A 72089-nucleotide genomic window follows, 5' to 3' on the forward strand; every position below is an offset into this window, starting at 1 on the left:
TTTCACCTGTGATAATTGAATTGGTTGCCTGTTTTAATAGACACCACTTATTACTGACATTTTATGAAAGCTGAATGTTTGGAAATTTTGAGGAAAGAAGATGAAGAGGAGGAGGAAGGAGGAGAAGGAGAAGGAGAAGGAAAAGAAGAAGAAGAGAAGAAGAAGAAGAAGAAGAGTTGTGGTAGTAGTATAGCAAAGAAGGAAGAAAATGATATACCAAAATACAGTTTTTGTTGTTGAGTGTGGGAAATGTGTTAATCCTAGTCTCCAAAGCAGCATTTTCTGAGTTGCTTCAGATGTGGCTAGATTTGGAAATTTATTTTGAAAACCACCATTTTGGAATTTCCCAAGTCAGTGGGATGGATCCAAAAGCCCTCTACTTGAAAGAGTGCCAATGCAGCAGCTTGAGTTTCTTTCTGAAAGCAGAGTTCTGGTAAATGTTTATAACTCCAACTGCTGTATGCATCCTGTGGTCTATCGTTTCCTCCTGATTACTCTGCAATCCAGCAAAGCTCAGACACCCATGGCTGGCAAGCAAAAGAGATTTCAGCCATTTGAACTGAACAAAAACCCCGTAGTCCCACCAAATGAGGCTTGCACACAATGCAATTTTACCTGCGGTAAGAGAAACACATTTCAAAAATAATGACAGGCCCCATTGGGTTTTATCAGAGCAAACACATGGTAGGTGCTCACACTACTTCCATATGTAATACCATTAGACTGCCAACTTTCTGTGGCTTTTACTACCCCAGCGGTGCGTATTTAAATTTGTTCTGGAATCTTGCCTGTGTCCCAATATAAGTCACATTTCAGGAGAAATATTGATACAGTATTTCAAAGAAGAGTTTTAGAGCAGATATATCTTAAGCAATGCATTTATTTCCGTTCTTCAAATATCTACAGATAATGTACTAATAGGATGGGTCCTTGTCTGCTTTATATATAACTGATTGTCTTATTTAAAAGCTATGTATAACTGAGTCACCAGAGTATGTGTGACACAAAGGCTGTTGAGCATGCAGATACTGTTGGACTTCTACTCCCAATAGCTGCAAGCCAACATGGTTCAAGGGTTGATGGGAGTTGTAGCTATAGTCCAAAAATACCTTGAGGGTCACAGGCTCACCACTGCTGCATTACACAAGCACAAACACATAAGGGCTGATTCTGCCATAGCACATCTCTCACCAACAAGTGCAACTACTGACACAAGGCATGGAGGGGCCAGGAGAAGGAATCAATGTGCAAAACGAATCTGTAAGAATTCACCACACTGTGGCAAATGGTGCAACATAGCAGTGCCCTTATGGGGAATGGGGGAAAGGGTCGGATGAAGTAGTTCTTATTTGAAGGGGTGAAGCTACATATGTGCTGTACTGCTGCACATAGAAAGCAAAATGTCAAGGCTAGATAGAGTAGAAACTTTTTCTCTGGCATTGAAGATTCCTTGGCTTATTTTGTCTGAAGGATCATCTAATAATCTGAGCTTCACCTCCCTCCCAAGAGAGACTCTGAAGTGATATGGTTCAGGAAGAGATTTACCACCTCAGTGAGAGATCATATACTTTGGTTTCTCCATGCTTATTCTCCCATAATCTGCATGACTTTAAAAACAAAGGATGGGGGAGAAATTTGATTCAGATCGTATGTAAATGCAAATCTGCACAATTCATACTTTCTGAAACAATACACAAACCAAAACATAGCCATCCTTAAAAATTGCACTTCTTCAAATTTTGCAATGGAGTTCTCCAATCAAGTAGCATGTACAAAAAAATGCATTAAAATGTGGGTTTTACTGCAAATAACATAAACATGTTATATTTGGGAGCTTTGCTGGAGTGTGTCCAGTTAGAGGAGAACATTTGCTTGTAAGTTCTTATCCGTTCCTGAAAAACAGAATGCTTACATATTGATCCTTTGAAAATTGAATTCTGCATTTTAACATATTTTGCAAGGGAAAAGCCCCAAACAGCTTTGGTATATGAAGGCATAATACACAATAATGGTAAAATATAAAGTCCTCCCTAGTTTTGCACTTTCACTTATATTGATTAATATAGGAAAAGTACTCCAATGATTAAAACTGGTTAGTTGTTCAACATTTGTATATAATGGGATTCTCAAAACAACTGGCCTGGGAGGAGGACTTGGTCAGAGATTGTAAAAGCACTCTGAGAGTTGTAGCTCTGTGAGTGGGGTAGGGGTCTCCTAACAATTCTTAGCACCCTTAAAAAAAAACCAACCACACTCCCCATGATTCTTTGGGAGAAGCCATGACTATTTGAATTGTTGTGTTACTGCTTTAAATGTATTTGTATAACATTGTTCTTGTTTATAAAACCCAATAAAAATGTATAATGCAGATGGGGCCCTTTTCACAGCTGACTGTGGCCCACTATAGAAGGGTAGCCAGATCAGCACCACTGGGCACAGTATACCATTGTTGTAACCTAGGCTTGGCAAAGCATATATTTCATCCACCCATCAACTTATTAATTGTACCACTGCCATGTCCAGGGAATAAGTCCAGATGGAATGTACCAAATCTAGAGGTTGTGTCTGGACAGCAGAGGAGAGGAGATCACATGGAGTATGAAATGTTTATGTAAGGAGGATGGGGGAGCTGAAGGGAGCATGGAACAAATGTTGGAACTGGGTGGGTGGACAGAAGAAGGAACAGTGTAGTGGGTAGAGGAGATTAGCTGGGTGGGAATGGATTACCACTGAATAATTGTCAGTAAAGCACATGCTTAAATGTTTGCACATGTAATGCCAATACTTACTGCCAAGCAGTGCTGTTAGCACAGCAAAACTGACTCAGAAATAGGAGTTCACATTGCATGTCGAAAGCTGTAAGACCTTCCATAATACGCTGAGTATGAACTAGCTGCCTTTCTGTTGCTGATGTCAATTATGCCTGCAATCTATTTGCAAATCACCTGCTGTCATTCATTTCTTCAGAACTTGCACAATTAGCATTGCATGAAAATATGGCCTTTTAGTAGAGAAATATTATACCCCAATTGTTTCTCCCTTATTCATAAAGCAATGCTTTATTGACTAGTTTGAGGAAACAACCTTTGGATATAACCTCAAGACTGTGCTGCTTGGAAACATATTGAGTAGTATTCAAATAAGTTTTACACAGAGAAATTAATGGACCTAACTTAGTCATGTTTATTAATTTTAGTAGGTCACCTCTGAGTACAACTTTGTTGAGGACCTTCCCCATTCTCACACAGTGCAATATAGAAGTTTCGCCAATGCTAGGTCATCAGGGGCAGGCCAGTGAAATAGATCTTTGTGTGCTAGAAAGTGCTTGGTTCACCATTTATTATTTACTGGCTGTAACTGAACAGAATTGCTATCTTCCTGCAGGAAACTGCAAAACAATTTAAGGTTCCTTAGTCCATCTTAAATGTCTTACACAGTAATGTCCTTTGAGAGTAAGTGCTGCTATTGTCTTATGTTACTTTTCAATGATAATTTATCAGGGGCAGAAGGATACAATTTCTCTCTCTCTCTCTTTCTCTTTAAGACAGGGCTTTCAGGTTAGATGAGAAAATGAACTGCACAGGACAATAGAGGAAATGAACTGGAAGAAGTGCATGAATACACAAGGTTTCCTCTGTTCCAGCCATTCATATGGAGACACAGAATGGAATATTATGCACAGTGCAACACCTGATCCTAAGGGAAGCTAGTGAGAATCTCAAGTTATATCAGTCTGGAGACTCCTATAAAGGATGTATTGAAAACGTCACCGCAGGATGGAAGCATCCATGTTTTGTTCCCCCAGGTTAAAATTTCTTGGCAGGCTTAAAATAATAATAAAAGATTGAATATCCCTTCTTTTTATACTATTATTTTAGGCAAATATTAAGGATAAAGCAAACTTTGCTCAGTGGCCAGCTGCTGTAATAATGTATAATCATTAGGCTGCTTGCCTTGCATGGGGTTGCTTTCCAAAATGAATATTACAGCTGTGAGGATATATGGATGTAGAACTCTAGTATTTGAAAGCCATGTCTGACACTTGTACCCTTCAGAAGCTCAAAGCACAATTATCAGTGAACCTTCTATTCTGATCTGTTGGAACAGTATCCCCCATATCTAGTAGATGAAACTCCTAGCAAGAGACACAGGGAGAGTGAAGAGAAATTGCAGTAGACTCTGTTTTTCACAAAAGGTATTGTATATTTGTGTACGGTGAATTGGAGGAACCATGAAAACTGATCTTATTGCCATTGGGAGATGGATAGCTCATAAATATACGTTGCATGCAGAATATCCTGCTTAACCTCTGACATCTTGAATTAAATGGATCTCAAGAGGGGCTGGAAAATGCCTCCACCTGAGTCCATGCCAGTCCGAGTAGATCGTTGGTGGATTATTTCAGGATATCTCCGAAGCTTCATATGGGCATCACCATTATCTTTGTGTTTCTTTCACACGCTCTGAAATGAGCTCCAAAGTATAGCTCATAGAGAAGAGGATAGAAAATGGTGGTAGAGGGAAAGACTTCCTACAAAGAGGAACTTAAGAGAGAAAAGATGTTAAGAGAGAAAAGTGGATGGAGAAAAGAGAAAAGATCAGGCAAATGGTACTGTGGGGAAAATAGAAGATTGGAGTCAACAGGCTATGTGGAACAGAAAAGCTAAGAGTGAAGGGAGAAGAAAAATCTCCAGAAATTTTCACAGAGAAATTTTTGCTCAGCTCTAGAAAATGTTGAGCAAGAAGGACCAACAGCCTGCTTTGGTACAGGGCAACTTCATATATTCATGTAGACTGTGTCTGGAAGTTACGCTGAATACACATGGAGGAGATATGGCCACAGGCGCAATCCCACTTCACACCCATTTGCACATAAACGTGATCAGTCAGCACCAGCAGTCATTCCACTTTTAAGGGTTAAGGCTTAACCCTTGCTGTCATGGCCCTCTTGAAAGCAACACAAAAAAGCTATTGGCCATTCTGAGTTTTGAATGCCCTTTTCAAGGAATAGTAGCCTAAAGGGCCACTATTTGAACTGCACTTGGGCCTAGTTACATTTGTCCTGCCTTGCTACAGTTACATTAACCATTGCAGAGGTGGCTTTTAAATGGCAGGAGAGAGATTAAGGAAACGTTTGCTTCTCCCAGAGCAAAGTCTTCTAAACTTTTTGACCTCTGCATTTTTGTGAAGCAACAGCTGGAAACTACATTATCTATATCTCTATATAGAGATATATCTATAGATATCTTGTTTTAAAACATATTTTTACAAGAAGTTTCATATTTTTTTAAAAGGGAACAGTTAACATTTTACCCTTCCCTTGATATTCTTGCTGTGGTTTTTGGAAGAGAGGGTAAGGGCCCAAAAGCATCCGATACTTCCTGTAGTCAGATGTCTCCACCCAACATGTGTTTTAAACACGTTTCATATTAGGTTCAGTGGTCAAAAATTACCCATTTATTTTGCACTGTGATTTATGTGAGTTCAGCAGTTGCATTAAACCTAGAAAATGGTGTGATGTGAGGCCTCTATAAAATACCCAAGACTTCATGCACTCCACACACACACACACACACACACACACAGGCATGTGGATTTTTAAAAAAACTATCTTCTTTGGAAGGCGTATCAATTAAAATATTATACTGGGGATATTTGTGCCATAAAACTTCAATATTTCCCATTGCTGCTGATTTCTAAAGCAAAGCAGAAACACGTTAGAGTGCTTGGACTTTCAACCATCTTTTTTTTTCTTTGTACCCACAATTTCCTGGACAGGCTCTTCCCAATATAACACACCAGTAAAACCAATTGCCTTTTTTATGACCCAGCTTCCGCACTGACCCACATACAGCTACTTGCCTTAAGAGGACATATGAAGCTCATGTAGGTTTTCAGCCTGCTGAAACCGTTAGCCATACGTTACACACACACACACACACACACACACACACAAACCACTTACAAAAACACAACAGCTAAGCCAAAGGCGTTTCCTTTACTTCCCACGCTGCTCTCCTTCAGGAAGATATCACAAAGAAAAGCAAAACTTTGCTTCTTAAAGCTGCAGTGCTCCATGCAGGGCAAAAGGAAAATCCTCTTTAACATGAAGCAAAAGCAATTCACTGCATTAATTATAAATGAATATTTTTAGATGGGAAAACTACATTTTGGAAACTTTCCTCAGCCATGCTGTGGTATGTGTGTGCTTGGATGTGGTGGAGGGGGAGGGGAGAGTCTGCTGTAGAAGCCCCTACTGAAGGTGTGAGCTGTTCTGGAGCTATCGCTGGTGGTATTCCTGTTGGCAGCAGAGAGCACATGCCCCTCAAATGTGGTGCTTCAGGTGCAGGGCAGAGCATGCCTGGCCAAGGGTCAATGGAGTCTAGGCTTGCCCATCTGCCTTGACTGACAGGGGTCAGCAGGGCTTCAGATATGGCAATACCTCTGTCTCTCCCCCCGGACAGAATTAAAATTGTTCTGCAGCATTGTCACTGTAGCATTCTAGTGGGGTGGTGCTGTGGTCTAAACCACTGAGTCTCTGGGGCTTGCTGATCAGAAGGTTGGCCGTTTGAATCCCTGTGATGGGATGAGCTCCCGTTGGTCTGTCCCAGCTCCTGCCAACCTAGCAGTTTGAAAGCACACCAGCACAAGTAGATAAATAGGTACTGCTGTGGTGGGAAGGTAAATGGTGTTTCTGTGCGCTCTGGTTTCTGTCACAGTGTTCCGTTGCGCCAGAAGCGGTTTAGTCATGCTGGCCACATGACCCGGAAAGCTGTCTGGGAACAAACGCCGGCTCCCTCGGCCTGAAAGTGAGATGATCACGGCAACCCCTAATTGTCTTTGACTGGACCTAACCGCCCAAGGGTCCTTTACCTTTTACCTTCTAGTTATTAACACTGTTTTACAGCTGATTTGTAAGACAGGCTGGTATGTAAGGCACCTTTTCTGAGTTTGCTTGATTGGGTCAACAATTCCTTTTGTTCTGGTCACATTTCTTCATTGTGGTGTCCTAGTCAAACTATCCCATAAGACAATGCAACTTCTGAAAAGACTGAGACTGATATAACATAGCAAAGCACATTGTCAGCTCTCCTGCGCCTTATGGCAGTGACAGCTTTGCAAAACCTAGGCTGCTTGGTTAGAACAGAATACAATGCAAAAAAAAAAAAAATTTTATTCATGTTAAGTAGAATAAGGCCTGTTTTGCAAGAATCTAAACAAAAGAAAAAAAATATCTATATTGGTTCCTATGTTACTGTCCCAGTGCTGATTCTAACCAGTGTGGTTATCTAATAGCAAAGAATAACTTATACCCTGTCAAAAGTACATGTAGTTCCACCAAGGCCCCACTTGATTTTTTTAAAAAATGTAAATCATGCAATTTCAAGCTATTCAAGGATTTGGGGCTTTGTACCTTTGAGCTGGGAAAGGTCAGCCCTGTGATTTCCAGGTCAGAACTATCTGACAAGGATTTGGTGGTGTGGTAACCTGAGTAATGTTAACAAGGGAATGCTGTTAAGAATAAAGAGGGCAAGAAGGACAAGCACTGAAAAGAAACTATTATATAATGATCTATTATAGTGGGCCATGACAAATCTCTCCACCAAAAGCTATTCTTTATGACAAGGCATATTACTGAGGTAGTCTCCATAGTGCTGAAATACTGTTGTTTTGAACAGCGATCTATATAATCATGTACAGGTCTTGCTACAAAGTTTCTGTGGGGTCGGTCATGATAGTAAATGCCATATTTGCTACAAAGTGTTTGGCATCTTGAAGCCCCCTAATCTCTCAATAAAAGGATCTTTGTTAATGCCCATGGCATGTAACTGAGGTAGCTTCCTTAGTGTTGTTCTGAACATAAATCTATATAATCATGTATGGGTCTTGCCAAAGAATTTCTGTTAAGGTTAGAATCTATCAGTTCTGAGTTCAGACCCAGCTACGACCTCCTCCCCTTCTGCAGAAGCATTTTTAATGGTAATTTACATTGGGTTTTAACTGCTGGGAACCACTCTGGCAAGCTAAAAATCAAGCAACCAGGCTTAATCCTTTGTCTTTTCTTTGTTAAAAAAAATGACTTCTAGAATCATACAGCTAGAATAAAATCTTGCCGGGAAACTCAAGCTACTGATTCCCTTCCTGATGAACCATGGCCCACTTCAGGTGTCTAAACATGCAACAATAACAAGGATGTAGGGGCTTGGATTCACTCAAGCATTCCATGTGTGCTCCCCTCCCCTCCTATCTTTCGGTTTATTGCAAAATTTTGAAGGGAGTTTCCAAGCACATTTAGCTGGAGACTGGGAAGTGTAGGGGGTGGAGGCAGGCACCTGCCTCCCACAGTTTGCTCTTCTGTGTCTAAAGAAGTCTATGGTTTGCTGTTACAGCCCAGTTGGGTGTATTATAGTTTGTACTGCAATCCAGGGCTTGCAGGGAAAGCATAAACTACAGCTTGGCAGTTCAGATATAGACAGCAGGAAGCAGGAAGGTAGGGAAGTGATCACAGTATGGGAGGATAGGAGGGAGTGGGAGTAAGGAGCATGAAGCTTAAGCCTCAACCAACACTCATTTGCATGACTCCAAGACAGGGTTTAACACTAAGCCAGGAGCTCCTGTTCAGCTAGGAAACTTATATATATATATGGACAATCCAAAATGAATACAGGGGAAATGCTGAATCCTTTCTTGTTGCACTAGAGACTCCAGAATAATAGAGATGGCCAAGTGTAATGTTCCCAATTGCCTGTCCTATGATCACAGCCCAGGTCCATCGGGACTACTCAGAGTCTGTACACTGGAGCTTGGTTTCTTTGCTGCAGTCATGTGGAGCTATTTGTTCTGTTTGCACCTTTCGACAAGATCGCTGCTTGTAGCCCAGTGTGGTCTGTGATGGGATAGTGGCATAATAGCCTTAGGCTGCAATCCAATGCACACTTTGCCTGAGATTAAGCCCTTATGGCCTTACTGAATTCAACCGGAGGACTTACTTATGAGTAGACACGCATATGCACATCTTCACTGTCAACAGGCCAAGGTACCCTTTTCCTTTTTTTAAAGTGACTTGAGGTTGGGACTGCTAATTCAGAATGCCAGTCATGAACCATGCATTAATTTGTTAGGAGGCAAATGTGAGGGACTTTGAAGAAGTGCAAAGAGTTGGCGTTAGAGTCCTTTCTAGTTGATCCTTTCTAAAAGTAAAATAGAATTGAAACATTGATTATCTTAGCCAAGACATTGTCACATTTATGTTTTACAGGCCACAATACTGTATACTTTGTATACAGTTTGGTTGATAGAAGCCACAATACTGTATACTTTGTATACGGTTTGGTTGATAGAGCTCATGACACTTAATGTCAGGGTTGCCCCACGTTGGACAAAAAGATTCCTGCATTGGAGGTGCTTGAACTAGATTATCCTTGTGGTCCTTTGCAATTCTATGATTCTGTGAATAAAAATAAGGTCATTATCCTTCCCAGACAGAATTCTTTTCTACATAGGTGATTGAGTCCCCTTCTTTACATAGCCTCTGAAGCTGCAAAGATCCAACAAGCACAGCAAACACACACAACCACGAATAGCACTCCTTGTTTACTCCTGTGAAACTTGTCCACTTTGGTACCTCATTTGACCAGATTGGCAGGAATGATGGCCTGGTTCCCTTTTCACTTGTCACATCCACTTCTGTAAAGAGGCAGTTCAACCTTGGCTTCTTCCTTTGGGGCTGCAGAGAGCCAATCTGGGTGGAATAATGAAATTGGCAGTCAGCTGAGACTCTGTGCCCGCCTGTCGGGTCACCAGGGCAGGGGGACATGGGTTAGGCTGGGCAGAAGGTGGGAAGGCGTTTTCCTTCCCAAGACTGTGGTAAGAGTTAACTCTTCCTAACCTTTTCTGCCCTTCTCTTGGGCGTGGGAGGAAATTACAGGCCTTGGAGACTAAGTGACAGTTGGCTTGGGATAATGACAGGCAGGCTTGCCGTGAGAATCCAAGCGATAAAGATAAAAGGAAGGGGAAAGGGCTCGGCTTTTTCTCCTGTTTGCAGAGAAGTGGCAGCTGCTGCCCTGGGCAGGAGCTGCAGGGCAGAGCAGCGCCCCCTCAGCCTTCCTTGGTGCCGTCGCAGCGGCTGCTGCCTCTTCTGGTGCGCTAACCATTCCCTCCTCGCCCTGCTTGCAGCACGCCAGGAAAGTGCCGCACGTGTGTTGTTGTCTTCTTCCCTACCGGGCATCTGCCGAGACGGCGGCAGAAGAAAGAAAGAAAAAGTTTCAGGAAGATCCAGCCTTTTCCTGTCGCTATAAAGTTGTCTCATCACCCGCCCAATAAAGACCTAAGTGCCATAACAGGATCAGGGGCCAACCTGGCAGGACACCGAGGGAAGAAAGCGAAAGGTTGTAGCAAGTAAACAGGACTGGTGGAGAAATCTCAACCTTTTACCAGGGGACGCTGTGGCTTTAAACGATTCCGAGAGGCGATCGGGTGGGTTTCCTCCCCCGCCCCGCTTGAACAAACGTCCCCTCCCTGCTCCGTTGCCTCGCTCGCTTTCTCACCTCCGCGAACCTCCCCCGCCCCGTCCCTCTTTCTTCCTCCCCCTCCCCTTTTCAGCGGTCCTCTCCCCCTCTCCGCCCCCCCCCCCGCGCGCTCCGGTGTCTGATTAAACGAGAAGGAAGTGTGGGAGTGGAGGCTGCGAAGCTCTCCCTTTAAGAGGCAGCCTGCAATGACGAATTGTTGAAATTGCCATTGCAGGATGGCATTCCACTATAAATTCATTGTTCCACCTCCTCTCATCTTCACAGCTCTCGCTCTTCTCCTCTTGTTCACATCGGCGGACTGGGGATAACGCCGCCGCCGCCACCGCCACCAAACACCCATTAAACTCGGAGAGGGAGGAGGGGGAACCTTGAGAATCTGGGACCTTTCTCCCACCCCCTGGCCGGCAAGGGAGGGCTTGTTTTCTCCTACCTCTCTCTCACTCACACACACATTCACTCACTCACTCTTTCTGCCGTCCGCCTCTCCAAACCAACTCATCAACCCCAAAAACAAGGGGACGGAGGAAGCCGGCGAGACCCTCGGAGCTGTGCCAGAGCCGACCTCGCTCCCGTCGGATGACTCGGTGGCCGAGAGAGCGAGCGAGAGAGAGCGAGGCGCCAAGTCCCAACTTCGCCGATGCCTCCTGGCCGCTGCGAGAGCCGCGTCTCCCTCCCACCGATGCGCTCTTGACTCGTCCGGCGAAGACTTCTCCAGCCTTTTGTTTTCCACCAGCCTGTCCCGTTCGCGCCCCGATCTGCCCGATCTCCCGCCCGGATCGCCGACCCGGCAATCGATTATCCGTCTGCTGCTGCTGCTGCTGCGGAGCCCACCATGCTGCTGAAGTTGCCTTGCCCTCCGCTGCCGGCGCTGCTGCTGCTTGCAAGCTTGCAAGCGGCTGCCTCGGCCGCCGGAGTTTCCCCGGCAACTTCAGCACCTGCCTATGATAAAGCTGTGCAGCTCTCCAAAGCAGCAGCAGCAGCAGCAGCAGCGCCGCCGCCGGGCGCTGCGCCCCCCTTCTTCGTCCCGGAGCAGCAGCAGCAGCAGCCACGCGGGTCCAGCGGCCTCGTGGAGCGCGTGGACCAGACGTACTCGGGGGGCGGCAAGGTGGGCTACGTCCTGTACGCCGGCGGGCAGCGATTCCTGTTGGACCTGGAGAAGGACGCGCTGCTGGGCTCCGCGGAGCAGCTGCTCCAGGGCAAGGGGCGCTGCTACTACCGCGGAACCGTGGACGGCAGCGCGCAGTCCTTGGCCGTCTTCGACCTTTGCGGCGGCTTGGACGGCTACTTCGCGGTCAAGCACGCCCGTTACACCGTGAAGCCGCTGCGTCTGGCAGACGACGGCGGGGAAGGGGCCGAGGAGGAGGAGGATCCCGCCCGGGAGCGCATCTACGACGGGGAGTCCGCGCGGGTGGCGCACCTCTTCTCCAAGGAGCACTTCAGCTTCCAAACGGTGCCTTCTCGGCCCAGCTGCGAGACGCGCGGCTCGCCCAAGCTGCCCTTTCTGGACCAGAAGAAGCTGGGCCTGCGGCAGGAGGAGACGGATTTCACCACCAGGGCGGCGCTGTCGGGAAACTTCTCCCCGCCAGCCGGCCCCCGAAACAGAAAGCGGCGCTCCATCTCGCGGGCCAGGCAGGTGGAGCTGCTGCTGGTGGCCGACGACTCCATGGCCAAGAAGTATGGCAAGGGTCTCCATCACTACCTTCTAACCTTGGCCACCATTGCCTCCCGCCTCTATGGACACGCCAGTATTGAGAACCACATCCGCCTGGCGGTGGTGAAGGTGGTGGTGCTGGGGGACAAGGAGAAGGGCTTGGAGGTGAACAAGAACGCAGCCACCACCCTCAAGAACTTCTGCAAGTGGCAGCACCAGCACAACCAACTGGACGACCAGCATGAGGAACATTACGACGCTGCCATCCTCTTCACCCGTGAGGTAGGTTTGGGAGGAGGCCGTGGCTGAGGGATCCTGCTCAGGCCTCCGCCAGCCTTGCGGAGCTGGGTTCATCACCCTCAGCTTCATTCTTCTGCTTCACCGCAGGTGTGTTGGACTTGATGACCCAAGAGGTCCTCTCTTGGGCTTTATGAATGTATGTGATTGTATTGCTGCTGTCTTTTTCTTTCTTTCTTTTTAAATTCATCTCTGGTTGTAAATGTCCACAGGTTTCGTAGATGCTGTCTTAAGAATCCAAAGTGCTACTGAAAACACCCGTTTGCCATTGGGTTCAATATCACTAATGCTAAGGTGGTGTCACATCAGGTTTAGTAGATACTTGAGGTTCCAATAATAATTCCAAGCATCTGCTAGGGAGCCTGAGTGAAAGGAGAGAGAGAGAGAGAGAGAGAGAGAGAGAGAGAGAGAGAGAGAGAGAGAGATGATAGATGATAGATAGATAGATGATAGATATAGATGATAGATAGATAGATAGATAGATAGATAGATGATAGATACACATATGGATAGTGAAGCCCAGGGTCCTTCCACACAGCAGCTTGTTGTCGACTCGGTGTTGCTCCTGTGCCCAAGTTCTGCACAGCATTCATGTGATGTCCTCATCAAAAGGTAGTCCCCTGTTATTTTCCCATTTATTGTGGGTTTACTGTTCCTGCAGAAAACTAAAGTTTTGCTTGTGTTGTTTTTTTTAAAAAAAATCATTGGAAATAGTCACTCTGGATTCAGTGGGAGAGGGGGAGGATAGGTTGGCAATTTGATGAGAATATCACATGTGCAAAAGTTGCATGCATGAGCAGCGCTGGGTCCACAATGAACTGCTGTGTGGAAGCGCCCTTGTTCCCAAACAAAATAACAAGCAATTGGGTCATGTGTCCATTTGAGATACATCATCCTCCTGCACTCATTGCACTAACCATGAGATGTTTCTCCCATCTGGTGCACAGATTGGAAGTAGAACTGTTGGAGCTCTGTATGCTGATGGTGAAGAACTGATGCAATTTATGTTGTAGCAAAAGCAGGATCTTAAACAGGTGTTTGTAAACACAGTTGCCAACCAGAGGTTTTTTGAAATTATCAGGTCATTGGTCCATCTAGTTCAGTACTGTCTACACTGACTGGCAGCTTCAGGGTTTCATACAGGGGTCAATTCCCAGTCCAATGAGGAGGTGCTGGGAATTGAACCTGGGACCATTTGCATGCAAAGCCTGTGCTCTAACCACTGAGCTATGGCCTATCACAGCAATTATGATCTTTAAATCCTGTCCAGTGAGCAGAAACTTGCCTTCTGCCTCTTCTGTGCCAAAGACATCCCTGACACCTGGTAGTGCAGAGAGAAAGTATGTGCATTGCTCATCTTTCAACAAGCTCTTCCAAGATTCATGTCCTCATTCCACCTACAACCTGTTAACTTTCTCATAAGGCTGTCATGTGTCCATAATTTGCATAGAATAACCATTAGGAGGTTCTTATTATAGGAGAGCAAGCTGTTAGGATTTTAAGAAATAAATAAAAGTAAGTTTTTTTCTATTGATGTTGCTCCTGAACAGCAATGTATATCCCTCTATTAAGATGACGCAACACATGTTCTAGCCAAACTTATACCCAGTGCTGAAGCTCACCTAAATTTTCTGTTGGGTAGTGGTGGAAATGAACCCATTTAAGTAATAAGATAAGACACTGGTAGGCTTGCCAATCTTTCGGTGTATCTACCAGATGAGAAGAAGAACTATGAACACCTCTGGCTCAAATCCCAGTCTGACTCTGTTGAGATTAGAGGGAAAGGAAAATGTGTGAGGTGGCCTCAGGGAGCTCACAACTTCCTTGCTTAGTTGCTGGTAATTTAACATGGCATTTCCAGCATGAAAAGAAAGTAGCAATAAAACTGGAGAGGCACAACATGTGTGGCTCAAGAGAGGGGAACGTAAATTCAAACCACATGTAAACATAGCTGCAGAAAAGTGGTGCACCAAGGTAGGCGAGGGGTGGGGCTCTAATGCCTCATTATCCACAGCATGGAAATTGGTCTCCTAATCTGTTAGAATTCTGAACTGGCAAGGGTTCTCCATACAGCTTTCTGGATGCGTGCTGAGTGATAATCCAGCAGCATTGGCTGAACTAGTTAAGGGGAGTGGTTCCAGAGGAACATGTGACACTGTTTATGCAGCAGAACTTTTCAACATGAATGTCCCCTTCAGCATGTTCTTCCGCTTTTCCTTCTTTAATTCAGAAAAACACATAACTTTCCATTAGAGTTCCCTTCCTCCACTACATCACAAGAGTGCCAGGAAAAAGAGAGGCTTGGGATAGTTTGTGGAATGAGTTACTCCAGTGAAGGAGTAAGGAGAGAGACAGAAAAAGCCCTCGTATGTTTATTTATTCCTCCAAATACTTGAAATATTATGGTGTTCCTGTCGTGCTGCACTTGTGCTGTATGTTCTCTCTGTTGATGTCCAAAGCCATTTGTTTTCAACCATGAACTCAGGAGTCTCCTGAGTTCAACCCAGATTTTTATCAACACAAACAAAATCTGACATGCTTTTCTAGGCTCCTTTGAGACTAGCTTCCCTCAATCTGATTCTGCAGTTTATATAAGCAAGGCGTTTGATGGTCCACCTGATTTTAGAAAATTGCTTTGGAGAGAACAGAGCTTGAGAACTTGCATTTTTCTCAATACAGTCACACACATATGCATGCACTAGAGTTTCCCAGGGAAAGGGATCTAACAAGGTGGCAACTCAGTACTCTTAAGACAAGTTTTTAATTACTGCACATCAGGTATGACCAATGTAGTGTCCTCCTGATACTTAGCAGTAGCTTTTAGGAGCAGTCCATATTACCAAAGTGGGATGATCCACTTCAGATATATAACCAATTCAAATAGACGTATAGATAGACAGCCATTATCCCTTCAGAACATGAACTGGATGTGCACATGGTGGAATAGTCATATGAAATTGCCTTCTAGAGCACAAATCCTTTGTGTATAAAATCAACAAAGAGCATTGTGGCACCTTAAAGGTTAACACATGCCATCAGCTTTCTTTCTTGGACTAGAATCCACTTTCTCTTCTGATGAAGTGGACTCTAGGCCATAAAATCTTACATCGTAATAAATGTGTGTGGTGCCACAGCAATCTTTTTGGTTTTTACTGCAACAGACCTTTACAGCTACTCTTCTGGAAGTTTTGTGCAGATATTATCACATGGATCACGGTGCACAAGCTAGCTGACCCACACAAGTTGTTTGTCATTTTTTTTTGTTCAGTCCTTGAAGAAGGGTAGAAATGGACTGCTGACTTATTGATTTGTGTTGTAATGCACCACCTTGTACTGAAGAAGTTGTGTGGGCCTTTCATTGGGTATCTACTGTGATGCTCAACCCTTACTCAACCTTACTCATTCTCTCACTAAATCATTTTGAAAACTTTGGAATGAGATGGGTGAGTTGCAGGTTGGAGGTACATCAAAACAATGTAGAGGCACATTATGTAGAAGAAACAAGAACCATACATTTTGCCCATGTGAGTTTTGCCTTGTCCCATTGACATTTCTTTTGAGCATTAACAAGGGATGCAGATTTTGCAACAAAGTTAATGGCCAAACATAGTGTTCCTTGTCTATGCTGTCCTTGCAAGGAGTAACTGAAACACGAGAACCGTCACATCTTCAGCTCTGTTATCTCAGATTATATAAACTGATGTCTAAATCTGGCACTTTCAGTTCATTGGAGATACATCTGAATTGATTTTCCTCAATTAAAAAAAACAATCTAGGGAAGAAAGAGGGGTGTCCAGGAATGAATAAATGTACATAGGTCTTCATCTAATGGCATTTGAAGTGAATGATTCACTGTTCACATTTGCAGACTGTAAACATGAAAAAGAGTTAAAAGGTAAAAGTGTCAGAGGAGAAACATCTCACAGGGCACAGGGCTTTTTCAAGCCTACTGGTGTTTTTTGTGGAGGTTTTTTTTACCCATTTTTGTTTTTTCAACAAGACGAGAAGTAGCAGCAATTGGCATGAGTGTTCAACTTTTACAACTCTGTTTTGAAAGTATGAAGTCGGTTGCTTAGCAACTAGACGCTTAGCCACAGTACCATGTTTTGATGGGCTCCGAATGCTGCTCTGTTAAGTTTTTGTATACCCAGATGCCTTCTTCTAAATTGCTTGTTTTTCGGTTGTGGATCAAATGTGTGAGGTACACTTTCCATTCCTGTTTATTATTCAAGGCCACTTTGAAGTTCAGTAGACTAATATTTGCATATCATCTATCAAATGAACCCACCACAATTAGAATTAGGGAGCAATTCAATTCATGTTTAAAGGCAAATCTATCAAATGGAAAAGCAGGCATTGTTTGAAATTTGTGCTGGGTATCTGAATTTGTAGTTCTCCAACCAATGTTTACGAAAATGCATATACTGTATTAGAGGAAAGTGTGCAGAAAATGGGTAATATAGAAATAATAATATTGGGGAAATTGTTTGCAGAAATCAGTCAAAACTGCATATAACAGTAAGCTTATTAGCAGAAATTGTCATGAAAATGCTGATGAATTTTCACAGTGATTTTTTTAAAATCACAAATTACTCCAGAAATGTGGAGAACTGAATTTAACGAGAAACCAAGATAACCTAAACGGACAGATCGTTCCATCCCTAAACACACTATGCAAACAATTCTTCATGCCTAACTTTATGTTCATTAAATATTCAGATTGCCATAGGATGTGCTCTCGTGTTGTCAATGGTCTATAACACGAGTGACTAACAGATGCCACTGGAATACAACCTTCATAATTCCTGGTTTTGGGGCTGTGTTGACTGGCGGGAGTGGAAGTCCAACCATATCTGGATGGCCACAAGTTAACCATCTCTAGTCTTCAGAAATTCTTGTTTTGAAAGCATGTAACATTTGTCAGAATACAGGCTGTTTTAAAAACGGAGTTACTAGTTAAACATGTGTTTTATTTACTTGTTATGTAGCAACACTACAAAACTACTATTACTACCTCCAAAACTCAGCTTTCTAGCATTTATTTAGTATCTGTGTTGAGTAACATGTGAAGAGTGTTTCTGAGGATGATACAAGTGTGTAGAGGACTCAGAGTCCAACGTTCAGTCACATATTTTGCTAATCTGTGTCTCTGCTGAAATGCTGGCTTATTTTATGAGGGTTTCATAGAATTGTAGTGTTGGAGAAAAAATTTATTTACCAAATTTTGACCGCTAACTGTAAAAATGTCCCATTTTTTGACTTTCCCCCTAGGAATTGCAGTGATTGTGGTCTTGGACCACATATATACCAAGATTTAGCTTAATAATTGTAGAAGAAGTAAACTAACAATTTATGTCTCTGTGATGGAGTGAGTGAGTCAATAGGTCACACGGAACTTTTATTTGCACAAATACCTGCACAATATACTATTGAATTTGGTTGTTCTTTGTGAAGTTTGGTGGGGGGGAGGAAGTTTATTCTGTTGCATGCATTTCAATTTTTGTTTCAATTGATAACCTGTTCTAACTCAGTACCCTGAGACAGGTTAACAGTATTGCAGTTGGAAAAGATGTAGGAATGGGACCTGAGGTGAGAGTCAAAGGAAGTTAGAGGAACTCTGAACTGCCTTGCTATTTATCAGTGAGATTTTTCATTCCCCTTCCCACTCCTGTTTGTTCTGTTTTCTTGATGTTTCCTGTTAACTTCCGCTTTATATTTGAGCTTCCACACAATGTAAAAGCCACTTCATGGAATATGGCAACAATTTAACCTAGTAGCCTACATTGGTCCAAGGAGAGTTGTTAACAGCACCATACTCAGTTCAATGGGATTGCTTCCAAATTGGTATTATAAGACTGAAGATTGATGAGACATGTAATTTATTTGGGTTGCGTGGGTATGTAGTTGGTTAAAAGCCAGATCTGTTTAAGACCTCCTGCCAAGGGTAAGATTTTCAAATGTTCATGCCCAAGGCATTCTGCATGTTAAGTCCATTTACATTAGCCAATATGTTGAGCATCAATCCTGTCTGCCCATGACTAATTTGGTGGTTCTGGAAACTAGTTATTTGCTGTGTTAACACTGCTTATTGACTCAAACAATGTTCTCCAGACTGCCTGTCACAAGGCAAACACATGATGGAAGAGGGTTCCAGCTGTCTAAACCAACGCCATTCTTCTCATTACTTGAGCCTGTTTCATTGTCGCTCTGTAAAATCCACCAAATCTATTTCCGTCATCACCTGAGATCAATTGGAGCAGAAGCTCTGGGAGACAGAATACAGTAAGCAGTTTGGACTAAGTCCACTTATATTATTTCCCTCTCACCCTTCCCCACGTCATGTGAAAACTGAAAGAGATGTTTCTCACAAAAGACATAAAAGTAGCCAAGTCTTGAAAGCTGGGTGGTTCAAGAACTGGGTGGTATATTCAACAATAATGTTAACACGCCTGTCTCATTAAGAAAAACCACATATCAGCCAGAGGTCATTGCCTTGCCATTTTGCATGCAGCACTTGTATGTGGGATCCGGTTAATTATCAAACTGAAAGTGGTACTGAAACTTAACAGCAAGTGCTGAGTTATCCAAGTCCTATAAATGCTAATTATGTTGAGCAAAATGCATGTTTTCTTTGGCACGCATGACTTTTCCTTAACAAACCACTATCCTGTGTTTGTATTCCAGGGGACAGGCTATAATACCAAATGCCAGCAATATAGCTATAGGGGTTCTAAGTATTTAATGTCAATTTTAACTGAGATCCTGATTGTGCTAAAACGATTGCATTTGATCTTCCTAAAGAAACTTCTCCACTGTCATTCAGGGAAATACAGGGTAGCATGCTTAAAATACGTCATTCTACTGTGGTGGTATAGGATTATCTCTAAAAGAAATTATCTAGTTGTGCAACATGTGAACAAACATACACTGTAATACTCTCCTTCCATCACTTCAAGTTACTGTAGGCATTGCATGGTGTACTGAAAACACTGGTTTAGTACAGATGTCATGCCAAATAAGGCAACAGGAAGATTAACTATGGTTAGGCATGGCATCCAAATTGTCAAACCATGGTTCAAAGTGGATTTATAAACCATGGTTTGTGCTATGATTCAGTGTGATTCTTGAATTAACAAATAGTAGTAGCTGTACCTCCAGAGACCACTGTACCATAGAAACAAAGGGCTGAAGAGACATGAAAATCAGACAGGTAACTCTTGGTGGTGGTTCCCTAAGCATGTGGTACCTAGCACAAAATGTTGCGGCATAGTCTGCTTAGTGTTTCAGTCCATCAGCCATGCCCTATTCTAGCAGGTTTCATTCCCTCCTCCCTAGTTTTCAGTTTCCATGTTCTAACAGTCAGCTAGTTCTGTGCCCACTGAGCAAGCTCAGACTTCATTGGGCTATTTGGACTTTGTTTCTTTGCCCTCTTAGTGCCCGTGTCCCTGCCTATTTTTTTATTTTTTATTTTTTGCCTACTTCTGCAAACATCAGGCTTCCTGTGAGTATGTTGATGCCTCATTTTTCTATGTGGATAGTCTCATGTTGACTCAGAAAATGAGCTTGTTATGGGAAAATACAAAATCCCTTATCTTTAATTTCCAAAGGTAACTCTGCCCCACCCCCAAAATCCTGACCTCTAAGAGACTGTCAAATGAGTTACAGATTTGTGATGTCCTGCTCATTTTTTCCTAAATCAATAGTGTCAAGCCTTAAGTTTCCTTATACATTGCAACCCTACATTGCACACTTCCTGTGCTGTGACTTTGTATTGATCCAGCTACTTTGAAGGAATGTCAGATAAGTTGAGGCCAGCTGCTGGAATCTTTCTTTTAAAATGCATGTGTGGTACAGCGGTGTTTAGTCAAGAGGCCTAGGTAACATACCCAACTCCCTCAACCATTCCTCATAAGGCTTGGTCGCCCCTTTCTGCTCACATTCCGGCTTGTCAATATTCTCCTTAAATTCTACCACCGAGAATTGTACACAGTACTGCAGATCCAAGGCAGAATAGAGTGGTACTATTGCTTCCCTTGATTGGGACACTATACTTTTGTTGATGCAGCCTAGAAAAGCATTAGGTTTTGTTTGTTTGTTTGTTTCTTGTTTTGCTGGAGCATCACACAGTTGACTAAGACCCCTTGATCCTTTTCACATGTACTACTGGTGTCCTCCATCTGCCTAAGTGTACAACCTTATATTTGTCTCTCTTGAAATTTATTTTGTTAGTTTTGGCCCAGCTCTCTAATCAGTTAAGGACATATTGGGATTCAGTCTTCTGCAGCATTGGCTACCCCAGTTTGGTGCCATCTGCAAATTCCACAAGCATCCCCCCCCCCCTGTTCTCCAATGTTCCAACAAATCACCAGTCTGTAGCTGAGTCTCCAGGTCCAGAACTGAAGCATCTAGATGTTAGTCCCACACAGGCCAGGACTTCCTCACTTGGTGGCTGCTTCTGATGTCTTTCACAGCCCCAGCCCTAGTGGCAGATGCAATGATTGTTCACTGTATGAATGACATCTTTTCTCATTTGGCCCTTTGTCTCAGACAGCTCTTAGTTGCAAATAGATGAATGGAGGAGATACTCCAGTGTGAAGCCTTTGGAGGTCTTCAGTGAGAGAGGCATTGCAGTAGGAGCCATCCCTTTGCCGCTGCACTCTGTCTTTGGCCAATCTAGTTGCCAGTCACCATACTGACCATTTTGGTCATACTACCAATCATAAAAATTGGTCATGAAATTAGCAAAGTATTCCAGCTTTCATGAAATAGCCTGTTTCTTTTCATGAAATCCCTCCTAGCATAATCCTCTTCACACCTACTGAAAATTAAGCACCTTTTATCAAAAGAAAAGAAATTTCAGCGGGAGGCCCAGTAAGTAATGTATGTGACTGTAGCCTAGCTTTTATATAAATTACATTTAAAACATTAAATTTGCATGGTTTGTCAAATTCCTGCAAGTTGGTGAATTAGGCAGAAGCATAGCCAATGATGTGAGTTAGTCATTAGATTGGTTTTATTCCTTAACTAGGCAGAGTATTTTGGATGTTTTATGAACTTGGCAATATTCTACACATTTCATGAATCGTGCAAATTATCAAATTTAGTGGTGTATAGAAACATGCACGCACATCCATAAAGCAACAGTTGTTAAAGTAGGGTGTCTACAATGCCCTGTTGTCAGAATTATTAGAGTGAGAGGTTAAGAACTTGCGGCTAAGAGTCACTATGGGATAGTAACAATATAGTATGTGTGCATAATTTTCATGGAAGTGGTAAAAAGAATATTTGAATAAAACGGAAATTGTGGATTTGGAAAAATAAGGCATCGTGCTGATAGGTTTCTTGCATGGTTTCTTGTAAAAACAGCAGTATTTTTATTTTTTGTATTTTAGGTAAAAAATAATAATGGAAAGCCACTTACTCTGATTGGAATTACTCCTAGGGACCATCTGAATTGTTTTCACAGGTGCTGCTTTTAATAAAGAGTCTGCCACATTTACCTTCCTATGGCATTTTTGAGCAGTTTTGGTATCTGTACATGGGATAACCTACACCACAAACTCTGAATAATTAGAAACTCACTCATTCATTGCAAGAAATGTGCTGCACATGCTGTAGAATTGCAGGCATAGAACATGTGTGCCTGACCAGAATCCATACTTGTTTCAATATTACTTTGTAGAATGAGCAATGGACAAAATGAGGAGCTTTAAGCAGAAACATTTCCCTTTATGTTGATGAGCATTTCAACCGCATTATTTATGCTGTTAATGTGTTCAAACAACTCAGTGGATTGGCTCCACACTTCGTTAGTCACACTTAAATTCCCACTTACGTCAGTGGGATAATCCATCGTTTCCTTTCTGATAAGGGAGGGGCAGATATCACAGCTATGGCCATGTTCTACAGAAACGCTAGTATTAGATCTTAATTGAAAAACGTTGCTTGCCAATACATACAAAGTGTTGTTTGTCATGTCACATAATCCCAAATTAAAATGGTGCTTACAGAAAACTTTCATGAGCAACTCCTGAAATTAGAACAGGATTGGTCACGTTTCAAACCCTGTGTTTCTGTCTGTGTACACTGTCTGCAAGCAAGAGCAGAGGGACTATCTCAATCAAATAAAGCTGAATGGTCTCCAAAGCGTCATGTGGGATGGGTGCCGGGGGAGGGGTGGATCAGCTGTATATTAGCTGATTCTTGGACCGTCCGTGGGCTGGATTTAGAATGTGATTGGGCCGGATCTGGCCCCCGGGCCTTATTTTGCCTACCCATGATTTAAAATGACAATACCTATCAAGGGTTTGAAGTAAACAGCTATATCAAGGGCCTTATTATTAGAACAGTTCTTCAATAATGCAACAACACTGTAATGCATAAAATTGCATGTCCAGGATTTACCGTTAGCTGTCCATTAGAGCCAGTGTGGTGTAGCGGTCAGAATGTTGGGCTAGGACCTGGGAGGCTAGGGTTCAAATTCCCACTCAGCCATGAAGCTCACTGGGTGACCCAAGGTCAGTCAGTATTTCTTGGCCTAATGTACCTCTCAGGGTCATTGGGAGGATAAAATGGGGAGGAGGAGAGTGATGTATTGCCATCTTGAGTTCCGAGCATTGCCTCTCCTCAAGTGAACCGACCTAGGCCCTGCCATCACCAACTGAGGCCCTTTGTGTGCCCGCCTCCCATAGGAGGTTGGAGGGTGGCAAAGCAAAGATGAGCCTTTTCTGTGGTGGCTTTCCATTTGTGGAATGCTCTACCAAGGGAGGCTCATCTAGTACACCTTCATTACATATTTTTAGGTTCTGGGCAAAAACATTCCTCTACAAGCAGGCCTTTGCCTAATTAAACTATCTGTGGCTTTTTAAACTGTGTGTGGGGTATTGTTTTTGTTTACTATTATGGTATGTAGTTTTGTGTTTCTATATTGTAAACTTCCCTGTGACCCTTGGATGAAGGGTGGTGTAGATATTCAATAAATTAAAAACTGAAATAAAATCGAAGGTAAGGTGGGATAGAAATGCAATGAATAAAATTACCTGTGCACCTGTATACGTCTCTAAGGGAATAAGAAACCTGAGGCAGGAATATAAAATTAAAAGCGACAGTTATGTGGTAAAGGATCAGCAGTAGCAATCCTTTCTTGATCCATGGAGCTGTGAGCCACATCCATGAGAAATAACTCTGCTTTCAAAGTTACTTATCACAGAATGAAGGAAAAGAGAGTCAGGCTGCTCTGACATTTCCAAGTTTTGTTATTTCTTTTTCAGAAGTTAGATTTACTTTCTGATCACGTTAAAAACAATAGGAGTTGAAGTCGGCTCAGGAGTTGATACTCCAAGCACTTCCCCATAGATCATGTAAGGATCCGAAACAGATGAGTTTTGCCCTCTCAGCTACAATAACCCTTGCCTTAAAGCAAAATTATTTTGGCAACCATCCCGGGCCTGGCAGGTCAGAAGAAAGGGGAAGAAGATTATGCCGCAACTGGGGGAAAGTCCCTGGGAAGCACTGAAAAGCTCAGAGATGGGAATAGTTGCCAAAGCGGCCTTCATCACTGATAATCAGCACACTGCAGATTCTCATGTCAGCCTGAGTTGGCAAAAGAGAATTGGATCGCCACCTCCCAGTCCAGCGAGGCATACGCAGAGAACTGGCCCACGCCAAACCCTCCACAGCCAGCATGTGTCTTCACCTCCTTAGGAACGTCTTCCTCACACTTTTAGAATGGTGTTTCTGAATAGTAAAACAGTATACAGTATATGAGTTAGCTCAAGAGCTCTCCTCCACCCCTAGCTTTCTTTACAATATATGGAAACGGTTTCCGACTGATCTTAGCAAATTGTCAGCTTGAGCTTTGAGCGAGTCTGCTGAAGAGCCCACGGCGTTGCTCATGTTGACTTTGTCGTTGCCCTCCTGGTGTCGGCTGTTATCGTCCGCCGTGTCTTGCTGCTTGCAAAGAGCCTTCAGCTCAGAGCTGTCATTGCCTGTGGGTGCAAAACTGTACTTCAAATGCTTTCTTTTCCCTTTCCTTCCTCGGCAGGATTTATGTGGGCACCATTCATGTGATACTCTGGGAATGGCTGACGTTGGAACCATATGCTCTCCTGAGCGCAGCTGTGCAGTGATTGAAGATGACGGCCTCCATGCGGCTTTTACGGTGGCTCACGAAATTGGTATGCAGTGCCTTTTCTGTTCCCTTGCCAAATACAACACTTGTAACAGCTGCATTAGTAACCAAAATACTTTACAAGTAATTCCAGATTTCCCCCTGGTTCACATATACACTTGGGGATTAAGGCTGTGTACATAGGCACTTTGGGGTTAACTAATAGGGGATCAGAAGGCAAGTGGAGGTACACAGTAGGTGTTTCCTTTCTGACAGTGTCACTTTTAAGCAATGATCGGAATGGAAATTGGAGGGCTGCTACTGTCCATGTCCCTTTCAAAGAGGGGTCCCTCCCATCGATGAAGAATTTGAGCTCACTTGGCGGGTAAACAGCTTTCTATATATGTCTGCCTACTGGGTTAAGTGGCTTGCTGTTTATATTGTACCACCACATTCCTTTGAATGGCAAGATGCAAGTTTCAAATGATGGGGTAATTGGAAATTCTGGTGAAAGGGAGCACTGTTTATCTCAGGCAGTGGTGTGACTGTAGGGGTGTAACTTTAGATAGCAGTGAGGTTCTGATAATCAAGGCTCGTCTACTGGGGATTCTACAATAATTACAAAATAGACCCAGGAACAGACACCAGGATTATTTTGGAATGTTTTCTTGGCAGGAAAAAAGAGCTGACATTAACGTTCACAAGCAAGTTCAGATTTTCTATGCCATCGCCCAAGTGTATTCATGAACTAGAGATAATCTATTGGGGGGGGGGTTATTAACATTTTCTCTTTTAACATTTCCTCTTCAAATAGCTAATTTTGGCATTTGCAAGTTCATTCCTTTGCAGAATAGCAGTAGCTTGAACACTACTGCAACATTTTTCAAGTAGGTATTTCTGGGTATATTTAACTAAAAGTATATTTGACTGGATGGTCATATTAGCTGCCAGCTATTATAGCACTGGATATTAACAGCAAGCTTTGGTATCATGTTTCACTTCCCATTCCTTTTTTTGAATGGCAAAAATAATGTAAGGCTTTTCTAATGTAGATATTACTAAAAAAAAAATTATACGTGAATTAACCACCTTTCAAAATACAATATTCTCTCAAGGCAGCTTAGAATATCTGAAACCGCCGCACAACTAAAAACATATACAATTATACTAACAATGCATCATGCAGTCAGGGAACAATAATATTGCACTATCCATAACAGCAATTTCATAGAATGATAGAATTGTAGAGTTGGAGGGAATCCCAATGGCCATCTAGTCCAGACCGTGCTGTCACATGGAGGATGGAGCAAGCTTGTTTTCTCCTGCTCCAGATGCTGGAACCTGAACCAATGGCTTCATGTTACAAGGAAGGAGATTCCAACTAAACATCAGGAAGAACTTTCTGATGGTAACAGCTGTCCGGTATTGGAACGGTCTCCCTCAGGAGGTTGTGGACTCTCCTTCCTTGGAGATTTTTAAGCAGAGGTTGGATGGTCACCTGTCATGTGTAATCTAGTTGAGATTCCTGAACTTCTGGAGGTTGGACTAGATGAGCCTTGGGGACCCATTCCATGTCTACAATTCTAAAGTGGCAAAAATAGCTTTTCAAAGCCAGCAAGCACTGATTATCACACCAGAATCACTCAAGGTGCTTTGCAGTCCTGCTTCCCTGAGCTAAGTCAACCTTCCCTACTGACTGCCACCTTTGGCAAGATCAGGTCTGTTTCCAGTGTTGTTATTTGGAGTGGCAGGAACATGATCCATGCAGCTCAGGCACCCCATGGCAGATCAGGTGCCGGTAGGCTGATGTGAAGTTTCAGGTGCAGCACCCAAGCTGAGGCGTGCCCTGCACTACACGTACTCTCAAAACATTGCCAGGGGAAGATCATTTGTAGCTTGGAGCATGGATGTTAAGGAAAGGGTTATTACTGAGTGGCAGAACATATGCTCTGCATGTAGAAGACCCCAGATTCAATTCCTGGTATCTCCAGGCAGGGCTTGAAAGGACTCGTGTCTTACACCTTGGAGAGCCCTTGCCAGTCTCTGTAGATATTATTGAGCTATAGAGAGGAATGGTCCCCCTTAAACGCAAGGAAGTTTCCTGCATTCCTAAAGTGTGGGTCAGTTTCAGCGACGAACATGTACAAACACAGCAGCTGCCTTTTCCAGTGCCCAGAGAACCCACAGCTTTTTCAGCTTTAATTCACGTAAGGAAGATGATCCATCCAGAGTTTAGCCAGAGAACAGCTGGCTGTAAATTTAAATGACAGCCTTTATTTTACACTGAGCTGTTAAGCGCAGGAGGAAGCAGGAAGAGAAGGCTGTTCCAAAACCAGCCCTCCTTTTACCAGGGGGTCTCTTGTGCCAGCTAGACATTTTGTAAGATGGAATATAGGGTGCTTCTTGCCTAAAGTAACAGCCGTGGTGAAACTCGGGGTCCCTGTTTACCAAGAGAGTAGGCTTTTCAGGTCTACATTTGCCTTGCATGCTAACATAGTCACAATCGCTAGAGATGTTTTCCATGAGGAACATTAGCTGTGCAGAGTGAACACTAAATTTAAAAATGGAAAACAGTTCTCCCTCACCCCTTTACATTCTTGGAAGGAAATAACAAGGCTAAGGGAACTTTCAGAGAGTGCCAACTACGGCTTTGCCTTGTAACTTGTGCCAAACCAAAGTAAAGTTTGCTTTGGGAGTATTGCCGTGCCAGTTCAGTTTTCAAACAGCGAGCAGGTAGGATGCAAGGGTGTTGTGCTTAATATCATTTGACCCTAACATAAAGAAACACACAAAATCTGAAATCATGGGTTTTATTAGGAGTGCTAATGTAACTACTGACACCGGACACCCTTTAGCAAAGGAGGAGCTCTAGTCTGGAAACATTTGGAAATAGATCATAACAGTGGCATATTATTGAGGCTATCTACCTCAGGAAACAAGCTGCTTGAGGCTGCCAAGTGTCACTAAGAGCTGAAAGGACCTGTATCTTTGTGACAGAAAGTATCACTTGGCAAGAAGAGACCTCTTCCTGAAACTTTGGAGAGTGGCTGCCAGCTAAAGTAGACCTGGGATCACCAACCTGGTGCCTGTGACTGCCATGGCACCCATGAAGGCTTCCAGTGACCCCCTGGGTAGATGCTCCAGTGCTACCAGAAATAAAGTTATGGGGGAAAGCATGCAGGTACCCCTAAACAATTTATCTGAAATGAGAGTGGTGTTGGTACAGTCAAACCTCAATTCTCAAATGCCTCCGTTTTGGCTCCTGGACACCGAAAACCCAAAAGTAAGTGTTCCGGTTTTCGAAAATTTTTATGAAGTCGAAAAACCAATCGGAAGCCGCACCGTGGTTGTCAAACATTTTGGAAGCCAGACGGGCTTCCTGAAAGCATTACATTCAACAACCGAGGTTTGACTGTACAGTACCTTGATATTTTTCCTGGGACCGAGGAATGCTCCCTACAGCAACAATGTCAGGATGTGTGTATCTTCTCCATAATCAGGACCAGCAAGACAGAATCATAGACTTGGAAGGGACCCTGAGGATCATCTAGTCCAACCCCCTGCAAGGCAGGAATAGGCAGCTGTCCCCTACAGGCATCGAACCTGCAACCTTAGCATTATCAGCATCACACTCTAACCGACATAGCTGACTCCCCCTGGTAAGCATAAGGTTGTCAGGGGTGGCCATCTCTCTAATTTTGTGTTATGACACACTCCCCATGGTGCCACAGCCCCTCCATGAAAGCCATTTTGTGCATGGTTCCTCCGGCACGCTCTCAAAATTTGAAATGTAGTAGTAGACTGCATTGCTGGTTCCCCATTCATGGTGCACCCTTCCTAGGGAAGCTCACTTGAAGCCAACAGCACTATCTTGAAGAGGGCAACTAACCCCTGCTTTATTTTCTGAGTCTTTTATCTTTCATACAGTTATAAAAATGGCCAGTGTTTCTTTCTTGTCTGCCTGCGGCTTTATAATGTGTTTTTATTCTTGTGACATTGTAATAGTGTAGAGCACCCTGGATATTAATTTCTTCAAGGGTGGTATAGAAATCTGCTAAATTAATTCTATATTTGCTTCTACCCTTCTCTTTAGCTATAATTCAAACGGCCAGATTGCTCATGTGACAACAGCAAATATCACATAAAAGGTGGTTATTTGAAGGTTTTGTCGTAAAGCAATTCAGTGGCTGTTAATGGGAAGGGGAAATTATTCCCACGTGAAGAGGTTTTTTAATTGGATGTCTGAATCCATTCTGTAGAAATTTTATTTGCTTTTGGAGTCCCTGGTTGAATAGCTTCTCTCAAATAGGTTTGTGCTGCTGTTATTCTTGCATAGCCAGCCCTTTCAAAAGCTTCACAGTCTCATTACTCTATGCTACATAGGGATGAGCGAACCTTGTTGTTCTCAGTTTCTCATTTTTCCAATCTTAAAGGTAAAGGGACCCCTGACCATTAGGTCCATTCATGGATGACTCTGGGATTGTGGTGCTCATCTTGCTTTACTAGCCAATGGAGCTGGTGTACAGCTTCCGGGTCATGTGGCCAGCATGACTAAGCTGCTTCTGGAGAACCAGAGCAGTGCACAGAAACGCTGTTTACCTTCCCGTCGGAGCGGTACCTATTTATCTACTTGCACTTTGACATGCTTTTGAACTGCTAGGTGGGCAGGAGCAGGGACAGAGGAATGGGAGCTCACCCCGCCGAGGGGATTCGAACCGCCGTCCTTCTGATCGGCAAGCCCAAGAGGCTCAGTGGTTTAGACCACAGCGCCACCCGCGTCCCTGCCTTCCAATCTTAGGTTCAGATAAATTATTATCACTTTAGTGTGAATTTCTCCCAAATCACACATTTGTATACACGTTTGTGCAAGTCTATCTCCTAATATAATGCATTTTTCTCTACGTTATTTTTACTAATAGATGCCTTTTCAGGCAGTAGTATATTCACTTTTGTACACATTGCTTGGCTGGAGGACACTGAAAAATTGGAAGGAATCTCAATGGTGCCGTCTGGGTGTCTTTAGACTGCAACTCTCATCATGGCCAGTAGTTGGGGATTCATCCCATTTGAAGGGCACCTCATTGTCTACCCTTACATTAGAGTAGCAGTTTCCAGAGGTCTGGCTGTGTTAGTCTCTTGCAGAAAAAATACCCAAGTCTTATTGTTTCATGGTACCTTAAACTCAAACAAATGACATTAGCATTTGGTAGTAGACACTGCTGCTTCTGTTGTCCTGCTGCTGTTACAAAAGTTAACCTAGCCACACCCAGAGCTCTGAAGAATGTAGGAAACAACTTGTGGAAGTTGCAGGAAGACACTGAGATCAGGAGTGAGCTTTCTCCTCCCGATCCTTGCTCACTTTCCTCCTTGCAGGTTGAAGATGCTGACTGGATAGGGAACTCCCATCTTTATTTGAGCACAGGATTTCCTGGCTGTATCCCTTGCATTCTGTCTACCAGACTAAGTACAGACGGGTGTGAGCAGCCTGAAGGCCCTTTCCTAAATCCACTCCAGTCTGGATATCATTCTGGGGGGTACAAACTGAATAAGCTCTTTGTCTGGACAGTGCCTGCCCGCCCCCCTTCAAGGGAAAAAAATATTTTTCCTAGCTACTTTCACCGCTAGTCTTAACAACTTTCACTCACCAGCAGCAGCTTTCACCACCAGGCAATAGTGTTAAAAGTGCTCTTTTTAAAAAAAATGAAAATGACATAGTCACATGTCATGACCTGTATGAGGGCAGCATGAAAATTAACCATTCAGATTGATCAACTCCAAGCATTTCCTTAACTAATACAAGGAGACTTTAGAAAATGAATTAGTTTACGTTATAATTATTAACCTTGGCCAAATTGGAGATTGGAGGAAGGGCTGTAGCAGTACCAAGGTAGAGTACCTATTTTGCATGCAGATGATTCTGGCTTCAATTCCTGCTATCTCCAAGTAAAGCAAGGGAATTCTGGAGAGCTGCTGCCAGGTGGTTTAGCCCACAGGTAGGCAACTTGTTGCGCATGAGCCACATACAGCCCCCAAACTCATATACTGTGGCCCCTGGTGCCTCCTGAAGCTGTCCATTTTTGCATCTTGGCTTCTTTTTTTCTCCCCTTCCTTCCTGTTCATTTCCTCCTATTTATCTTGTGGGGTTTTATTTTTAAAAAGTGCTCCCCCTCACTATGTAATTTCATACAGTGGAAGGGGCAGTATTTTGTTTGATTAAAAATAAATTCATTTTTAAAAATATTTTTACATGCAAGCAGCGTGCCTGAACAGGACTACCAGTTTTACTGATTCAGTCCTCCCCAACCTGGTGCCCTCCAGACATTGTTGGACTCCAACTCCCATCAGCCCCAGCCATCATGGCTGATGGTGAGGAGTGATAGGAGTTGTTGTCCAAAAGCATCTGGATGGCACTAAGTTGGAGACAGCTGTAGTGGTTTGCAAATATAGGACAGATCAGTTTTTTAAACAATAAGAATCCCTTAAACTCATAGTTCTCAAATATTAAAATGTTTTGTCCTGTTGAGCTGTAGGGGACCTGCTTGGATGGGAAGTTTTACTGGCACCCCCCTCCCCCCAGTTCATTGGAACTCAACCTGTTCAATGTGAGTCTCCATCTGTTTTTGGACTACAACTCCCACAATCCCTAGCTAGTAAGATCAGTTGTCAGGGATGATGGGAATTGTAGTACAAAAACAGCGGGAGACCCAAGTCCAGCGGAGTAGCCATGTTAGTCTACTACCAGAGATGGAACTAGCTTCACCATCTTACACATATTTCCATGAATAGCTGTCTTTTAAAAGCATGCCATATGCTACATGGCCCTAGACTCAGACATATTTTCTTCCCCTGCTCTTGGCAAAAATCACTGTTGTTACTGATGATGTCAACCCGGCTATATCCAGAGGTCTGAACAATATAGAAGTAGAGTTGTAGAAGGGAAAGGCTGTATACCAGACAATGGTCTAAGATGTTCCAGGAAGTGGTCATGGAATGGGCATGGGACAAATCTCATGGATGCAGGAAAATAACTTCCATAAGGCTAGCTAGCCGCATGCATCTGTTTTGCATGCGGTTGACTTTTATGTATAAGTATGTGTGGGAGGAATGAAGAAGACAATAGAAGAGAAGCAAAGAGGGTTGTACTGGCTTGGGGAAAGCTTGGGCATCAACAGAGATCAGATGGGAACAAACGTTTCTACTCACGTTCTCTTCCTTGATATTTCCAACCACCCAGCGCTCAACCCCAGTTGATATTTTAAATGCAGCCAGGTTTCCTTTGTGTTACAGTTAAAGACTAAGGGTGTGGGGAATGAGTTACAGTTGCAGAAATCAACAACAGTCAAACTTCTTGAGATCTGTGCCTTAGTCAGTATAGATGAGGGGAGTCCTGGAATCTTATCTCAGGACAAAATATATAGGTGAGTGGAGCAATTGTAGGAGTGATGAGGTTGGGGCAGAGGCAACTTTGGGGCAGCGTGACTGGTTCCCCCCGCATTGAGTGCAAAGCCAAGAGGTGGGTACCACAACTATGGCGCTGTGCATGTGCATCCTGATTGGGGATGCTGTGTGTCTGCAGAGAATATGAGATTATCTCTGTGTGTCGGCTTTATGTTCTAGTATGCTTGAAAAAGAAAGAATGCTTTCTGCACAAACCTGCCATAGTTGTAAATAGGCACTCCTGGGCCTCAAGTGACAAAGCCGTATCAAGGAGCACCCCCAAGTAACAGACTTGGCCTTTTCAGCAGAGTTCAGGCTCTCTCTCTCCACTTCTAGGGCTCAAGAATTTCAGATTACAGTGGCACTAATATCCGAACACTTTCACCTGGTTTCTGAATTTTCCAGTGGCAGGGCAGTAAGGAGAGTCTCGCTGGAAGATGCCAACTAATAGGTGAGAACATAAAGAGAGAGGTACTCCCTCAAATAGTTAGGCCCCACACTGTTCAGGACTTTATATGTTATTTGTAAAAATCAGAATTCAGTCCAGAAACAAAACACCAACTAATGCATATATTTAATAACCGGTGTAATATGGTTCGAGCTAGTGGCCCAACTCAGTAGAGACATCACAGGTAGATCTCTGTATGAGATAAATGGTAAGGCTGGTACAGTAGAGATGGTACAGACGTCAAGGGAGATGAAAATACGTAGGAAGATGCCCTGCTGAATCACAGGATAGAATGCAAAGCAAAGGCAGTCTGCTGTCAATAGCTTTCTTTTTCCTGATGGCATTGGTGTAAGTTTGTGTGTGTGTGTGTGTGTGTGTGTGTGTGTAGAATGTAGCCAACGTCCTCTGTAACAGGTGCATTCAAATCTGTGATTCAGTAATTTATACACAATGCCTAACCTAATAGCAGCATGCACTGCTTTGAGCAAACACTGTGTTCTGTATGGGTAGTTTATTATTTGAAAAGTGCATGCGAAAACATTATAAAATCCACTGTTGCTTCTTCTTTTTTTAACGCCCGTGCTGAACAGGGAGCTTTTTGAGTTGAAGGCTTGTCAGGATAGCTTAGATAAGAGCAAGCCCTAGGCTAGACAGGAGCAAATCTTTTGGAGTCCTTATGGGCAAAAGAAACAATTGTGAAGGATGTCTAGCTTTCATCTTGGCCTTCCCCTGGGAGAGATAAAGTTTGGGCAAATATCCAGGTGTCTGAATCAGACTCTGTGGCTTTTCTAAAAACCCAGAGACTATAATTAACCCACAGCTGCTCTGCTGACATCTGTGGGAAGAAAATATTTAATGCATTCGCATTGTTACTTCTTTGAAAAGTTCCCCATTTAAGCTTCTGGTGCGAGCAAAGCATTTGGGCTAAGCCCCCATAAACATGCTTACTCGGGCAAAGAGAAAAGACGAGCACTCAGCATTAAGCCTTGGTGAGAGGTGAGCGATAGGGCAGAGACTTCAACTGTTATTTTCAGCCTTGGGCATGACCTTTGCAAAAGGTTGCTGATTAATGCCAGTTTAAACTTTGACTACAAATTCTTAGCTTGCCCAGGTCTGTTTTCATTAACTTGTAAGGGCAATAATTGTCCCACCTGCTGTACGGACATGGTGGCATGAAATTTCCCCTTTCAATGAAGGCTGTTCTGTTCTGTAATTGGCATGTCAGATGAGAAGGAAACTCCATTGCTTCAGAAGAATGGGGCTCTTCAATACTTTTTCTACTGCTGATATTCTTGAGTGTTTTTAAAAGCAGAATCCAGTCTTGCAGTTACAGAGGCTGTGAAGTGATTTTTAATGGGAACTCAGGCATGTGAAAATCAAAGGGAACAATTCTAGCCAAGACCATGGAAGTACTTCAGACACAACAGCATCTCCACTTGAGTTTGGCTGTGGTTAAAGTTTGTGCTGATCTCTGTGTGAATGTACCCTCTGTGGATGATTAGATTAACAGAGGTCATGTTTTCAAAAGTTACACAGCAGAGCTCGAAACCTCAGCCAGATATCCAGAGCCAAATCTCAGTATCCCTGCCCTCAGGAAAGCAGCAGGAAACCGAGATTGACCTCAGCTCTTGGAATCTATGTTTGAAGGGGGGGGATGAATGTATGATAAGCATGGATGTCAGTATCTATTATATTTTTACTGTAAAGCAAACAGTGGCATTAGTAAACAATATGATATTAGACTCCCATTAAATGTTAGCATCTTGATGTTGAAATTTGACCTTGAAGAAATATGACCTCTGTGTGTGTGGCAAAATATAACAGGGACGGGGAGAGAGTTTTCTAATAAGACAAGCATCTTAGCAGCTGACTGGTATTCAGGATCATACCATGTGTGTTTAGCACTAAAGCTTTACTGTTTTAATACCTTAACATTAAAAAATCCTTATCTGCAAATTATTAGCCTCAGGCCAAGGCTGATGCCAGATTTGAGGGGGCAACGTGCCCTCTGATTGGCTGCCTCTCTCCCTTGATGGGCTCTGGCAGTCTTGCCTGGCCATGGTGGCAAGTAGCAGCAGTGCACCAATTCATAAAGGTGTAACTGGACAATCCCATTTTAATTTCCCGCTATGCTCCACTGTCATGTTAAATGACATGCCAGTTAGATCCAGCTGCCAGCTGTTGCTCATAGCACCAGGCCAGGAAATTTTCTTAAAGGGGGCCCAGGGTAGGTTTCAGTGGAGTTTAAAGATGTCTGATGCTGTAGCCAACCCTGGTTACCCAAAAGGTTAGAAGACTGCAGCCTGTAACAAGCATCACTTCTTGGTGTGTAGCTTGCAAGAAGCATGCCTAACGCACTGCTTTTCAAATCAGCACATTGCTGTGTATGTACAAATAAACAAGTTACTGCATAGTCTTTGTGGCTGACTCAACCTGGGCAAGTAGCTTGACATCCTGCTGCCTCAGTTATGCCAGCTGGTAAGTTAGGTAAAAGTCATGGCCACACTGAGAAACAGATGTCTCATGCGAGCTGTGATTTCCTGAGTAAATATATTGTAAGACGTGTGGCATTCTTAGCAAGCTATGTCACTGCTTCTGTCCAGTGTAAACATAGTGACAGCAATGCTCTGATGGAATAAAAAGTAGTACACCTGTGCGTAGTAATGATTCTTTTCCAAACACTTCTGTTTAACTTCATTTTCATGCCTATATGTTGTATTGGACTATGGAATTGCAGTGCTTCTCTGTTTGCAGGTCAAGGTACAGGGAAACAAAAACACAATCAGTTTTAGATTTGCTTTTGAATTCCATGTATTAAGAAACAAAACAAAATTCCTACATTATTTAGAGCAGAAGTACTTAAACCATGGTCTTCAAGGTTGATTCAAATGGCTCATGAAAAGGCTGCAGAACAGTCAAGAATGTTTTCTTTCTGACAGTGACCAAGGCCATTTTGATAGGAAATTATTGAGTAACTAACAAGGTTCTGGCCGAAGGCCCCTGATCTTTATACTACGGTGCTGGTTTTGCTGGTGATGCCAGCACTGGGGGGGAAAAGTTATTAAAAACAAGTAATGTATGTGCTTTGATTTGGAGAACAAAATAGTTTATTAGAGTTTATTAAGCTTATTTAAAAGGTTGTTAAATGGTCTGCCAAGAGCCCCAGCCATTTTCAAGTGGTTAAAGGAATATTAGATTAAGGACCACTGATTTAGAGCATGCGTTTTGGAATTGTCATGGTCCTTTGATGAATGGGCAGTGCATGTCACCAGAATGCTTGTATATATGCATTTCATTTGTTTCCCTTACATTTATGTATGAATGTATGTATGCAGTCATTCATATGTGCAACTGTTCAACACAATTATTTTCAACAAAGAACTGTGCTGACTTCTTTTTTCCACACACCTCTTTCCCTTAACCATATGCTACATATGTAAGATTCATTGAAGTAGAATTGAAATCTATGAGATTATACTGAAATTGCAAGATTATACTGAAGTTGCAAGCATAATATCTTAAAACAAACTTCAGAATGAAAAAGGGCTAAATACAAAATATCCATGAACCAACAAATCAAGCTCTAAAACCTGGCAGCAAATTTAAGCACCAGGAATATTCTCTTGTCCTCTTGTTACTACTACAACCACCTTCCCTTTAAAAAGAAAAGAAAAAAGCATCAGATACAATCCAGGGTTCTCTAAGTATGCAATTGCAGCATCAAAAAATCCAACCCAAATATTATTGGTGAGGCCCCTTCAATTGTGTTATGATGCTTTCAACCTCTTAAGTGAAAATATTTGGTTGCTGCAATCAGTTCCTAAAGTAACTGAGCAGAGAGAATATCTAATCACAGAGCTGCGCATACAACTGAAGGGCATTGCTTCAATTGCAAGGGGGTTGGGGGAGGTAAGAGAAATAAACCCAAATAATGCTGCAAGTTGTAGTGGAGTACTGTAAGTCCTTAATGTATAGCTTGGATTTAGCTAATGGAAAATCAACATGAACTTCACAACTTCTATAAATATGGACGCACATACCCTAAAAGTTGGTCATGTAACCACTGTTCTGTTAGGTATCAGCTGTGTAATGTCACAATCATGCTTTTCATAATAATCTTGGCACATTTCTAGACATCGAAGTAGAAATATTTAGCACAGAGCTAAAATATGTAGAAATCAAGTCTGTTTTGAACAAATACAACATGCTCAAATTCATTACTCATTTTAACCTTCTCCCATGCAACTGAGGGTGCCTAGCTGTGTAGACCAGCGCTCACGGGACTGTGTTTGGTGCTGAAACTTAGTAGGACAGAACACCTTTAGTGTAAAACACGTCCCAAATTCCAGGGGAATTGCCATACGCACAGACACACACCTGAGATAGTACAGTATTTTAGCCAGTCAAAGCGGACACATGGGCCAACTGAAGGAGGTTTGGATAGGTGTCCAAATCTACCATGTACCAGTATGTCTCCCCAATGGGAATGGTTTTACTTAAACCATCTATTTTGTTAGCATACCATTATTCTGGCACAGAAGATGGGAGTGACCTGTGAGTGGGCCTACTTTTCTTTGTGACAGGATCCCACAGGCACAGTGATACTGCCCACTGGCATAGATTTCACTCTGTCCGTATATTGTTGCATCAGTGCAAATGAATGTAGTAGTGATCCTGTTGCACTCCTCAAGCATAACTGTTAGATTGGTTTTATCCCCCAGAATTTTCTTATTTTAGGACACTTAAAAAAAAAATCTGCATCCCAGCACTTGCATCTTTGCACCACCAACAGCCGGTTCTATTTATCCGATAAGGATGTAGTAGTGTTACGTGCCTATGGAATGGAAACATGCAAAAACTTCCCTTAAGGACTGTTTGCTGAGGAACATTATGCCAAATCCAATTCCACTTATCAAGTAGAATTACCCATCCCAAATGTATCTTGGCTGTTTTCATACTAGTATTCTATAATATATAAGCCCAATATAATTTCCTTTATTTTAATTACTTTGTTGCGTTTCCCTTTATAAGAAATGTTTCAGAATCTGTTAAATGTCCAAATCTTGAAATTAAACTACCTACCAACATGCCTGACAGAGCTTGGCGCTTCCAGTGCAGACACGCCTTTTTCTCAGGACACCACATTCCCAGGTTTTACTAAAACCAGCTCATTAACATATCATTGGCTTTTTCAGAACAAGCTTGATGTCAGTTGCAAATGACTATAATAAGAGCTCAGTTACCTCAGAATTCATTGAAGTGTTGAGTGCCGCCTGCCTGCAGTGCCTTTAAAACAGTGAGTAGAGCATCCTGGTGCCACTCATTCCATGAGTTTGATGCACTCTCTGTGATAACATCAGCCATGGAGACAGCAAAGCCAGCACTGTCTTCATGTTTCTTAAAGGCATCCTTTGTTTCAGGATGGCCTTTCAAGATTTTTTGGCACTGGCAGAGAAAGAAGACTATACAGAGCCTCTGTCTTAAAAAAAATTCAAATCTGTTGGAAGTATACGAATCCACAACTTGATAAAGGGTGCAGTCTGGCCCATGGTTACATGTCAGGCCCTTTTTGTTGTTGTTTGTTTCAGGAGTCCATAGTATACAGAAGCATAGTACATCATAGTACTCATACTGTGCTGAAAGTTTTCTGGTGATTTCAGAGCATTATCTCCGAGATGGCAGTGATTTGAAAGGGGAAATTTCCCCCGGATGTTCCCTCAGGGATAAATAAGGGAGGAGACGAGAGAAGTGAGTTTAGGCAATGTGGTAGCATGGAATGACAGCAACTAGGTAAAGGTGAAGGGACCCCTGACCATTAGGTCCAGTCGTGACCGACTCTGGGGTTGCGGCGCTCATCTCACTTTATCGGCCGAGGGAGCCGGTGTACAGCTTCCGGGTCATGTGGCCAGCATGACTAAGCCGCTTCTGGCGAACCAGAGCAGCACACAGAAATGCCATTTACCTTCCTGCCAGAGCGGTACCTATTGATCTACTTGCACTTTGACGTGCTTTTGAACTGCTATGTTGGCAGGAGCAGGGACCGAGCAATGTGAGCTCATCCTGTCACAGGGATTCGAACTGACCTTCTGACCGGCAAGTCCTAGGCTCTGTGGTTTAACCCACAGCGTCACCCGCATCCCGTGGACAGCAACTAAGGGGAAACCATTTTTTTGTGTGTGATGCACCTTTTCGTTTGTCACCCCACTCTAGATCTTAGAAACAGTCTCCCACACCATCTAGTGTTTCCCAGTGAGTTGCAGTTGAAGCTACAAGGATGTGTCATTTGTAGGCCAGTAATACAGTAATGCTACTTCTTCTGTCAACTGTGGGACGAAGTCCTTCTTTAGAATGAGATGTGTTAAAATCTATATGCCCATTGCTGAAGTCTCAGGAGAGATATGTGCTCAATTCCTACTGCTAGCAGCTTGGAAGCGGGGGCAGCACATATTCCTTTGTGGTGTGTGAGTTCTTTCACTAGGTTGCATTATCAGATTTGTGTAGCAAGCATCCCTGACATGAAGCATCTTGCTTGCACTTCATCTTCTCCTCTATAGCACATTATAGCCAGGATCATCTGCAGGAGTATGCAGCAGTATTGAGCAGTAGACCTTGGTCTCATATTATACTGTGCAGAGCTTATGTGTCTTGGAACGCAACCCCTATGTAAATGGGGAGTTGCTTGTACCTGGCAGGGGAGGTACAAGCACTATACAAACACTAAGCTATAAATATCTATAGTTTTATATCTAGAATAAAACTTACTGGTTCTCTATGTTAATATCACACTGTGTATAACGATCTAAATAGTTGTGGTCATTTCTGTGGTGCTGGTTCAGAATGGCCTTCTCAAGGAAAAATGCCTCACATTGACATTGCAATCTTTTTGATGCCAGATTAGGACTTTCCTATTTCCCTAGATTAGATTATTTTAACTGGAACTGCTTTCTTTGGTCCTTGGTTTTATGTGTTTGCTCTACTACCTTTTTTGTGGTTTTTGTTGAGTTATCTTTTGTTTTTGTGGGATATGTGGATAGTTTTCATCACACTTTTGTACACTGCCCAGCAATCTCCTGCTTGAGGGTGATTAAGAAATATTTTAAATGACTAAATAAACAAAATACTGATTTTGAGGATAGCTCAGTCAGTAGAGCATGAGACATGAGGGTTATGGGTTTAAGCCTCAAGTTGGGCCAAAAGATTTCTGCATTGCAGGAGCTTGGACCCTCGCGGTCCCTTCCAACTCTACAATTCTATTACTCGGTTAATTTAGAATATTTATATCCAACTTTATAGTCCCAATCACATTCATAAAGCTTTGCAAGTATAATCCGAAATAACATAGTGGCAGGTTTATTCGAGAAGCTGCTTTTTTGTCCCCTCATTCTTAAATAAATGACTAATGAATCAATAGTTGGGTGGGTATTTTAATTTAAAAGGAGTATTAAGACTGAGATGCTGTTCTGTTTCCTTCCTTCAGGACATCTCCTTGGACTTTCCCATGACGACTCCAAATTCTGTGAGGAGAACTTTGGTTCCATGGAAGATAAGAGGCTTATGTCTTCCATCTTAACAAGCATTGATGCTTCTAAACCCTGGTCCAAATGCACTTCAGCAACAATAACAGAATTTCTGGATGATGGCCATGGTATGTATGGATATCTTAGTGTCCTATATCATGCTGGACATTATGTGCTGCTAGGAACTTTATTTTTTTAAAAAAAAAACATTTTAACTCTAAATTATAAAATATGTGTTTGCTATTCTAATTAGAACTGAAGTTACTTTCACTTTTCTTTAACATTCTTCATGCTATTACAATAATTGCTAAATGCAATGCAATGAAGTACAGCCCCTGACACTCTGCTACCGCTACCTAAATGAGGAGGAAAAGCTGTAGTAGGAATAGTAAACAGCAGTGAGATGTTGTATTAGTAATACTGGTAGATAAAAATAAGTAGTAATAGCAAATACCAAAAGGATTGCAAATAGGTAGATTATTTACAACAGTGTGAAGTACAGTGGTACCTCAGGTTAAGTACTTAATTCATTCTGGAGGTCTGTTCTTAATCTGAAAATGTTCTTAACCTGAAGCACCACTTTAGCTAATGGGGCCTCCCGCTGCCGCCGCACCACCGGAGCACGATTTCTGTTCTCATCCTGAAGCAAAGTTCTTAACCTGAGGTACTATTTCTGGGTTAGCGGAGTCTGTAACCTGAAGCATATGTAACCTTGAAGTGTATGTAACCCGAGGTACCACTGTAGGCCACTTCTATCACCAGTCGGCAGGTGGAGAACTAAAATTGAGCAAAGTGACTTGCCCAAGGCATCAGGGGCTAAATAGAGATTTCAACTCAGGTTTCCACGTCTTTTCAGAAGACAGCCCTGCTTCAAAAGCTGACAGTTTGATTTATTTAGCTAATATTAGTATTTCAGTGTTCTTTCCCAGCTTCTCCTTAACAACAAGAAAATGCTCTTAAAATCCTTCACTGTGCTGCTAACGCAACTGGAGCTCTTAAACAACCTTTTCAAATTCCAGAATGCTTAGATAAAAATGACCTAACTGAACGAATGGATCTAGTTGTTATGGAAACTGAAATCCTTATGGATGAAAAACATACTATATGCATGCAGCACTTGTAAAAGGCAACATTGTGTAGGATGGTTTTGAGTGCTGTGTGCAATGGTATGTTTCATCCCGTTATCATTTGTCGATAACTGCCTCTAACATAGCCAAATGGGTTATTAGTTTTATTAGTAGTAGTAGTAGTATTAACTTTCTGCAATTTTATAAGGCATTTATTAAAGATCTACAGTTGTATTTCCCATAGTATATCTACACTCCTTTAGTGTTGTCTTAAACACATTGCACTGCAGTCTTATTCAAGTTAACATTAGCTGGACAAGGATGGGATTGCAGCAAAGGTCCATTCGCTAGTGTAGCTCCAAATCACACCAAATTGTGCAAATATAATTAGAATGGCATAAGGAGAAGCAATGGATAGGGGTCTCATTCTGAGACGAATGGGTGGCTTAGTCTGATTCTTATTCTCCCCTAGGCTAGGCCCCAACTCCCCTGTTGGCATCAACAAAATAACTGTTATATGAAAATAAGCACTCACAAGAGGTGGTGGAGAGCTCAGGAGAACTCCTCCCCCTCCTCCATACACTCTTCCCACTATCACTAATGGTGGGTGATGCAGAAGCCAATCATAGCACACCATCAAGAGTCCATGAGCCACACTCATACATTAAGATGTGTGAATGTCCCAAAGAAGCAACTTGTGAGGTGGAGTCACTATGCTAGTTTCCTGGCAGGTGGCAGGAGAAGGAAGCACTGGGGAGGTCAGCAGAGTGCAGACACGTTGGCAGGAGTGCCAGATTGGCTCTACCCATGCATTTGCACCACCCTTTACCTCCCTGTCACTTTCTCCCCTCCCTCCCAGAAAGCAACAGCGACCTACCTACTAGGAAGCTAGCATAGCAGCCCTTCCCCCACCTGGCCAGCTGCTTCTGCTGCATCTATGAAACATGAGAGTGCAAGTAGGAACTGTGATGGAGGAATATTCAGTTAAAGGCACAGTTTGCACAATCAACATGATACTTGGGGAAGATGTGTGTTACAGGGTTCACTCCCAGGATAACAAAAATCCTATAATGTGTCTCCTTTCTGCTCTTACATGTGTGTGTTGAGAGTAGGATTCCTGCACACCAACCCTGCCTTCCCCCCACCTCCGAAACACAATATTGTTGTTTTTGAGCTCTCCAAAAGAAGCATGTGGAGGCAGTGAGACACAAAGACTCGCCAGGGACGAGATCTTTAGGATGTGGAAAACTGGCCCATGAAAACATGACCCAGAGTGTGGCAGTGGTGGGAAAGACAAATTCCGTGTTAGGGATTATTAGAAACGGGACTAAAAATAAAGTGACCAGTGCCTTCATATAAATCTGTGGTGCAATCGCCCTTGGAATACGACATACATTGCTGGTTGCTGCTTCTCAAAATGAATGCTGCAGAGCTGGAAAATGTGCAGGAAAGGGCAACCAAAGCAACTGAGGTGCTCAAGCAACTCTTCCATTATGGGAGATGTGTGGTGTTCACTCTTACACACATTGTCTGCATAGAAGGATGCAGCAGAACTTGAAGATCCCCATCTCCTGCCCCAGAAATCTATATGGGTCCTACAGCCTAGCCTCCTCGCCATTGGCCACGGCATGCCCTAACAGATCAGGCACTGTTGTCAATGCACGGCAGACTCTATGTGCAATTTATGCCTTCCATGTATGCCTAATAGGGAGACACTGTTGGCAAGTGTCATCATGATTCCCATATGTCAGTATAGCTGCTGTGGACTTTGTGGATGGCTGTCTTGTTAGCTCCTCCCCCCCGCCCGTATTGTTGTTATTGTGTTTTGGATGTTGTTCCTGGGGGAGCACATAAGCCTAACTAGAACTTCCCACTACCTCTTTCTGCAGTAGTGTAATGGACTTAATCTTGAGTAGTTCTATGTGTGGTTAATAGAGTGTTTCTCAAGCACAGCCTTCATGGTTACTTGCAGCCACCAGCTGGCTTCTGAGCAGCTGCCTCATCATAGACCGCCATTGGCATTTCTCAATCCACACACATAGCAAACTTGCAAAGTAGCTGACTTATTTTTCTGTTTATTGTTAGAATAAACAATGTGGTGAGTAAATATTGAGGGTCACATGCTGAGCTACCAAAAATACTGTTTTAACTCATTAATTGGAACATTTAAAGCAATGAAGAAGCTTGTTTGTAGTGTCTAAATGTGTTTATCCAAGAACTGAGACAGAATGTTTTTGAGAAAAGGAACAGTTTAATCCTTGCATTTAATCCTTATTTGACAGAGGCCCCTGATGTTTCTGGGCATTTTGCACCCCTTATCTATTATCTAGAAAGTTCACTTGGTGCACTTCTAGAAAACACAAAGACCAGGGGGAGGAACCTTCAGATACAAATGGAAGCTTTGAGTAAAGTCCTCAGATTTATTTTTAATACTGAAGCTATAAATGGGAATCTTGTGGGGCTTTAGCACCCACAGCTGTAAGCAGGTCAGTTTACAATATTACAGAGCCAAGACAGAAGGTTAAAAACAATAGCAAGACAAAATTTAGAAATCTTCACTGCCTCTTGGGCCATAGTTAAGATAGACCTGAATAATACTGTTGGACCAATTACTGTAATTGGCTCTTTTTGATGCACTGCAGTAAATGTATGTGGTTTTTCCCTGACCTGTCTCATAGGACATTGTACCTAGGGACTTCTTGTGTACTAAGCCATTACTTTTCCACAGACCTATGGCCCCACAGTGCCAGATTACATGGTTTGGTTTGCTTTGCCATGTGCATGGCTGTGAGAAAAGGGAGGCAGACATATGTGTTGTATGTTAGGCTGCTTTGAGACTACAGTAATATGAAGAGTACAGTGTGGTTAAGACAGGAGTGGGTGGTTGACCAGCTTTGGCCCAAGGGACACAGGATTCCAGCATTTCTTCTGAGGTGGGGTGGGTCTGCCTACGTGTCTTCTCCCAACCACAGGGCTATGGACTTGGCTTATATTATAGGAATGGCAGATTTTCTTTTGCTGTGCAGTTCTGGCATTTTCCCAGGCAAAAGTATGCTTGTTTGAAGGATGCTGTTAGCTGTGTGTGGATTTCCATATTAGAAACAACTACTGAGATGATTGTGGCGTTGACTTTGCTGCTAGCATAGTATAGAATCACAACATTACTCCAGTGTTAGCCATGTTGTATATTGTGGACCATATACAGTGGACTATATAAAGGTAGCAACTGTATTTGTTGTAAATGTTTTTCATAGACTAGTAGCCTTGCATCTAGCACTGCTCAAGAATTCTAAGAAGCCAAAAACAGGGCCATTTTTAAATTCGTGATTAGAATCAGTGGTTTTGAAATATTTATTCCACTGTCTTGATTCAAAATGATGCCCAATTGTATCCAAATAGAGACCAAACAGAAAACCCCTGCTCCTTGATGTCAGGAACCATAATGCAAAATTTTGTTTTATCTTAAGATGTGTCCAAATTCATAGCGAACAAGCAACTTTCCCAAATATATAGATGATAAGTTGTTTGGTCTCCTTATCCTATTCATTCTCCAAGCACAGTTCAGCATGCACAAGATAACCCAGGGGTGTTTTATTTCACAACAATGTATCATCAAGTAGCAAGGACACATTATTTTATTTTTAAAATGCAGTGAAATATGCCTGAGGTAAAAGTTATATCCTGCATGCTGGCTCAGGGTCATCAGAGAGCTGATAAAATTATAAACTTGAGGAGAGAAATAAGTGATGATGCAGAAGGGTGTTTTAACTAAAATTGAATCATGGGGGGGGGCTAAATAATCATGGTGGTTGAGTTCTGTTTATGGCAGTGAGGTATCATTGATTTTATTAAAAAGAAATGTTCTGAAATATAGACCTTTATCCCAATTATGTTTTCAAAGTCCCTGAAGTTGGGAGGTATTTATATTCTGCATGCTTTCATCCATCATCAAGTGGAAGTTGGCACTGCTTGCAGCAAGAGACAGGTTGTGGTAATCTATTTTGGCTCAAGAGAAATGAAGCTTCGCTGAACCACAGGCACCCACACAGGACTCTTACAAGGGTTATAAACAAGACAGAAAGCTCTTCAGATTGGCTGTAATTCCCTGTATTAGCATAAGAGCCGGTTACTTCTATGAGAAAGAAAAATCCTCTAAAATTGAATTTCCAGGACAACTACTTGATGTTGTTTTGGCTTTTTTTCCAGAGATGCTTGACATCACAGATAACATAATTATGCCTTATACCATGTTCTTTTCCATTTGTATAGACGTGAACTGTTTGTTCTTTGGTCTTGTGGCTCTCCTTGGTTTTAGGGGGTCCCAATGAGCACTTGCCACCAATATTGCCTTTCCTGTGCAGATTTGGTTTTTGATTTAATGAATCCTCCTCCCTTCTTACAAGTTTCCCTTGGCTACAGCTGTGTGTCATGCTTTTTCTGGCTTTCCTTATTAAGAAGGCTTAGCTTTTCAACAGCATGTTCAAATGACAGCTTTGTTTATTTTGAAATGTCTCTAGGTCCCATTGATATATATGGAAGACCTCACTCACAGAGTGGGTTTGAGTACACAGAAATTAAAAAGAAACGAAAACCCCTATGCCCGGTTCTGAAGCTGATAGTACCAATTATAAACCGACATGCAAGCCAGAGCAATCTTTTCTTTTTTTTAATAGTAGGGGAAATACTTTTTCTATATCTGTAATTTAAAGACCAACTTACTCTGGTGGGACTACTAGAAAATAAAATAAATGGGTTATGAATTGCAGCCTGTGAAATAAAGGTTATTGTAAAAGCAGAGGATATATAGCCACAAGCAGGTTACAGTTAGAGGTTTCCACATGATATACAAGAGCCCAACGGAGAACTGAATGGATTTGGAACAAACTCTTGATCACTTTATCTAGTTTGGAAGCTTCAGAGGTATGGCAAGCATCATAGAGAGGAAGCAAATTATAAACTGGGTTGTCCTTTCAGGTAACTGTTTACTGGATCAACCACGAAAACAGATCTTGGGCCCTGAGGAGCTTCCAGGACAAACATATGATGCCATTCGTCAATGCAAGCTGGCATTTGGGTCTGAATACACAGTGTGTCCTGGAATGGATGTGTGCTCTCGTCTGTGGTGTGCGGTTGTTCGCCAAGGTCAGATGGTGTGTTTGACCAAAAAACTCCCTGCTGTGGAGGGGACGCCATGCGGAAAAGGAAGGATCTGCCTTCAGGGGAAATGTGTTGATAAAACGAAGAAAAAATATTACTCGGTATGTTGCTACTTTAATGATCAAACCATATGAAAGTGTACAAGGCCCAATCATGCTGTGGCCTGTTTTGAGTGAGAATTCAAGGGAAATTAATCATCAACAGAACAAGGTATTAGTCTAGGCATCCCACTTTTCTTTGTTAGGATACAGTTGATACTGGACCTCTTGCCTGCTCACCTGGATTAAAAAGAATTCTCGAGCTCTCCAACAGCCACAGAACATGACTTCTGCTGGTCCTGTAGTCTAGCATTTTAACAACACTTGATAGGGGCTCCTGCCTTCACTGGAACCAAACTTACTGGAATTGGAACAGTTTCTGGATACATTAGCCATGACAGGATGTTACCTGGTTGATTGAGTATAGGCTGTTAGTGCACAGCCAAGTGATTGTATCTGCACCAGAGTGGGAGCACCTGACATAGTTGCTGGTACAAAGGCTGTCCCAGGTCAAATTGGGTGTTAACTCCAAGTTCTTCCATACCTTGTAGTCCTTGGTTTTAGAAACAAAAACTCCTTGTGCCCTTAGTGTTAATTCTATCCTGCACTAGAATGCTACATCTTGCTGTACTCACCTAGTTTGATTCTGATCCAATGTGGAATATTGAAAAGGTAACACACTAAGGGCAAGAGAACACAAGAAATGCCCTGCCAGATCTGACCAATGTTCCATCTAGTGTAGCATCCTATACCACACATTGGCCAATCAGATGCTCAAGAGAAGCCGAGAAGCAGGTCAGGAAGGCAACAGCTCTGTCCTTTTGTTGAATACCAGCTGTTGGTAATCAGTGGCATGCTGCCTCTGAACCTGGACACCGCATACCAACATCAAGATTTCTAGTTTCAGTAAAAGAGTAAAAGACGCAGAGAAAGAAACGAATGCAATTAGAAAACAGGGACACAAATGCCAGTGAATTTGGAAGTTGTGTTTCTTCTCCAAGTTTGGCTGATGAGCTTTGTTAACCTTTATCCTTTATATTTCAGGCTTCAAACCATGGGAACTGGGGTTCCTGGGGACCATGGGGACAGTGCTCTCGCACATGTGGTGGAGGTGTTCAGTTTGCATATCGTCACTGCAATAACCCTGCACCTAGAAACAATGGCCGGTATTGCACAGGAAAGCGGGCAATCTATCGCTCCTGTAATGTCCTGCCGTGTCCTGCCAATGGTATGTTTTCCACAAATCAAAGTCAATAACAATGTCAGAGACTGTGGTACTTCTTAAATATTGTGAAAATGTTGTTTCTTACTGTACCCAGAGCAGTAGTGACATGGTTAAAGACTCTTGACTATTTCTGCAGAGACTCTAGGTTTAAATAATAATTGACATTTCTGCATTCACTACTGCTCTGGGTTGACTACATTGACTACATTCACTTTATGCAATTGCAAGTGGTTATCTGATCTAGTGGGTTGAAGAAGAGAAGTCCAATAAATGAAGAGTTGCCCCGAGAGATTTTGCAAGGATGTGTTAGGGCTTCACTAGATGAGTGTTAGTTGCACATTAGACCTACAGGCCATATACAGTATATCAAGGCTTTTTCCTATCTACTTTATGCTATGACAGCTGTTCCACAGGTGAATTACCATCTGGTAACAGTGTGGCATACTGTTTGCTATGATGTTTTGTTTTGTTGGATTTGATCCATAAGCTTTGCATTGGCTGTCTCTTGATAAGATGGATTCTGGGTCTTCCAGTGTTGTGAATTTGTGTTTGAAATGATGCACACCTTGTGTGTATGCTAGCATTGGGAGAATATATGTACACAAATAGTAATGAATGATCATCCTTCTCCAGCTAAAGCTTTTCGCCAGGAACAATGTGAAGCAAGAAACGGTTACCAGTCCGATGCAAAAGGTGTCAAAACCTTTGTAGAATGGGTCCCCAAATATGCAGGAGTGCTGCCAGGAGATGTTTGCAAGCTCACTTGTCGAGCCAAAGGAACTGGCTACTATGTAGTTTTCTCTCAAAAGGTAAATGTAGTTTCAATAACTGCTTCTCTCTCAGATATCAAAATATTTGTGTTACGAATAGCAGGGGTGGCCAAGGTCTGTTTAAGCTGAAAGCTTTTATATATCCAAATCTTCAACAGCCCCTGGCCAGGCTGTTGCTTCTTCTCTCTCTCTCTCTCCTGACAGATCTGGCAAGCCCCAGATAATATGCTAAGCCAAACCTTGTTTTAACTAAGCATGGTGCAGTAGCAAAAAGAACCAGGGAAGAGCAAGATGGCAACTAGCTGTTATTTGTGAACCTGCATGCTCACAGTTTTACTAAGCCAATCTTTGGTTTAGTATGCTGTGAAAATCAGACTATATACATGGGTAAAAGACCTTCTTTGAATTCTGTGGTTTTACATAGGTAAAGGTAAAGGGACCCCTGACCATTAGGTCCAGTCGTGACCGACTCTGGGGTTGCGGCACTCATCTCGCTTTATTGGCCAAGGGAGCCGGCGTTTGTCATCAGACAGCTTCCGGGTCATGTGGCCATCATGACTAAGCCACTTCTGGCGAACCAGAGCAGCGCACGGAAACGCTGTTTACCTTCCTGCCGGAGCTGTACCTATTTATCTACTTGCACTTTGATGTGCTTTCGAACTGCTAGGTTGGCAGGAGCCGGGACCAAGCAACAGGAGCTCACCCCGTTGCGGGGATTCGAACCGCCGACCTTCTGATCAGCAAGTCCTAGCCTCTGTGATTTAACCCACAGCACCACCCGTGTCAGGACATAATAACAATCTTCTGTTCCTTAGCAGGTCTTAAAATTAGATAAATACAACAAATGACATAGTACACCATGTCATGACTCCTCCAACCATGCTTTTTTGTTAAAATTGTTTGGTTGGCGAACTGCATCACAAAATTCAGATGACTGCGAATTTGAAAACACAGCTGTGCTTCTTTCTTGATACTGTTTTGGAAAATATGGAATTTGAGAGATTTAGCTTTAAATGCATACTGAATTGAATTCCTTCCATCCCTGCTCTTGAGCTTCCCAAAAAGTTAAGAACGTTCACTAAGAAATCATCCAGAAATGAATCTTAGTTTTAACCAGTGGTGACTTCATCTAACAGGTGACTGATGGAACGGAATGCAGGCCGTACAGTAATTCTGTCTGTGTCCGCGGCAAATGCGTGAGAACAGGATGTGATGGCATTATTGGCTCGAAGCTGCAGTATGATAAATGTGGAATCTGTGGCGGAGACAATTCCAGCTGCACAAAAATTATGGGAACCTTTAATAAAAAAAGGTAAGAATTCTGATCACAGCTATTGTTTTGCAAGCCGAATTGTTTGTTGCAATGGTGAACGCTAATTACATAGGGTTCAGTGAAATACAGTGTTGAATAGCAAATTTGGATGGCAAAAATACACCGTAGAGTACCTCATCTTCCACTGGAAAAGTCTCACAGGTGCTGCTACTCATTCAAACATAGGGTGTGTTGTAGACGTGTAATAGAATTCACATATAGCAGAGAGCAGAGCTTCCACCACTAAGCTGCTTTCCACCAATTTAACACACACACTATTAACAAAATAGAGATTTTGTTTTCACTCAAAGTTTTCTAAAGGCTGCTATATACCTACAACGAAGGCATTTGTTATCGCCAAGTAAGTACACCACTTGATTATGTTGGCTTGTTTGCTAGATATTTCTAGCTTTCTAATAATATTTCTAATAACTGATTGGTGGTAACTATCTCACACAACCAAGTTACCACTGCTGTCAAACTCTGTATATTATACATTATCTTATTATCATCTCAGTGTTAAATGTGCTAAGCAAGTCACCTGAATGCCCTGCTGCAGATAAGCACTCTGACACTGCAGTAATGTGACAATCCTCATCATTACTGTTTTTTGTGTGGATACTTCATGCTTTTTTTGTTCCTGACCAGACTGAGCATTTCAACTATATTTCAAATTTCACATTTTAAATATATAAGACCTCACTTAATGTCAGGTTTCCTGTTATGAAACTCACTCATATATAACACTACTGACACATGAGAGTAATAATTCTTCAAAAAGCAATAGAAATTATACTGTGTAAAATGTATTAGTTAAATGTTACCACTAGAGATAGGTGAGCTTTCCAAAGTGGCTTTTGGATTAACTCAGAAATTAATACTAGTCAGAAATTAATACTAATACAAAAAGATACTAGTCTCCAATAATTATTTTTCACAGGGATTATGAATGAAATAATCAAAATTAGTATTACTATTATTACTTGTGTGTGTGTGCATATGTACGCTTAATTTTAATTTTCATTCAATTGTATTTTTTCATTTCTTTAAAAAGCAGGGGGAGAATTCGGGTATATTTTCCAAATAAACCCCACATCTTTTACCTGTCCCCATACAAGCTTGCTCTATTAGTGTCATTGTTTCATGACATTTAATAGGGGGAAATTAAGAAGACAGGGAAGCTGGTATTTCTTCTCCCATTCAAATTTTAATATGAAGGTGGTTCTAGAGGGTGTAACCTTTACCTCTTCTTGGAAGTAATTTAACTTAGTTTAATTAAGCCCAAAAAATTCTTTCTGAAGCCTCAAATAGTTTTCAATTAAGTTTTACTTAGACCTACAAAACTTAATGAACCACTTAGCTGTGTTCAATGGGTCTATGAGTAAAGTTTAGTTGACTATCACCCTATTTCTCATCATCACATTTGTGATATCGTATTTCAACAAGTGCTGATAAAGTGGGATGCTTTCATTGGCTTCAGCAGAATTTGAATTAGCTTATCTTCTATTGGAAATTAGAAAAGACAGATACATTTAACGCTAGACCCAGTTCATTGTCAGATAAGAACTACTATCAATGGCTTCAATAGGTTTCGAAAGACTATCCATTTCTTCCTCACTAAAATGTACTTTTCTTACATTTCAGTAAGGGCTACACAGATATTGTGAAAATACCAGAGGGAGCAACACACATCAAAATCCGACAGTTCAAAGCAAAAGACCAGAGTAGATTCACAGCTTACTTGGCCCTGAAAAAGAAAAATGGTGAGTACCTTGTCAATGGGAAGTACATGATCTCAACCTCAGAAACCATCATTGACCTCAACGGAACTGTCATGAACTATAGTGGCTGGAGTCACAAAGACGATTTCTTGCATGCAATGGGACATACAGGCACGAAGGAGATCCTGATTGTACAGATTCTTGCAACTGACCCAACTAAACCATTGGACGTCCGTTACAGTTTTTATGTGCCAAAGAAGCCAACCCAAATGACAAACTCTGTCACCAGCAACAGCAGCAGTAACAAACTGGCAACGCCGCTCACCCAACCCCAGTGGGTGACTGGACCATGGCTATCTTGCTCTCGAACATGTGACACAGGCTGGCAGACAAGAACTGTCCAGTGCAAAGACAGAAATGAAAAATTAGCTAAAGGGTGTCTTCTGTCTCAAAGACCTTCAGCATTCAAGCAATGCTTGCTCAAAAAATGTTAACCTGTGGTTCCGTCGGCTTCTTAAAAAGGAGCCTCATTAAGTCGTAGTTGACATGTTGACATAAGGTCTACCCCGGCACAGAGAAAAGCCAACACTTCAATATGCTTTCATGTTGTCTCAAATTATGGGCAGAATCTGCCTATTTGGACCAAATGAAGATATGCACTGCTCTGAGTGACAGTGAGGTGATCTTGATATGTCAAAGGCACTAAACATTAGTCGCTACAAGCCCTTTGTATCTGCAAATAAGAAGAGGATAAACCAGTGAATCATCTCCCTTATCTCACCTACCTCTAACACAGTATGTCCTTAGACAACTTGTCATACTTACCCACGATACCACAATAGCTTTTTTATACTATTTGTAAATATCTCTGCTTTGGTATGTCACTTTATAATCACTTGATCATCTTGTGGAAGAACAAAGGCCTTTCTATACAACACAAGTGATTGACCAAAGTATGTCTGCAGCCATTGAGGACTCCACCTTTTCAAAAATGGCTGCGGATATTTTACTGGAAAGTTAAAGAGCTTGCTGCTTTATTTAAAAAAAAAAAGATTTAATTTTTGACAAAAGGAAATGCATTTCCATCTTAGGAATTTCCTGACAAGACTTTATTTCTGTATTAATGCCTTTCTAACCAGATATTCTCATACAAGTGGACCTCTGCAGCAAAAAGAGAGAGAGAGAGCTGCTAGTATGTATCTTGAAAATGTAAAAGGGGGGCATGCTTAATTCTGTTTTAGCAAGTGAGAGGGTCATGATCCAGTCCCATATGTGCATCCTTCCATGTGCAGGGAGACAGTGTGAAGGAATTCTACATGTGGGAGCAGCACATATAAGAGAGTTTGGTGAGGCACTGGATCACGCCTTCAGTGTCTTCTATCTCAAATATTCTGATACCTATTCACATCTTTCTTTTATTAGTTTCACAGTGGCTTCTACTGGAAATCTAACAATGTAGTGAATTTGTTATCTACTGAAGAAGCTATGAAGAAATCAAAATACATAGCATAGGTTTCTTGCATGTAGCAATGTATTGTCTAATACTTCTAATTTTGGGATGCATTTTTACCACTCGGACAACACCAATCCCAATGCACAGGCTCAATTATGAACCAAGATATATTGTGCACAAACTGTCCCATTGTTGCGATGGAGTATGTGCAATCTTCTGCACATGTGGCTTGGGCTACTCCATTGAATTCTTTCAGGTGCACCTCAAAACTCCCATACAATTGGGGGTGCCGATGCACAATTTGTTTTAATTAGTTAATTTTAAAACAAAAAAACAAAACTATAAAATATATTTATTTTTTGTGACATTGCATATTTTTGTAGATTAAGGCTGCAATCCTATACCCGCTTACTTGGGAGTAAGCCCCATTGAGTATAACGGGACTAGCTTCTGAGAAAATATGTACAGTATAGCTCAGCAAGGGCCACAAGAAGTGATAGCTATAGTCAGTGCTTTTTGGGGGGGACACAGGGGTACACATACCCCTAAACATTTTGTGAATATAAGTTTAGCCTCATTGAGGGGCAGTATTTCAATATGAGTAGGAAAATGAGAGTATCCCTAAACATTTATTTTAGGGGGGAAAGCACTGGCTATAGTCAATATTCTGAAGAGTATTTCCACCAATAAAAGGGTGCAATTTTTTCCAGGGCATAGGCAAATAAATTTTCCATTTTAGAAAGGTAACATAAATACCTCGATCTGAAATGTGATGAAATTAATTGAATTTTGGATGATGTTTATATAATATGGAATATATATATATATGGGTATAAAATCTCAGTAAAAGAAGATTGCCCCTCTGCTCCTAGTGCCTTCCACAAATATTGCAACTATGGACAATTCTTGATTTTCCATTGCAATTTAGTTTTAGATTTCAGGGGAGTCAGGACTATATCTGAAAGTACCCAATTTAATTTTGATCTAAAGTATTTGCACTCCAGCACCAGTTCTGATGTTGTTCTGGAACAGTGGTTAGAATGCACCATTCCAAGCATTTATTTTCTAATGTAGGACGTTTTAGGGTGAATAGATTGTTAAACCACTCCCATTTATATAGGCCAGGAGTAGGAAACCCTGTGGCTCTCTAGAAAACTATGTGTTTGCATTCCTGTTGGCACTCCAGAACCTGTGGCATTTCAGACATCTTTCAACATCCCTGATCATTGGACATATGAACTAGGGCTGGTCAGGTTTGGTGTCCAACAACATCAGGAGGGCTATAGGTTGCCAACACCTGATACAAGTCCTGTTTACAGCTATTTCATTGGAGTACAGTAGTACTCCCATTTATAAGTAGTAGCCTGACTTGATAAGACATTATCATCAATGATGATTGACAACTGCACTTTCACATCCAGGTCAGACTGATGCCCATTAGGACTGGTAGCGCAGAAGGCAGTAGACAGTGACAGAGCCAACATGAGCCAGAACCAGAGCCAATGACTGGTGGAGCCAATGAATTCTCAGTATGTCTCTAGTCTCTTCTCTGTTGCATTATAAAATGGCAACACCAAGACTAACAAGGAGGAAGCTGACAGCAGCAGCACCCGCTGGACTGATTGTAGGAAGGCAGGCATTGTCCTAATTGCCCTAAAAGACCAGCCAAACAGATATGGGTTTGAAGAATGTAGGTGCATTTACTAGGTACATAATATGTTGATCCAAACAAACAGGCGTTTCCAGAAAACACATTGATCGATTAAAACAGCTGTTGTCCAGCACTGTTCTAGCATATGTAATTACGCATAGCTAGTTGTGGCAGAATATGAATAGGGTTGTGCATCCAGATGTAGATCAAAAAGTGCATCCCATCTGTAGCATTGCAAAGTGAATTAGCAACATCCACATTCAAATGCACGCCTCCTTTTTATACCTGTGATTCCTGTCCAGAGAAAGAGTGACACGTATGAAATACACTTTTGCAGAATGCTTCCACCTGTGACTATAGGACTAGGAGAGATATCAGTTTAGTACATTCTTTGATCCACTTTCTGTTCTAAATTATAGAGGTCCCCTGACTTTAAACAGTTCTCATGCCATTAAACAAATTCTGATCTTATGTGCATAATCAAGGAGATAGAGCTTTCTATCTATAAAAGATGTAGCTCTTTCTTCAGTGATCTTGGGATGTGATCGGGGGGGTTTTTTTTAACTGAAAGAAAGGGCAGTGCAGAGATTTTTTTAAAAACCCCGGAAATGAACTTCAAGCTGGTGCCAATCTTCAATATTTAATCTTTTTATATTAACTGAAGAATCAATCATATTTGGCACCATGTCCAGGATCACCTTTCAGTACTTGCCTAAATTCTTTATGAGCAGAGGCCTGAGGTGCTTGAACATTATGGGTTATATCCTGGGCTTTTTTTCAGCTGGAACTTGCTGGAACTCAGTTCTGGCTCCTTTCAAGTGGGTGCCATTGCCATTCTAAGGCAACAAGGGAGGTGCTCTTGGTGAGTTCCAGCATCTCTTTTTCTAGAACTGGTTAGATCAGTGAATCAATGCTCCTATATTCTAGGGTTGATGAACCTGTAGCCATCCAGATGTTGTTGGACTTCAGATCCCATCAGTCCCAATTAGCATGGCCGATGGTCAGGGATGAAGGAAGTGATAGCCCAACAACATGTGTAGGGCCACAGCTTCCCCATCCCTGCCTTACACTCTAGTTTTCCCAAGCAATAGTATAGGAAACTTTTAACTGAAAGTAGTCCCTTCAAGAGCAGGAAAGGGAAAACTCAAAAGAAGCAACTGAATCCAGTAAGCTAAATGCAGAGATGGTGCACATACAGTGTAATCCTATACATGTAGAAGTGTGTGCGATTGAGTTCCATGAAGCCAACTTCCTAGTAAGCGTGTTTAGGATCACTGCCATCATGGTCTAAGTTATATGGGCACATGTAAGTTACTCAAACTCAGGTAAAAGCATGGAAAGAAACTGAATTTTAGTTTCCTTATTATAGCATGATCCTAGGACATGTGTGACATATGGTAAGCACAGTACACTTTGGCAAGAAATAAAAAAGGCAAAATTAAGGAGAATTGTGTGTTTGCCCTTTTCCTGCCCCCTCCCTACCTCTCTTGCTCTCTTTCACATTGCTTTCTGCACTCATAAATGTGAAACTGGTGCCAATTGTGTCACTTTATAGTTTCTGACTATGTTTGAAGCAGGTCAGTGCCAGAGACTCAAATCTAGTCACCACCTGATGTACTGTTTGGTTATTCAGATTTTCTCTGAGAATTCTACTAGCTTGAATGGGAGCGTATCCACTGCTAAAATCACAACTGGTGCCATGATTCAGTGCATCTCTGCACACTAGAAAGCTGTAATCCTCAAACCACATGCTGTCACTGTATGAAACCTATTGGGCGGTTTAAAGATTGAATAAGGCTGAATGGAGTAACTTTTCCATGGAAATAGTTTATCCTATGGGGAAGGGGTGGGGAAAGATGTTGGTAAATGATCACAGATGTAAAAAGAAAAAAAGAAAATTAAAAATTAAAAAAACAAAAAAGTAAAAAAGCAACATAGCACTGAAAAATAAATAATTTATTGTTTTTACAAATTGGTATGTGAATGGATGTAATGAATTTATTTATTCTTATTTAACATGAAATGCCAATTGTGAAAATTCTTCTATATTTAAATTGTTTTGCTATCACTTCTTTGTCTGTCTTTCCCTCTTTTTTCCCTTTAATTTATGCCTTATATTTGAATGGAAAGTACTATGTGAATTTATCAGCACGCAGCACTGGTTGCTTTTATATTGTTTTTCTTTGATTTATCTGGAACGCGTGTGTATGTGAATGTGGTGCATGCATGTGAGAGTATGGTTAATAGTACAAATAAATATACTTGGGTGAATGGCTGTGTGGGTGTTATCACATATATAAACATACAGAATGCACATGCATCCATACAGATATGTGTCTGTATATGTATACTGATATATTTTGTAACCACGGCTTTTCTTTTCCTTGCAACTACCTTGCATTGCATTATTTTCAAAGCTTGTAGTTACAGGGTGCAGTCACAGGTTTAAGCATTGTATAAGAACCTTCTCCCGTCACCTCATTCTTGTACCTCCATCTACCCAAGGCCTGCTTTCAAACATTATTTCTGCAGCTTCCTCTATAGCTTCCTTTGGGATGTCATGGGGAAGCTGTTTGTGCGAAGTAACTCTCTTGTGGTTCCCCTTTAACCATATCTGCAGCTTCTTTGAAAATGATGGGGTTTCGTGTTTTGACATTAGTGGGCCCCTTACCATAAATGGCTTCCCATGTAGGCGGTATCTAGGCAGTTCCCCTTTTAATTTGTAGTTGTGCTGCAAAAATAATGTCTGGGTTTGTCTTGCAAGCTCACTTTGATCTGTTTACACTAGTGGTATGACAAACTAATCACACAAAGCATTTTCCATGGGTAGAAGGCTGCCAGAGAAAAAGCATAGTTACCACAGAGATGGCAACCGGTCTCATTCATTTGATCTCTCATGTTACGGACAGCCAAGAGCCTCAAAATCAATAGGGCCTAAGCATATATCCATCATTGTAATACATGTTTATTTCAGTGGGACTTGAATAAGGCTGTAGTAAATAGCTGGTGGTTCTAAAATGCACTTCATGTGCACAGCCAGGCATCTGATTCAATGTTCTTTGCGTTTTGAGCTGAACACGCATATATCCTAAAATACATGGTTCATAATCTAGTGTACAAAGGTATGATGGGGCACCTGAGGTTTTCTGGAGACTCCACAGTACCAAAACCAAGAACCAAATGGGTTTCTCTCATCCATCCACTTTCCCATTGCTTCTAGTCAAGCAGTTTATACAAGAGCTGTTTCTCTTTCTTCCTGCAAAGAGCTTCAGGTAACCTGAAGATTGGGGAAAACATAATTAGCTCAGCCCCAGAGAAGCAAGTACTAGCTTTGGCATGTCCTCAGTGGAAGCAGAAGCCTGAGGATGAAGAAAACATACTGCGTCATATTTCTGGATGTGAAAGTACCAATGCATTGAGAATGCAAAAGCAATTAATTCAATATTACTGAGGCAACTGGCTTATGAAACCAACTTTTCATAAACCATACTGTAAATCCTGCAATCCTAAACCTATTTACCTGGGAGTAAATCCTAATTAACTCAATGGGACTTCCAAGTAGGAATGTATAGATTACACTGTCAGTCCGGATTAATCTTAGAACCACCTTACTTGTTTAAAGGCCCCTTCAGTGGTGCATATCAGAAACACAAAACAAAAATTACACCAACCATATTAGTGATTCTGAAATGTATTTAAACTCTTCAGGTTGGAAGCCATTGTCTTTTGCCAACTAGTAACAGATGGTTGTTCCATCCAAACGGTTACAACATATTACTGGTGCATCCAGCTACAACATCTGAAACATTTTTAATGGCCAAAAGCCCTAGGAGCTGCCACTATTGCACATATAAAACAACAGGTGCATTTTGTGAAGTAGCTGAAGAAACCAGATGGCTTCACTAGATGCACAACAGAAAAGTTCAGACACTTATTTAATACTATGAATAATTCATGGAAGAAATATGTAATGCCATCTATTTATGAGAACTTTTTTCTAGTAGTTCAGGAATTCTAGCAACCACTCTGCACAGCTATAGAGAGAGAGAAAGAGCGCAATACCAAAATTTCAATCTAGTTACAAAACATTTTTCAGTATGTAGCATGCAAGTTAAGAAAGTGTGTGTCTTTTATTAGCTTTCCCTTCTATGTACCATTTTATGTTGTTTTCCAACTGCTACTCAGTTTCACAATTCAGTTGTTTTAGCCCTAGCGAATGACTTCTGATGTTCAGGTTTCGCCGCAGTACTGGCCTATTGATTACTTTTATCCTTGAATGTGTAAACTCAGTTGCTTTAGAATGTGAAAAACATTCAGGGCAGGCACTCTCAATTCTCAGTACTTCTAACTCAATAACAAATTGGGAAATAAATGTTCATGTCTGTTACACTGGATTCAGTGAAGCAATCTAAGCAGGTGTGGTGTCTATTGTAACAGGTGACTGTTACAGATTAACACCCCCAAAATACCAGATATTTTACTAGTAACTTGTAGTCAGAAATCACTTAGCCTAATGCTCCTGCTCCCTGAACTCTTAATTCAAAGCTGAGATGTAACAAACGAATGCCGGAAAATATGTTTTCATGCCAGCTGAAGACATTTATGTACAACTAAATAATTAGATGTGTGTGTGTGTGTGTGTGTGTGTGTGCATATTCATGTATCTGTATAAGATACGTGCTGTATATGGATGATCAAGGAGATCAAAATCAGCCTTCACCAGCTTGGAACCCTCTACCTGTTTTCAACTACAGCTCCCATCAGTCCTAGTCATCCCAGCCAATGGGATGGGAGTTGTAGTCCAAAATATCTGAAAGACACGAAGTTGCCAAAGGCTGGTCTGTTTAATTATTGGGTACATAGTGTGCATTTATTACTTCCACTACATCAGTCTATAGCCAGAATAACTTCACCAGAGTTAACAATTTACATAATTATATATGTGGATTTAACACAAAATACATCAAATTTGATATATTATACTATAAAACATCATGGCACTTCACAGCAAAACCCATTCAAAACACATGGCAAACTGCCCCATCGAATGCTATACTAAACATCCGTGCACCAGAGAAATGTTGGTTCAAACAATTTTAACCTTGCTACAGATAAATAAACTTTGGGGTGGGGGAGTGAACAAACATGTAAGAGAGAAAAGGCTGGGCTAAACTAGGACTCCATAGAATAATAATAATAATAAAAACTAGCAGAGATCTTGCTGTTGGAAGATGACTTAAAAGCCAGTGGGTTCGGTCTGGCTGTACCAACAGGACACATTGCACTAAAATACAGGCAGCCAGTCTATGGTCTGTGTGCTGCATGGCCCTGCTGGACACGATTTCTGGCACACATACCAAGAAAGTTGGCCATCATGGCACTAAAGCACCACAGCTTTTGTTTTTCCTTTAAAGGATGAAGGAAAACTCCACAACTGCTCTGAGCAATGAATTCCACAGGCCAACTGTCCTTTCCTTATAAAACCTTGTTGCATACTGATTTTTCTTTACCCTTGCCTCCCTGCAGTGTTTTCTGTATACTAAACATGTATTTTGACAGTGCAGTGACCAAAGCTGGACAGTAACTCCAGCTGAGAACCAATACTGCTAACTATAATGGTGCTATAAACTCCTGGGTCTTTCATATGAATCTGCTGTTAATGCCAACCAAAATGATTTTTATTTTTTTGCATTTCCTGGCCTTATAGTAAACATCTCATTGTTGAATGTTAGTGTGGCCGTTGTGTTCTGTAATACCTTGCACTAGATGTTTTAGACATTTATTGGTAATGTAAGTACACCTTAGGAAACTGATGTGTGTGTTGCCAGCTTTTTGTCTTTTGTTGGAAAAATGCCTTACCATAGTGAATTAACACTGGAGAACACTACAGTGTCAGCCATTGTACAAGATTTGTACTGTATTATGAAACATTAAAGGCCAGCGCCTTGAAGCTATACAACTATGATGAGCAATGTATAAGAGACCAGTTGTGATCTTAACTGATTTTGTGGCTTCAGTTGAAGTAATAAACTGTGTCATGGGCTTGACTAGTTCCTGTAGATTTTGTCTTTCCATTCCTCCAACCAGCAGCCTTAACCAGAGACTGGGTTGTTTCTTTTCTGCAAGGTTCAGTGAGGTGGCTGTTCATGTACATAAATAGATGTGCATTAAAAAACAGCTGCTTTTTACTTATCGAAGGAGTGGAGGGAGGTGCACCTAAGTTCCACCCAGTGCAAATGGTTTATCAGTATAACTTTCCTTAGGTCTTGTGTGAGTGCCTGGAGGCGGTTGGAGGTTTGATGGTGGCTAACAGATTGAGGTTGAATCCTGACAAGACAGAAGTACTGTTTTTTGGGGACAGGAGGTGGGCAGGTATAGAGGATTCCCTGGTCCTGAATGGGGTAACTGTGCCCCTGAAGGACCAGGTGCGCAGCCTGGGAGTCATTTTGGACTCACAGCTGTCCATGGAGGCACAGGTCAAATCTGTGTCCAGGGCAGCTGTTTACCAGCTCCATCTGGTACGCAGGCTGAGACCCTATCTGCCTGCAGACTGCCTCGCCAGAGTGGTGCATGCTCTGGTTATCTCCTGCTTGGATTACTGCAATGTGCTCTACGTGGGGCTACCTTTGAAGGTGACCCGGAAACTACTACTAATCCAGAACGCGGCAGCTAGACTGGTGACTGGGAGCAGCCGCAGAGACCACATAACACCGGTCTTGAAAGACCTACATTGGCTCCCAGTACATTTCCGAGCACAATTCAAAGTGTTGGTCTGACCTTTAAAGCCCTAAACGGCCTTGGTCCAGTATATCTGAAGGAGCGTTTCCACCCCCATCGTTCTACCCGGACACTGAGGTCCAGCACCGAGGGCCTTCTGGCGGTTCCCTCACTGTGAGAAGCCAGGTTACAGGGAACCAGGCAGAGGGCCTTCTCAGTACTGGCGCCTTCCCTGTGGAACACCCTCCCACCAGATGTCAAAGAGAACAACAAGTACCAGGCTTTTAGAATACATCTGAAGGCAGCCCTGTTTAGGGAAGCTTTTAATGTTTGATGTATTTTAATATTCTTTTGGAAGCTGCCCAGAGTAGCTGGAGGAGCTCAGCCAGATGGGCGGGGTATAAATAATGAATTATTATTGTTATTATTATTATTATTATTATTATTATTGATAGTAAAGGGGGTAAGGAAACTCAAAAATATTTGAAATCTTCACTCACCACCCCTGAATTCAGAATGATGTTATTCTTCAAAAGGTTTTTAGCTGATATCTAGATGAGAAGATTACAAATTCAATGAATATGAGAAAGAGCAAAATTTCCCCCCCCCCCCCATTGCTCTCTCTCCATTCTGGAATGTTGTGTTGTTCTTCAACAGATTTCATATTTAGGGTGGATATATATTATATATAGTCAGAAAATAGCAAAGTAAATGCCCCCCCGATCTGCCCACATAGTTTTTAATACAGCTGTCCATATGCAGCTACTTTGAGCTATAGCATGATGACACAAGAGAGAGACACAGATAGCCTACCAAACAATGATTTTCTTCCACACAGCACTGAAAGCTTTGATTTGCCCAGGAAAGTAGTCCATAGAGAATATTTTACTGTGCTGCAATATTTTTTCCAAAAATAACAGGGTTACACCTATGCAATGTGGGTTGAGTAAAAATTCTTTCCCAAGTCCCAGTTCTATTTATGTGGCAAATTGAGAACTGCTACCCATCCAGTTGCTTTCAAGCCAGCATCTCATTTGAAGTCGGTGTTGTCCTTTTTAGTTACAGCCCTGTTCATTCCTTATAATAAGGGGGAAATGGAAAGAAGAACAGCTGCCTAGGGTCTTGTTGCAATCGCCACATATTATCTATACCTGTGGATACAGCTTCCTTTGATAGGAATCTAAGCTATGAAAAGATTTTGAGAGAAAATACCAGGAGGACATTGCATTCCAATACACAGAGCTATAAATCTGGCTTCCCCTCTTCAACAGAAAAAATGGGAAATCGTGGGTGGTGTTTTTCATTTTTATATTATTATTTTTTTGTAAACCTCAGTCTCTTGAAATCAGTAGTCAGATGTCAGTGTGGGTTTTTCTTTCCCTTGAAAGACTAAATGCTTTTGGAGTTAGTTCATTTTCTATACCTAAATGTTTGCCCCAAACGTAACTGAAAGTTACAAGCAAATGTGTTTAACAATACCCCAGTGGTGTTCTTTTAAAAAACAGGTGGGTAGCTGCTTTGGGATGGAAAAAATTAAGAAGGAAGGGAAAGGAGGTATTTAATCCTTCCTGCATGTCAAATCTCACCCACAAAGACATCCCTCCTCCTCTCACACACACTCCTGTTTCTAAACATTAGTGAAAAGGATACATGTGTGTTTCTAGAATGTGGGGTGGGTGGGGTGGTTTGATGTTGATGGGGAAAGGGTTTTTTTAAAGGCTTGGGTTGGAACCCCTTTTTTCTGAATTTGTCTAGTTTTTGTCCAGGCCATCACATCTCTAATAACAAATAAATTGCAATGCAGTATTGCCAATGTAATAACACCACCTACAAAATGTATACATTATTTTAGAGAGCTGTCAAAAAGGCTGTGGACATGGAAACAAAGTCCTTTGGGGAGTTCTGCTTCTGCTTCTACACCTTTGTCATCCCTCTCCTCCAACAGCCTAATGGATAGCTGCTGCTACCAGTTCTGCTCACATTAAAGACAAGATTAGAAGTAATGGCTTCCAGAGTATGGATTCACCCAGCTGATCATGCAAATCGTTGTCATTTATTTACAAACCACTTTTTCGTTTAAGAAAGACCCACAAAGTGCTGGACAATGTTAAAAGATAAGGCAATAAAAATACAAGATGCAATACTGAGACCCTAGTGTGTTTATTATTTACTACATTTCTATATCACCCTTCATCTGAGGATCACAGGATGGTTTACATTATAAAACCACAAAAATAACCATAGTAACAAACAAAAGCAATAACCACCCCCCCACACTTTAAAAGGCAATAGATGGTTTAATTACCCAAAGGCCTGGGAGATGAATGTTTCTGCCTGGTGCCTGAAGATATGTAACGCTGGCTCTAAGCATACTAACTTTAGTAGAAGACAACATTAAATAACAAAGGCAAGGATTTGTCCTGAACTGAAATGGTTTGGCCCTACTTTCTTGGAGTACAGTCACTTAACTTGCTGCATATACCTGTACAGCTGGACGCCTGCCTGCTCATCTTTTTGGCCAAACTCCTGAATGTGGGTGTTCTGTTGTCACATGCAGTACGGTTTGTTATCTCTGCATCATCATCATTTTTGCCCCTTCAAATAAACAGTTATGTGCTGATGTGCACATAAAATAGCACTGCGATTTGATTTCTTGACCTGCAACAATATGCAGCAGATCTAATTCCCGAGACACATCAAATGGAAGCAAAATGGTGAATAACTCAAATCACATGACGACCTACTTTCAACCACTAATTGGCTGGAATGTTTTCATGAAACTTAGGAATTTTCCTTTAGAGCACTCTTAATATACACACATTCAAATACTAAGTAGCAAAAGGTTTTCCTGACACTATTTAGAAACATTCACCTCATCAACTTACACCAGCATCCCTATTTATTAACAGCTTCCTCATTCTGTTAACTCCAGTGCATTCTCCCCAATGAGAGCTCATCTCCCTCAGAATGCTCTTTCCAAGTTGTCTGCTAATCCAAAAACAAAATCATAGGACAAACCACATACACTCCACTTCAAAATGCCTTTTGTGCAACATCCTCAGATACTTTTACCCCCAGCTAGAAAGGACCTCTCTCCCCACCCACATTTTCAAGGGCCATGTTTGTGTATGCCTTGTGGCTTTTCCAATGCTGTGGCTCACAGGACTGGGCAAGTCTGAAATATGTTATTTAACAATAACAGTAGCTGCAGCTATTCCAGTTTTATCACCCAACCCAAATATCATTACTATAGTATTTGGAATTACTGTCCAGTTACATATCCAGATATCAGCCAAGGCAACTTGTTGCAAAACAGACTGATTTGAACTAGCACTCCTAGTAGTTAAACAAATTTCTCAAGAAGGCAGTAACACTTTTCATATTTGTAGAAATGTCAAGCTTTCAACACTATAGGGATCAAAGCCGAACTTAAGTAGACAAATAAAGTTATTTCCTCTTTAACTGAACTGTGCAGTATGGAGACATGCATACAGCTGATGCACAAGTAACACATTTCCCTAAAGTACCCTGGAACTGGAGTTTGTTAATGGTGCTGGGAATTGTTACTCGATGGGGAGCAAGCTACAGTTCCCAAGATTCTTTGGTGGACACCATGTTTATATTAAACATATGATGTACACCAGTAAAAGCAGAATAGTTTTCTACAATTATATTTCATGCACTAAGCCACTGTTTTTACTATTTTAAAATCTGCTCTCCATGATCCTGTTTTATTTTGCATTTGCCTCAAAGCATACAATAAAAACATTGTTTCTGGAAAGTCATGAAAAAGTACATTAATAAAATAGGGAGGGCCCTCTTAGTTAAATATATAGCCAGACCAACTTTTGTCATTTTTTTTACAAAAAAAAAAGAACTTGTTTATACTTTTCAGGTCAGGCTATTTTAGCACATCTGTTTATTCATCTGACATCAACATGAAAGGTAAAAAAGTATGTACCATATTTTTCGCTCTATAACACGCACCCAACCATAACACGCACGTAGTTTTTAGAGGATGAAAATCCATAGGCATGCCACCCGTAGGCATTTCCTCCATAACACGCACAGACATTTCCCCTTACTTTCTAGGAAGAAAAAAGTGAGTGTTATGGTGCAAAAAAATACGGTACATTTGTAAAGTAGATTTTTGTTAAACGTCTTTGGATGTTTCTGTTCAAAATGTTTAGCGCATCTGATTAGAATCTGCACATGCTGACTACAACAGTAGCAGGGCAATCCAAACCTTCTTTGGACCAGTTCTGGCAACTTAGCCAGCCTCCTCCTGGCTTCTCATTTCGCCCTAATGCAAGCATTACTCCACCAGTGTAGAATTGCCCCTTCTGCCTTTTCAACACAGCTGGCAGTGTAAGGCCCCAAAACAGGAAGATAAGGAGACAGTGAGGGGCTGAGTCAGCAGGGCATCCAATGGATTTCAATCTGGGCCTGATCACTACGCCAGCTCCAGGCTGTTGCAGTGATCACCCTGCCCATCTCCCGCACCTTCTACCCCAGCCACAGGACTATGGATGCAGCAGTTGTTCTGCCACCCCATAAAGCCCTGTTGGTCAGTGCCAGGGATTTAGATTGCCCCCTAAAGCAAGAAGGGCAAATGCCCACTCTGCATTTTATATACCAAAGCCTATAGGATTCTAAGAGCTGCAGAAATATAATACAGGAGGCAAAGCAAAGCCCGTAGTGTCTGAAAATAGCTGGATGTTCCTACTGCAGAAATTGTTTAAGACTACATCGATTTCTTTTCTCCTTTTAAAATAAAAGACACCTCCTTCCTCAGCAAACACACTTTAGTGTGGGCAAATGGAACCACAGCAACTTGCTAGGTATCATTTTATTTTAATTCCAGCTTATCATAAGCCATTTATCATCATCATCATTTATTATTTATACCTGCCCATCTGGCTGAGTTTCCCCAGCCACTCTGTTTGGCTCCCAATCGAGTGTTAAAAACAATATAGGATTAAATATTTAAAACTTCCCTAATGTCTTTTAAAAATAGGATAGTTGCTTATTTCCTTGACATCTGATGGGAGGGCATTCCACAGGGCGGGCGCCACTACCAAGAAGGCCCTCTGTCTGGTTCCCTATTATGGGTACCTCACTTTTCGCAATGAGGGAACTGCCAGAAGGCCCTTGGTGCTGGATCTCAGTGTCTGGGCTGAATGATGGGGGTGGAGATGCTCCTTCAGGTATACAGGACCGAGGCCATTTAGGGCTTTAAAGTTCAGCACCAACACTTTGAATTGTGCTCGGAAATATACTGGGAGCCAGTGCAGGTTTCTCAGGACTGGTGTTACGTGGTCCTGGCAGCCACTCCCAGTCACCAGTCTAGCTGCTGCATTCTGGATTAATTGCAGTTTCCGAGCCACTTTCAAAGGTAGCCCCAAGTAGAGGCTGATGATGTAAGCTAAGATATATTGAGGTAAATTTAGATTTCTTATGTTCGTTGAAAATATAGTTCATTTTGTTCTCCCACAATGTAGTTATTCTTTAGAGTATCAATTACTTCTATATTAGACCTATTGCAAAGGACCACATGAGCAAATGCATGCAATTCTTGTTATGGGAAAGGATAAAAGGAAAATAGAAGCTATTTCCCTTACTGAAATTAGTGGGAGAGTCTAAGGTTCATCAAAATATTCACTCCTAGAAAAGTAGCACATCCATTTCCAAACCTGTCATTTTCCAAGAGGACTGTTTAAATTGTATTGGTTTACTACCTGACAGCTGAGACTATGATTAGAACGTTTAATTCTAAGCTGCATTTCCAACAGATCTAAAAATTGTCTCATTTGCTCAAGAAGCTCAGAATGGAGAAATGACAGGTAACTGATACCTTCCCCTCTACTTAGGCTTGCCATACATCAGGAAAATTCTTGACATGTCCCGGTTTTCAGGTGTAAAAATGGCACCAGGGAGGAATTTTGCCGAATCTAGAAAATGTCAGGGAAAACCCGAATGTATGGCAACACAGTGGAAAAAGCAGCAGAAACAGTTCAAAAATTATAATATCACTATTTTGTGGGTGTCAGGAATTTTATTTTGAAATATAGTGGTACCTCTGGTTAAGAACTTAATTCGTTCTGGAGGTCGGTTCTTAACCTGAAACTGTTCTTAACTTGAGATACCACTTTAGCTGATGGGGCCTCCCACTGCCGCTGTGTCGCTGCCACACGATTTCTGTTCTCATCCTGAAGCAAAGTTCTTAACCCAAGGTACTATTTCTGGGTTAGCAGAGTCTGTAACCTGAAGCGTCTGTAACCTGAAGCATCTGTAACCCGAGATACCACTGTATGGCAACCCTACCTCTTCTGAAAGCCAGGCCTTTTTAGACCCTTCTAGGAGAGCCAAAACAAATAGTGTTTTCCAAGCAACAAAACCTGCAGCTGGAGTGCAATGAAAATGTGACAATCCTCAAGCAGAAGCACATAACTGAAAACAAGGACTTCTAGATCCCTCACCCAAGTGCAAAAGAACAGCTGTGGTTGCAATCCTCACCCCAGTGAGAACTCACTTGAGAGAACCCCATCAACTGCAGCGGACCCTAGGTGAAGGTAAAGGTAAAGGGACTCCTGACCATTAAGTCCAGTTGTGACCGACTCTGGGGTTGCGGCGCTCTTCTTGCTTTATTGGCCAAGGGAGCCAGCATACAGTTTCCGGGTCATGTGGCCAGCATGACTAAGCCGCTACTGGTGAACCAGAGCAGCGCACGGAAATGCCGTTTACCTTCCCGCCGGAGCGGTACCTATTTATCTACTTGCACTTTGATGTGCTTTCGAACTGCTAGGTTGGCAGGAGCTGGGACCGAGCAACGGGCGCTCACCCGGTTGCAGGGATTCGAACCACTGACCTTCTGATCGACAAGTCCTAGGCTCTGTGGTTTAACCCACAGTGCCACCCGCGTCCCGGCAGCGGACCCTACTTCTGAGTAAACATGAGATTTCAAGGTACAACAGGTGTCTTACAATCACAAACATACACACATCATCTCTATAGGCTGTTAGATCCATTATCCACCAAAAGGGGTACAGGACAAGTTCCAGGAACAGTCTGTTTGGGCTTTCCAGTTGCTGCTGATTAACATCCATCTCACAAGCCCTCTTCACATCTTAGTACACTACCCAACTGTTTTGTCTGTGGTACATAGGCTGTAGTATAAAGCAATTTAGAACACATAGTGGAGCCCTCCACATACAATATGCACACAAAGACCAGGGAGGCAGGCTGCCCTGCTGTACCCAAACCATCTATAGATTAATGTCACTGATTAAAAATCACTTTAAACAAGGATTGAAATCTGAAGTTCATTCAGTCCTAGTGTGAACATATTCCTGATAGTCAAAATATTAAGCATGCCTGAAGGAAGGAAGGTCCACATGACAAAATGAGAACTCTCATATTACCAGACATTAATCTGCAGACAAATGCTACAGCTAAGAATGCAAGCTGGAGGATCATCAAAGGGGGAAATACATCAACATTATAGTATCTGTTAGCAGAACAATCTCTATTGATGGATCAGAGTCACTGTGTAAATAGATGAAGGACAGCTGACCTGGGTGCACAGGACTAGTCAAAGCAACTGTTAGTGTCAAGCAGACATTAATTTTTTTCCAAGCATCTATGATCTAAGAAAAGAGGTAGAGATAAGGTAGAGTGTTGCATGATTATACGCTTTGAAAAATCCTTACGCTGATAGAATTTATAACAGGATCATTCTAAAGCTGATAGACAAACTGAAATTAAAGTTCATTAATTAAGTCTAGTGGGCTACCTACTAACGTGTGCATCCTGCAAAGTTTATCAGAGAAAAATAGGGTATTAGTTTTAGGGAAATAGATAGCTACCTGATACTAGATCAGTCTATTGGCTCATCTCGCTGAATATTGCCTATTTTGCTAGCTGTATTCCTCCAGGATTTCAGACCTCGGTCTCTCGCAGCTCCACCTGGAGATGTTAGGGACTGAACCTGGGACTTTCTGCTCTCTGCTAAACTGAAGAATCAGAATATAAAATATCTTATAATGAGGCAATAAACTAAATGAACGACTTCACCTATCTGATGAAAACTCTTACCTCAAATGAACAGTAGTAGCCAGATGGACAATTTATAGCTAAAACTGGCAGGAGAGGGAAAATATTAAGCCTCTCCTATCCACGGAATGTGCTCATGAACTGGATTGGACCCCTGCACAGCTGCTTTGTCTTGAAAATGAACATGACCAAGATTTAGCATGCTTAACATAACATTGTTTCCTATTTGTTCCCTAATGCAACACTTAATGTTCAACTAATGCAACACCTAATGCAACATTGTTCCCTAATGCAACACTTGCAGCTGAATTTTCAACTACTACCTAACTTCCAAAGCATTAAATCAACATTATCATTCAACAAAGCTAATACCCTATCAAAATGCACATCCCTATTTTCAAACCCATGGGCATGCATGAATGGCAAATAGCCACATCTACAGAACTGCTAAATCTACTCAAATGTTTTGGAATATTTCCTCATCTAAATGAGCAGTTGCCTGATCTAAGTGAGCCATCTGGTGGTGTGTATTCTTATTTATATTCTCTTTTCTTCTTTTCAAAAATAAGCTAAATGGGTAGACACATTTCTAAATGGGTATGCATCTAGTAAATAGAATGCCACAACCACCACTTTAGTCACAATTGCCTACACATTGGTCCACTGTGGTTTCAGACTCAAACACTTTGGACATGCAATAAAAAATGTACTAAGCTCAACTTGACACCTGAATGCCTTGTGAGATCTTACATTCTGCTTACACCAAGCAACTCCACAAACTGCACAGATAGAAATTTGGTTTATAAAACCATTTTTGAGGTAGGAAAAACTAGCACTCACTATCCATATGACAGTATCAGAGAAATTTTGGATGGAGCAAAATAGTCTCATAAAAGATGCCAGCTCAGTGAATAAAAATGCCCTGGCGTGACACCTGAAAAAATGATAATGATGGCACCAGGCATTCCTCAAAGTGGAGGGGGGGGACACTACTGAGAAGGCCTGTTCTCTTGTGCTTGCCCTCCACACCTTCCTTGGGTGTGCAGAAGGGTTTCTGCATAAGATCGCAGGCGGGTTCATATGGGGAGATTTGGGTTAGCTAAACTATTTCAGGCAAAAGACTATACTGAGCCATGACCAACCCTCCAAAAGCCCCATGGCAAAAAAGAAAGAAAGAAAAGAAAGCCTGGCCGAAGTGAAAAAATTGGCATGAAGCAGAAAATGAATACCATTTTAATTAAATGTTGAATACATACATTAACTTACGCCCTCAGTTCACCCTCTTCCTTCATTGGTCTGTTAATGATTAGTCCATTAGCCCCCTTCAAACTTTATTTTTACCCAAGTCGCTCTATTCCCATCCTTAATCCTTCCAAAATCATTCCATTTTATTTTATTTTTTAGCTGATTATTTTAATTATTCTGTTTCCCATCCAAAGTCAGCTGGTCCATCCTTTAAACCCCTGCCTCAAGACTCCATTAAGTGAATTAGGGAGCTGCCCCCCCCCCCTGCCCCGCTGCTCCAGTGCAGCAAAGATTTGCTGAGCAGTAGGGCCATCAGCCACATCCGCAGCTGGGCTCCACACACTGACTAAGGAGGGAGGCAGGGTGATCACTGCATGAGCCTGGAGCTGGTGCAGCAATTGAACTCAAAGCTGTCACATGACAAGATCAGAAGCAGTCCAGCCCAGAGCCCAAGAAGCCCCACTGTGGAGTGTTCTATTAACTGCTGCTGGCAGGGATCTCACTAGCAGGACTGAAAGTCAACCCCACTCCCAGCCAGGTGCAAAGGGGCAGAGAAGGAGGACTGTTCTGCCTGATCCAGACTAAATTAGTTGAACTTAGTTCCCACCATCAAGGGGACTAAAGCCGTACTAACAGTGCAGGCCCATGTATGTCTACTTGAATATCCCACTGGGATGAATGGACTGACTCCCAAGCGGCTACAGAATTTCAACCTAAAGATGGAATCCCATGCTCACTTACTTTGGAGAAACCCCCACTGAATGCAGTGGGAATTTCTTCAGATTACACATGTAAAGGGCCTGAAAGAACACTCCTTTGGTAGCAGAGAAAGTGTGAGTCAAGCTGAAAACCACTTGGACCCGTAATTTTTGGCATGACACAAGCAAAAGTGTAAATGAGCCCTAAATTCCAATAGTACATTTTAAAGTGAGATATAACCCTGAGGTCTTTTTATAACAACCATCTGCTTTATTAGACAGGTAAAACACTTGTCTGCTAGTATGAACTTTACCCAATTGCTTAACTAACAAAATGCAAGGTTTTGTACTGCATGTCCCAATGGCATGTTTTTCTCTAATTTACAGCACAATCCTATGCATGTCTTCTCAGAAGTACCCATCGATTTCAATTTGCTACTCAGCCTTAAAATACCAAGCAGAAAAAGAAAACTGCCTCTTAAGTGTGTCTACATTGCTAAAATTATTCATCGGATACTATACAAACAGTGTGACAGTGTTAAACAAACTGTTGTAATAAAATACTGAGTCCATAGAACAAAATGTTAATGCTTCCACTAACTTCAGTTCAGCATCTATTGCAGCAAACACTATTAGAAAGTAATCTTTGATAGCAGAGTGCCACCTGGTGGAGAAACTGATAGCTTTTTAATGTCAAAAAGTTTAAGGTGGTCTGTATCTTTCACACCAGCCTCCAACACACAAGCACACACACACATGTGCACACAGACACACAAGTAGTGTTGAAGTTATACAAGATAGCATTAAAACTGTGTTGTGACCTATGTAAATTAAGCTTAACCAGTGGAGGGGTGTATTTGCATACAGAAGGGCTTAAATTACCATTACAACTTAAAAATACTTGCAGCTGCAGCTAATTGGTTACAACAGCAATCTAATAATTCTAAAAGTATAGATAATGCTGTCTTTTACATGATGTAATTCATTGTTCTACT

The 72089-nt window shown here is 41.9% G+C and overlaps 1 protein-coding gene across 1 annotated transcript; it reads left to right on the plus strand.

The window, feature by feature from the left end:
* Nucleotides 1-10653: 10653 nt before the first annotated feature.
* Nucleotides 10654-55272, plus strand: ADAMTS5 (ADAM metallopeptidase with thrombospondin type 1 motif 5). Its single transcript, XM_081907990.1, has 8 exons — nt 10654-12462; nt 24521-24653; nt 39949-40116; nt 46030-46313; nt 47295-47478; nt 48109-48284; nt 49382-49557; nt 51202-55272. The coding sequence occupies exons 1-8, from the start codon at nt 11362-11364 to the stop codon at nt 51770-51772; spliced, it is 2793 nt and encodes a 930-aa protein (XP_081764116.1). The 5' UTR covers nt 10654-11361; the 3' UTR covers nt 51773-55272.
* Nucleotides 55273-72089: the final 16817 nt, after the last annotated feature.

This window comes from Podarcis melisellensis (assembly GCF_964234715.1).
Source record: "Podarcis melisellensis genome assembly, chromosome: 4".
Taxonomy (NCBI): Eukaryota; Metazoa; Chordata; class Lepidosauria; order Squamata; family Lacertidae; genus Podarcis; species Podarcis melisellensis.

Coding starts and splice junctions, on each gene's coding strand:
- ADAMTS5 (XM_081907990.1), top strand. CDS start 11,362: ATGCTGCTGAAGTTGCCTTGCCCTCCGCTGCCGGCGCTGCTGCTGCTT. Junction 24,654..39,948: donor TACGGTGGCTCACGAAATTG/GTATGCAGTGCC, acceptor TCCTTCCTTCAG/GACATCTCCTTGGACTTTCC. Junction 47,479..48,108: donor CCTGCCGTGTCCTGCCAATG/GTATGTTTTCCA, acceptor ATCCTTCTCCAG/CTAAAGCTTTTCGCCAGGAA.